General features: G+C 38.6%; 3 protein-coding genes across 3 annotated transcripts; all 3 read left to right on the top strand.

Moving 5' to 3' along the window:
- The first annotated feature begins 8,879 nt into the window (after window positions 1-8,879).
- Window positions 8,880-28,502, top strand: LOC107299218. Its single transcript, XM_015828586.2, has 3 exons — window positions 8,880-11,542; window positions 23,193-23,288; window positions 25,924-28,502. The coding sequence occupies exons 1-3, from the start codon at window positions 9,064-9,066 to the stop codon at window positions 28,500-28,502; spliced, it is 5,154 nt and encodes a 1,717-aa protein (XP_015684072.2). The 5' UTR covers window positions 8,880-9,063.
- A 1,296-nt stretch (window positions 28,503-29,798) lies between these two features.
- On the top strand, window positions 29,799-32,636 carry LOC107299197 (protocadherin gamma-C5-like). Its single transcript, XM_015828564.1, has 2 exons — window positions 29,799-32,237; window positions 32,577-32,636. Exons 1-2 carry the CDS (start codon window positions 29,799-29,801, stop codon window positions 32,634-32,636), a joined length of 2,499 nt encoding a protein of 832 aa, XP_015684050.1.
- Window positions 32,637-33,125: 489 nt separating this feature from the next.
- On the top strand, window positions 33,126-50,921 carry LOC107299184 (protocadherin gamma-C5-like). Its single transcript, XM_029286801.1, has 4 exons — window positions 33,126-34,937; window positions 38,970-39,028; window positions 45,580-45,668; window positions 48,173-50,921. The coding sequence occupies exons 1-4, from the start codon at window positions 33,126-33,128 to the stop codon at window positions 48,424-48,426; spliced, it is 2,214 nt and encodes a 737-aa protein (XP_029142634.1). The 3' UTR covers window positions 48,427-50,921.
- The last annotated feature ends 11,550 nt before the right edge of the window (window positions 50,922-62,471 follow it).

The following is a 62,471-nucleotide window of genomic DNA, read 5'->3' as shown; positions in this document are numbered from 1 at the left end:
TAATTACTTTTAATTGGACACTTTCAAATATTTCGTTTTAATTAAATTTTTAATTAGGTGTAATATGTATTTATGTTAGCTTTTTATCTAATCTGTCAGCCGCCCTGAGTCCGAAAGGAGAAGGGCGGGATATAAATGCAATTAATAATAATAATAATAATAATAATAATAATAATAATAATAATAATAATAATAATAACAACAAGAAACAATGGTTGGAAACTGATCAAAGAGAGAAGCAACCTGGAATTAAGGAGAAACTTCCTGACAGTGAGAACAATTAACCAATGGAATAACTTGCCCCCAGAAGTTGTGGGCGCTCCATCACTGGAGATTTTTAAAAAGAGGCTAGACAGTCACTTGTCTGAGATGGTATATGTTCTCCTGCTTGAGCAGGGGGCTGGACTAGAAGACCTCCAAGGTCCATTCTATTCTATTCTATTCCATTCCATTCCATTCCATTCCATTCCATTCCATTGTTTGTGGCAGCCCCTCAGATACTGGAACACTGCTATCATGTCACCCCTAGTCCTTCTTTTCACTAAACTAGACATACCCAATTCCTGCAACCTTTCTTCATTCAATCGTTCTCTAGCCCCCTAAACATCTTTGTTACTCTTTTCTGCACTCTTTCCAGAGTCTCAACATCTTTTTTATGATATGGTGACCAAAACTGGATACAATATTCTAAGTGTGATCCTACTAAGGCCTTATAAAGCGGTACTAGTACTTTACGTGACCTTGATTCTAGTCCTCTGTTAATGCAATCTAGGATTGCATTGGCTTTTTTGGCGGCGGCTGTATACTGCATATTTAAGTGATTGGAGTCCATTAGTGATTTATAGAAGACACTAGGACTCCAAGATCCCTCTCACAGTTACTGCTATTGAACCAGGTTTCATCTAATCTGTACCTGTGCATTTGGTTTTTCTTGCCTAAGTGCAATACCTTACTTTTCTCTACACTGAATTTCATTTTGTTAGATAGGTGTTCGAGTCTGTCGAGACCCATCTGGATTTTGAGTCTATTTTCTGTGTTGGCTATTCCTGCCAGTTTAGTGTTGTCTTCAAATTTGATGAGTATTAGTAAGCTGAGTGATTCAAATAACAATGTATAAGTAACACAAGATAAATTTCACCTCCTTTACAAATAATTTTAGTTACAAATAACTAAATTATTCTTCTTCTCTGAGCAATTATAAGACCCAGTTCTTGCATTAGGCCAATAGAAATCCTCTTTGTCTTCAACAGAAATATATATGAAGATCATACTTTAATAATGCTTAATTATCCAAATCACATTTTTTTTCTATAATTTCATGTGAATGTCTTCTCAGACAAATATGAAATTATTAAGGGTCAAATATCCAAAACCATCTGAAAACAAATCTCCAATTCATTAGATCACTGTAATGATTTCTTCCTGTGTGTCATCATTCTTTTACAATGCAATTCTCTCATGTTTTAGTTACTATTTTAGTCTTCTCAAATTTCTCCAGGGAAATTTGCCTATTGCTGTGAATTAGGGCAGTTTAATTTTTATTTCAGAAGTGCCATTACAAGAAAATAATTGTATTCTGATCTATTTAGAAATGTAGACTCTTTGGGGAAGTACAGCTGAACAAATATTCAATAACATTGAATTTTGAAATACAGTTTTTCCTACTATTAGCTCTGAACTGCCATGTAACGTGTGTACCAAATATGTATACATTCTAGAAATTTAAAATATGAGTGACTGTATTTAACAGTAACAAATAGTTTAATAGAAAAATATCTTCTTGATCAACGCTGTCAAACTCAAATCAAGGAATGAAGGTCACTGAACTGTACTTAATGCTCCCTGTGGGCCATATATTGGGTGTACTCTACATATTTATACACACACACACACACACATCAATACATTAACATCAGATAAGAACTAGATATGATTAATACATAAAAAAGAAACATTATTGCAAATTTGATTATTTATTTTCAATATTTATATGTCTGTATGTGTTTGTAGCTGTGTGTGTCTATGTATAACCTACCACTCCACTGAGCTTCATCCAGGCCTACCACCAAATTATCATGCCATCACATTTTCCCCCTCTCCCTTCCTCATTATCACCTCCTTGCAGTGTTCCCTCCAATTTCTGAAGAGTTCAAGGCTGGCTGGCAACATGCTGTCCAAAGAAAGGCACCAGTGGAGCTTCGTGCTCCTGTGGACCCCTGATCAATCTGCACAGGGGCAGCATCAAGCAATTTTCACTGCTGCAATAAAACTTAGGTAGTAGCAAGCTGGTGGAGTTTTGGTAATTAATGATTAAGTTTATTAATTGGTTTTAAAAGTAGTGTTAGCTATGTTTTGTTATATTTTTATTTTATTTTATTAAACATTACCCAATTGCATTTTAAACATAGAAGTTGATAGAACATAGAATAATAGTATTAGAAGGGACCTTGGAGTCCAATCCCCTGCTTAAGCAGTCTCTTTTTGAAAGCCTCCAGTGATGGAGCACCCACAACTTCTGGAGGCAAACTATTCTATTGATTAGTTGTTTTCACTGTCAGGAAAGTTTTCCTTAATTCTTTTTTAAAGAAGAGATTAGATCATCTGTCTAGAATGGTATAGGGTCTCCTGCTTGAGCAAGAGGTTGGACTACTAGAAGACCTTCAAGGTCCCTTCCAACTCTGTTAATGCTAATGATGAAATGCCACATTACCTTTCCTTGTTCCAGTAATAGATCCACTTGCAAAATTCTTCAGCACAGTTTCAAATCCACATGCAGCCAACTGAATTAACACTTTCTATAATTGAGGTGTTTGTGGTCAGCTTTAACTTCTTTAACTGCTGATTTTAACAATGGATACGTCAAACAAATGCATAGACAGTGATTAAAATTAAGTAGTTCTAACTAAACAAATTCATGACTTATAAAAGCTCTTAACAGTTTGTTAGCAGGTTAATAGCCACCCTAGACCTTGAAGTATGAAGATCAACATTCATTGATCATGGATCCCATATATACAAATATGGCCAAATCTCTACAGTATTTATCTATTTTAGGATGTTAAAGACATTTAATTTTGTAACTGTAACAGAACATCTTCCTGCAAAGCATGTTTTTAAAACAAACAAGTACTTTGTTTTTTCAACCAGACAAATTCTCCATCTTATACCTTTTACCTTTTCTTGCCAAGTCATTTTGAATAGTAGAAATCAATTTTCTGGAGATAATAGTAGTTTTTTCTCACCCTACGTAAGAGTAAACCTATGGCAGCTTTGTAGATTGTTTACTAATAGGAATATTATGCAAATAGATCTAAAATAGTGCCAACTGTTAGTGATGTGCAAAATGTATCAGTCTTAAAGTGTCCTGCCTTAAAATGGATATTTTCACTGTCCCAAGCACAAAGCAAGCATGGGCAAAATGGAATGGAATCTGATTTGTCTAGTTCCTAAAGAGAAAGAAAACCTGGCAATTCTTGCCACTCTGTGAGGGAGATTGGTGGTTTTTAAATTTGATGTGTAAATAAATAAAATTTCAGGGAAGAGCATTTGGGATATTCCAGTGGTTCCAGTGATGCGCTGTTGTTTTATGGCTTGTAGCTGAATTGCTTTTTTCCACTTTTTTTTCAAACTAACCAATATAGTACCAGAAACAGTCAGATTTCTTATACTTTGATTTAGACTGGATGAAATAATGTGAGAATGTAATAGTGAAAGGAAAGGAGTAGTTGAGCACATAGCTAGACAAAAAGCTTGACCTAGTTGCATGCTTGCCTGCCAATCATCCAGCCAAATTAATGCTGCTTTTTAAAATAGCAAATGTTGAGTTAATATGGATGAAAAAATGGGTTGCTTATGTGTGGGTTTTTATTATTTTATTCTGCAAGAAAGTAGTACAAAACTGTCAGTATTTCTGCTACTATAGTACTTCATACCACTTACATATATTGCTAATGCTGGTGCTATAAATGTGTGTTTGCTTTATTAAGATTTAGTGTGCGCACTCTGGGCAGATTTCTGCATATGAAAATAGGATCTACATTGATTTTGGCTGGTTTGCTGAGCATTAAGGTTGTATATACATTCTGTGCATGGTCTTTTAGCTTATTGCAGTATTGTTACATGTATTCACGCAATTAAGAAGCACCAAAGCAACCTGGGTTTTTTTTTTTTATTTCTATAGCTAGCAGTGACCCTCTAAGCAAAAAACATCACAAAGACTAAGAAGTTCTTTTGCTTGGGCTTGTGTCTAGATAGATTGTATATATATAAAAAAGGGATGTCAGATTTATTGCTTGATCTTGCTAGCTGGGGTTTGGGTACTTACAAAAAAATTCTAAGCAGATTATTCTTTTAAAAAAACTCTCAAAGCTTTAGTATATTTAGGAAAATGCTAATATAAAGGAATACTATATTAAATAAATTAATTGCTCCCTTTGTCCTGTAGTCAAAGAGGAGGAAATTCTCAAGATTAATTCTAATATAAACTAAATTTTCAGTGGGGGAAGAACAGAGCATTTTTATTTTTGAAGGTATGTTTTAAAAATCATCATTTGCCATATTTTCTACAATTTGGGTATTAGGTAGTAGAATGGTCAATCTAGAACCAGTTCCTAATTTTCAAATATATTAGAATTAACTCAAAGCTTATATTTTGGCTGCTCTGTCTGATAAACCTAATGATTCAGGCAGAATAACAAAGAAAACCTCTAGGCTAGCAAACAATTATATCTCCAGACTGTTTGGGAAAAATGTGAGTTTTGGCTTTATTGTATTGGATACTGGGAGTTATATAGCTGATAAAGAATTTAACATCTACTAATTCATTTTAATAAATTTGGTGTACATAACAATGATTTATGAATGAACATTTCTTCCAATTTATTTATACATATCTCTAGTTCAGTAGAATTCTGGGAACAAAACTGTATTAAACAACATAGAATAAAGCGGAAGGGACTCTGGAGGTCTTCTAGTCCAACCCCCTGCTCAAGCAGGAGAACCTATACCGTCTCAGACAGGTGAATGTCTAGTCTCTTCTTGAAAATCTCCAGTGATGGATCGCCCATAATTTCTGGGGGTAAGCTGTTCCACTGGTTGATTGTCCTCACTGTCAGGAAGTTTCTCCTTAATTCCAGATTGCTTCTCTCTTTGATCAGTTTGCAACCATTGTTTCTCATCCTTCCCTCTGGTGCTCTGGTAGACAACCTAGCCCCCACTTGTTTGTGGCAAGCCCACAGATACTGGAACACTACTACCATGTCTCCCCTATTTCTTCTTTTCTTTAGACTAGCCAAACCCAAGTCCTGTAACCGTTCTTTGTATGTTTAGTCTCCAGGCCTTTGATCATCTTTGTTGCTTTTCTCTGAATTTTTTTTCCAAACTCTCAACATCTTTTTTGTGATATGGTGACCAAAATTGGCTGCAGTATTCCAGGTGTGGTCTTACTAGGGTTTTATAAAGTGGCGCTAATACTTCGTGTGATCTTGATTCTATGCCTCTGTTTATACAACCCAGGACTGTAATATGGTTGCTGCTGCACACTGCTGGCTCATAGCCAAGTGATTGTCCACTAGGACTCCAAGGTCCCTTTCACAGTTACTGGTTTTAAGCCAGGTCTCACCCAGTCTGTATTTGTACCTTTGGTTTTTCCTGCCTAAATGTAAAACTTTGCTTTTCTCCACATTAAAATTCATTTTGTTGGCTAGGGCCCATTGTTCAAGTCTGTCATAATCTTTTTGGATCCTGAGCTTGTCTTCTGGAGTGTTGGCTACTCCTGTCAGTTTGGTGTCATCTGCATGGTGTCATCTCAAATTTCTTCAGTGAATTTAGATTGCTGCTGTTGCTTTTTAATTAGCATAGTTTTTCAAATGGTAATATTAGCAATATTAAAAAGAGGGTGTGGTTCAGTAACAGAAAAAAACTCTAAATATTCATACTTTCACTATCTGCACTCAGGAAGAATATCAAGTTCTTTCTCCTTATATCTTTGGCTTTTGGAACAAAGCAGCTAAGACTAACTTTTTTGAAGTAACGCTATCTGATACAAAGGGAATTAATTTGTTTTGCACCTGTACTACAGCCACTGGGACATTCACACAAGAAAATCAATTTCTTTATTCATAAATTTATCTTTGACTTTTTTAGTCTAGTTATCAATTAACATGCTATAATTGGCCCCTTTATTTCCTCAAATTATCCTCCATTCTTTTTCTTTTCTATATATTTTATTAATTTTTATAGGGTTAGGGTTAGGGTTTTTTAAAATAACATTTTTAATATTCAGCAAACAGCATGTTGTCTGGGCTCATGTATTTAAAAAACAAAGTAATAATTAATTTCTATATTATCATAATCAACATGTTAATCACTCAATAGCCTTTTTCTTACTAATATATATTCAATGTTACATAGTACATATCACGTTCCTTTCTAATTCGTTTTTCTAGCCATTGATAAAAATTGTCCCATGTTCTAAAGTACATGAGTCTTCTTTCTCTTTTATCTTTAATGTCAATCTGTCCATTTCTGCACAATCTAAAATCTTCTTAATTAATTCTTCTTCCATTGGTAAGTTTTCATTTTTCCAATATTGGGCAAATACAATTCTTACTGCAGTTCTTACTGGCTGAGGAATTCTGGGAGTTGAAGTCCACAAGTCTTAAAGTTGCCAAGGCTGAGGACCCCTGCTTTAAGGAATCACAAAATTGTCATTAATGTCTAATTTTCTCCAAAAGTGTTTCTGATGGAGTCGTTACCAAAATCCCTTCCTCAGTCACAGTTCTTTCCCTAAAAAAGTTATTGTATTTAGAAAATACTTTCCAGGTAGTCCTCAATTTATGACCATTCGTTTAGTGGCCATTTGAAGTTATAACAGTACTGGAAAAACTGACATGAACAAAATTTGGGTGCTTGGCAGCCGGGGTCACGTGATCAGTTTTTGTGACCTTCTGACAAGCAAAGCCAATGGGGAAGCCATATTCACTTAACTGTGTTACTAACTTATCAACTGCAGCGATTCACTTAACAACTATGGCAAGAAAAGTTGTAAAATGGCACAAAACTTACTTAACAATTGTCTTGCTTAGCAACAGAACTTTTGGACTCAATTATGGTTGCAAGTAGAGAACCACCTGTACTGCATCCGCAATTCTCTTAAAGCTGGCACATTGGGAGGGGTGGCTGCACAATATTATACTGCCTTAAACAGATTTTCTCAGCTTCTTCTATGTACTGGAAACTAATTTTTGCTAGTTGAGGACTAGTCTACTCAAAATATGCAGATAAAGAGATCAGTTTTTCTGATGGCTAAAGTCCATTAAAATACATTATGTGAAAAAGCATTCCTCTATAGCAGATAAAATATCTCGGTATTACTTGATACAAAATTTGTACCTTTCTATTATCCAGTTTCATATTACTATATTGTTAATATCTTACTGAGATCTAGCTGTATGATAGCACAAAAGTTGGAGGCAGAGAGAAGATATTGCTGGCTTTTACCTCGAAGCTCATATAATCATTATGAAAAGCAATCATAACTATATGGGCTGTTGGGGAAAGAAAAATCATTTTCATACTTGGTTATTAAGGAATGCATAAAAGGACACACACACACACACACAATCAATCAATTCTTTTTATTTGGAAGTTTTTTGCTGTTCTCAGCTAGGCCAAGAACTGAACTTTACTCTTGGCAAGAAACACATTGGGTATAAATGTCCTGAGAGGAGGAGAGTGGTCTTTTTCGTTGTCCTTGAAAACTATAGGTTATTCCAGATTGCACATATTCCTACTTTCATTTATATGCTAAAATGAGATTGACCTACTTTTTCATGAATCCATGGCAATTGTCTACCATAATTACTGCTTGAATTGGCTGGCTGAAAAATATTACAGATAGTCCTCAACTTACAATCACAATTGAGCCCAAAGTTTATGTTGCTAAGCAAGACAGTTGTTAAGTGAATTTTGCCCCATTCTACGACCTTTCTTGCCATAGTTGTATTATTAGTGACCAAGCCAAGAATCTGGTGTTGACAATTTTATATTTTTACCAGGCAAACCAAAGAAATTTGTCTTTTTAAGTTCTATCTTTAACTTTTATAGAAGAATTTATTTGTTGCAATCTGCACTAAAGAGGTTAATTTGACAAGCTCAGAAGGTATGCAGTTTGCGGGCATCCTTTTCCCAAATTATTCACTTGAGTTGGGAGATTGTTTGATGAAACTGGTTAAAATATGGAGCTTAGCATTATAATAGTGAAAGCATAATCTCTGGCTCAAATTATGCAACGTGGCTTCCACTTGGCTAAGGCCTTTCTATTGGAGGAGATCTATCTGGGCACCCTACCCTGTTCCTATCAGTCTGGCTGCCACCCAGTCACTCTGGCCCTGCAGTTTAAAAGGATCTAATAGCCCTACAATTATAGCTGGTGTGATCACCCCATTAGTTATTTTGTGTTTTGGTGCCATGCACGCAAACGAAAGGACACATTAAGCCCTGTCGGCCAACTTCCCCCTGCTCCTTTTCCCCATCTCCCTTCCCTCTCCAGAGGACCATGGGGAAGCTTCTATTTACTGGCAAGCAGAGAAGAGGAAGAGAAAAACATTCTCCTCTTTCCCTGCGGTCTACGCCCACGAACAACTACAGTCACTAATCTGCAACAGGTCCTGCTTGGATTTAGTTCCCCCAGGCTCAGAAACAGGAAACCAAGATGCTGGCGTCTCACGCAGGACAAGCGGCGGCGGCACCAAGCCGGGGAGCGATGCTGCTGCAGTTATTGGCCAGAACTCTGCGCGCCGCTGTTGACCCAACGATGTTCGCTGGGAATACTGTGAGAACTGGGACGTCGCCCGAGTTCGAGAGCGAGCGAGCGGCAGACGGAGTGGAGAAGAAAAGAATCCCACTGTTGTGTATCAGGAAAACAATGCCCGGCTCTAAAACTCCTCAAAACCAATGCCCGGAAGATGCAGAGTTGCAGCAACATGAAACTGCCGGCTGAAAACTTTTAAAGGAAAACTCAGAGAAACTTTGCAAAGCAACGAGCTGTCCCTCCCTCGTGAGATGAACGGCGCTGCTGGAAAGAACCGATGGGTAACACAATGGCTGCAATTACTGGGGCTTTGGCTGGGTGTCTCGGATTGGGCTTTTGCATTCATTCGCTATACAATTCCCGAGGAAATGCCGAAGAGTTCGTTGGTAGGAAACGTAATGCTTGACCTGGGCTTAGATCTCCAGCAGTTACAAGCTCGAAATCTCCGGGTTGTGTCGGGAGGCAGCAGAAAATACTTCGAAGCAGATCTCAACACTGGAAAGTTGCTAGTAAATGAGAGAATCGACAGGGAGGAACTTTGTGCGACTCTCTCTCCTTGTGTCCTAAGCCTGCAGATCATAGCGGAGAACCCCCTGGAGCTCTATGGCGTGGCTGTGGAAATCCAAGACATCAACGACAATGACCCAGTTTTCCTGAGCAAACAAATGAGACTGGAAATCAGCGAGTCAGTGTCACCTGGAGCACGTTTTCCTTTGGAGAGCTCACAAGACCCCGATGTAGGAATTAACTCTTTGCAGACCTACCAGCTCAGCTCCAATCAGCACTACGCATTGAACGTACAGACTGGAGGGGATAATACAAAATATGCAGAGTTGGTGCTGGAGAAGACACTGGATAGGGAACAGCAAAAAGAAATCCTACTGATTCTCACAGCTCTGGATGGAGGAAATCCACCCAGATCTGCTACCTTGCAAGTACTCATTGATGTCCTAGATGCAAATGACAATACCCCTATCTTCAATCAATCTATTTATAAAGCCAGTGTGAGAGAGGACACACCCTTAAACACTTTGGTGGCCAGAACAAGAGCTTTTGATCTGGATGAGGGCCCTAATGGAGAAATAATTTACTCCTTCAGCAGTCACACTCCTGCTAGAGTTCGGCAGCTTTTTGCTTTAGACTCTGATACTGGAGAACTGAGGCTCAATGGATTGCTGGATTTTGAAGAAACCAAATTTTATGAGATTTATGTCCAGGCAAAAGATAAAGGCACCAATCCCGCAGAGACACATTGTAAAATATTGGTAGAAATTATTGATGTCAATGACAACATCCCAGAAATCACAGTGACATCAGTTTACAGCCCGGTACCAGAAGATGCAGCTCCAGGAACAGTAATTGCTTTGCTAAGTGTCACAGATCAGGACTCTGGTGATAATGGCCTTGTAAATTGCTTTATACCTTTTGGCACTCCTTTTGCCCTTAGCTCTTCACTTAAAAACTACTATACATTGCAAATGAAAGAACCATTGGACAGGGAAATTATTTCCGAGTACAATATCACAATTACTGCTCAGGATGCTGGCTCACCCTCTCTCGTGGAGAAAAAAAATATATTTGTTAAAGTGTCTGATATAAATGACAACCCCCCTACATTCCCACAATCTTTCTATGATGTGTATGTGGAGGAAAATAACCTTCCAGGGGCTATTATTTTTAATATTAGTGCCTCTGATCCAGATCTGGACCGGAATTCCCGTCTTTCTTACTCTATCTTGGAAAACGAGAAACATGACAGAGATCTGGTTAGCAGATTTTTTTCTATTAACCGGGAGAATGGTACTATTTATATCCTAGCACTTTTGGATTATGAAAACATAATGGAGTTCAGGCTAGTGGTACAAGTCCGTGATGGAGGATTTCCACCCCTTGCCACCAACGTTACAATCAATATTTTTGTCACAGATCAAAATGACAATGTACCCAGAGTCTTATATCCAACTTCAGGTAACAGTTCTTTGTTTTCAGAAGTAATGTCATTCACAGTCAGTCCTGGATATCTGGTTACCAAAATGGTGGCCTGGGATGCAGATGCTGGTTATAATGCTTGGCTTTCCTATGTACTTCATGAAGCCACTGACCCAGGACTCTTTGCTGTGGGCTTGTATTCTGGGGAGATAACAACGACCCGCTCTCTACAAGAAGAAGATTCTCGCAAGCAAACTTTGATAATTTTAATAAAAGATCACGGAGAACCAGCATTGTCCTCTACTGCAACCCTTATTGTAACAATAGCAGAGACATCTAGGGAGACACTGAAAGACTTTACAGTAGTGTCTACTACACCACAATCAAAGAAACACTTGACTTTCTACTTGATCCTTGCTATTATTCTGATATCTGTTGCCTTCTTTGTCACAGTGGTTGGAGTGGGCTCTTATAAATGTTACAAATGGAGGCAATCCAAGGATATCTTTAAGGCTTCCAGGAGCAAACTTTATAGAACCCCAGAACCTTTCAACCATGTGGACACTGTGCGGAGTGGATTTTTTCCTCCAGATTTCTACCAGCATGTCCTTACCACTGACTCTTGCCAGAGTGATCTTCTATACAAAATGCCTTTTGCTCCCAGTACTATAGGGAGCCATCAAAGTACTGTCACAAGATGTGATCCTGCAATGTACAACCAGATAAGTACTAGTAACAGGCTGCTAGTGCCCTCTGAGGTAATGTATGTTTGTCGTTTTCCATCCATGTCTGGAAATCTCAGTTCTGAGCCTGAATTAGCTTAATGATAGCTTTTTTTCCCTTCCTGAAATATGTCAGTGTCTGTGAAGCTTGTTCTTTTTCTTCCATTCTCTTTCTATGGTGCATATTGCAACAGTATAATTTAGAATTTGAATTCCTGTTGACTTCCTATATCCTGTTTTTTGTTATTTCTTATATTGTATGATGGTGGGGAATTCATGCAGTTGCCTTGTGCTAACTCAGATTCATGTTAATCATTTAGGTCTTTGTATAAACAAGCCTTGATTAAGCTCATATTTAATTTAAAAAGGATGGGCAGTTCCAGAAATCATGAAAAAGCAGCTCTATGTACAGATATTATATGTACACTGTACAAGCAAATGGACTAAATAGTAATTGGAAGAATTCTGGAGGCTGTTTTGCTTGGGTGGTTTTCCAAAAAATATAAAGGGAACTTTCTGCAACATTTTACTTTTTCCTAAGACAGGGTCTTAATGAATGACATATGCCACTTTCTTTTATCTTGTGAGAGTATGGATGAATCACATAAACAGCATATGAAAAATATGAGTAATCATAGAAGTAGAAATGGTATCAACCACCAATTCTAAGAAATATAATAGAACAAACAGCAGCCACTGCCAGAGAATATTTATTTTTATCCCAGCTTTATTATTTTTTTATAGAAATAACTCAAGTCAGTGAACATATATAATTCTCTTTCCTCCTCCTATTTTCCTCACAACAACAACCTTGTGAGATAGGAGTCTGGGAGAGAGTGACTGGCCCAAAGTCATCCAGCCATTAGGCTTCACTGCAATTATGTTTAAAGTAACTTGACAAGTTGCCTTTTGGCCTCCTTTAAAATGTCACTGTGGTGCTCAACTATTGAGTTTCCTAGGAATCAAAACTGCCAGGAAGAGACATCATCTCAGGGAAGGAAGATCAGAGAATCTTGAATAAACCAATAGCTCCAGATCCATGACTACTTTCATTCTCACAGGATGCTTGTCAGCCTTCCTATGGAATCATTAGAGGGTTGAAGTCAGTGGTGGGATTCAGCCAGTTCGCACCACTTCGGCAGAACCGGTAGCTAATTTTTTGTTGCCCAGGCCCAGAATGGACTTCCGGAAGTGGCATCCACACAGAGAACCAGTTGTTCACATATTTGAATCCCACCACTGGTTGAAGTCCATAAAATGTGAAGTCTGAATAGCATGTAATAACTCTGTATTTAAAAGGACCTATTTTCCTTTGTTGCCCCAAGATGGGTGTGCAAAACATGGCTGTATAGAGAGGAGAAAGGGCATTTTATAGATACGGAACTGCCACCAAAAATGCCTCCCTATGTCTGGCTAATTAGTAAGGAGGTGGGCCTGGAGGCCCTTTTAGCACAAAGGAAATTTTCTCACTCAGATAGTCAGCCTGTGTCCAGCTCAGGCTGCAGATGAACTCACACAGTGGAATACTGGGCTTATTTTACTCCTAAATGAAGTCCTTGTGTGTACAAATGTAAGACACACAAAGAAAGCTATTTTAGGTATAACTAAGCAAAACATGCATGATTAAAGTTGTGGTTTTGGTGGAACTTTCTTCTGTGCTTTTCCTGAAGCCAGCAAATGATACTTATTTTGTAATAAAAAGACACCTGTTAGCAGAACTCAAATTCTGATATTATCTGAAGAGGTCATATAATATTGCCATAGCTTTTTTCCTGAATCCTTGACAGCAAACACAAGTTCTCATTTACTGCTTTATAGCTGCTGGCCTACTGGCATAAGAAGTAGCAACTTACATAGAATGTCAGGTAGATAGACAGGCATAGACATAACAACAAATCACAGATCAAACTATCCCTTAAATAGGCTGTCTAATAGGACTGCAGAGAGATAGGTACGCATCACATGCAGGTAGGGTTGGCTTAATCATTAGCCTATACAGGTAGGCCCTGACTTACGAGATCATTTAACAACCATTTGGAGTTACATAGCCTTGGCTCATAAAATACTTTGGGCCATTGTAAAATGGTGCCAACCCCCCTCCCCCAGGGTCATATTACCACATTTCGGGCACTTGGCAACTAGCTTACGTTTACGACTGGTTGCAGTATCCCATGATCACATGCCCAGGATTTGCAAAAAAAACCCATCCATTTGGGAAATGGACTTGGACTTATAACCACATGATTTGCTTAACAACAGCTGTAAAAACAGTTGTAAAATTGAGTTTGGTCATGTAGATGCCTTGACTTGCAATCATTACAATTTATGCTAGAAATTCTGCCCCTAATTGCAGTTGCGAGTCAAGAACTATCTGTACGATTAATATTTTAAAATTAGCTTTCCTAGTTTGTGCGATGTATATTATATGAGACCAGAAATTTATCTTGGAGGCACTGGATATAGATGAAGATGAGCTATAAATTTAAAATAGGAGAAAAAGATTACTTGCATCTCATTTATAACCTGTAATGTTTTATTTTCTATATGGTCAACAATGCAAAGACATTGTCCAATAATTTTATATTAAGTACAAAGATAGAATATAAATTAAATATAAATAAATGCACAGTACATATTGCTAAGTTCATTGGGGCTTACCTACCTGTAAGTTTGAATAGAATTGTAGCAATGCCATACACAAATCCATTTAAAAATTATCAAAACATGTTTAAATAAAATTTAATCTCAAGTATCTATGGGCACAATTGCAACAAATCTCAGTTTGGCTTGATCTCATGTTTTATTCCTTTTGGCTTGTAAGAGATTATATCCTACCTCCTGTTCCTTATAAAGAATAAATAGATGTGTTATAGTTTTCTGTCCATTTTTCATAATTAAAAATTGAAAGCTAAATAGAAGCCATATTGGAGATTGAGCTCTCAAACATAAAATGAAGTAGAAGACACATTTTAAAATACAGTAGCTTACAAATTAAATGGAAAAATAGGCATGAAATAAAACTTAAATCTAGAAAGGACATATATTCATTCCTGTTACAGAATTGGAGCTATCTGTTAATTTTGGCTTTATCTGCAATTACCACTAAATCTGGTTTTTTGCAATCTTTCCTTAGGAATGTAAATTAAGATGAAGTAGGAAGTTTGCTTCGTCATTATGTACAAACAGGGTATCATGGCTTATTCATCAGCTCATAATTAAAACAAATTATGAATTAGTATAGTTATAGATATACCCATTGTCAAGGTAATCTGAGTTCATTGCATAAACCAACTGAAAAACAGTAGTAGAGGCTTTTCAAAGGCCGAATGTCTGCATGTCCTGTTTTTTTTTAATTTGAAGACTAGAAACACCTGAACTTCCAGACGATAATCTGAGCTAGTTTAAAGGAGAGTTGCAACCCTTTTAAACCCATATTGTTTACTCTGTCTCCCTCCATGAAAAAAACAAAATTCTGCAAGTGATAAAAAATTATTTTTCAAAACTGTTTGTGTTCAGTTATAACTGAAAAAATAAGAAAAAAAGTAAATTATTTTGCTAACTAATTCTCCCCTCCCCAACATATGATTCATTTGTCATGTGGTTAACCAAAAAAAAAAAATCCTCTCTGCCAGGCTGTATTTTGGGAGATACAACATTGATTATAAAAAAAATGAAAATGAAGCTTCTTGAACACTGCAAATCCATCACCATGGTGATGCAGTAGAAAACCTACATGGAGAAGCTATGAGTTCCTAGCATTTATCTTTTTAGTTGTAACTTCAGTGGCATGTTTATTTATTGCAAAAGGATATTTTTGCCACTGCAATCAAAAAGATTCTCATCAGCTTAAATAGAAAAGATTCAAGATACTTAGTTAAATGTTAGTAAATGGGGAGAAGGGGACAAAGGAAGATCAGTTCTTAACTGTGTCTGCACTATTACCAGGAGATAGAAAGGAGATTGCAGCTTCTATATATGCCCTGATTTTGTCTGGAAATGAAATAGTTAATCTAAAGCAAAGAAGTGGAGGAGGAGGGGCCATTGTGAATCCCTTTAATACTCTGCAGCTCATCTCTTCCCTTTGTCTGCAGAAACATGGCTTAATGAACAATGCTGGTAATTGTTTAGGTTTAAAGATAAGAGAAACAAAAAATATTACATAGAAATGGAAACCCTCATTTTGTGAAAACTGCCAACAAGTGTGAGATTCTGCAGGCAAACTAATATAAGCGTCTAGAAGAGCCATATTCAGAATCCATCCACAGTTAAAGTGGTACAGTCCTTATACAGATGTTCACCAAAATGGGAATTAGGGTACAGAATAGACTAGGGTTTTCCAAATTACAATAAATCATTACAATAAATTCACCTTTCCTAAAGTTTCATGGTATAAAGTTTTCATTATTCATTGTGCCCTCTTTTTATGGACAGCATCTACATTAAGATACTAAAGGGGAGGTGTGATGGCAAAAAAACTCTGAAAATAAATGAAACGTTTTTTGGATTTTAAAATTGCTACATCTGAAAATTATCATGCCTGCTAGTGGAGATAATATAGCACTAGGATAATGTTGTGTTCCCTTGAAATACAGGTAGTCCTCTGCTTATGACCATAATTGAGTCCCAAACTTCAGTTGCTAAGCAAGACAGTTGTTAAGTGAGTTTTGCTCCATTTTATAACCTTTCTTGCCAAAATTTCTTGCCATCCAAATTTTGATCATGGGGATGCTGCAACAGTTGGGAAGAATGGTCATAAGTCACTTTTTCAGTGCTGTTGTAACTTCAAACGGTCACTAAATGAATGGTTGTAAGTTGAGGACTGCCCATATTGGACATAATGTTATCTGTCCTCTTAGCCAGAAAATCCTGTCTTGCACAGAGTTGCAGATAACCACCAAGTATGCTCTACCACATCTATGTTGAAAGAATCTTAAGCATGTTCTACCATTAGGCCGCAAACGGTCATTGTGATCCAAAATTGTGAGGTCTCCAAAGTTTGATGTGAGTATTCAGGGTTTTCTTATTAGGCAGTTGGATTACTGAATTGTCTGGACTTTCCTCTCTTGGACATATAATACTGGAATCTTTTTAGACTTTTGCCAATAATTGCAGGGGACACAGATTCGGGATGAAAGGAGTTGGTGGAAAGGAGTAGCTTCCAGTCACTTTAGCTTCCTCCCTCCCAGCAGCCAACTTGCAGGCCAGCAATTCATTGGTGAAGAAGAAAAAGCACATACACTGCTTTAGCTTGTAGCAACAGAAGCAGGCAGCAATTTTTGGTTTATGTTTCAGGATAATTTGAAAAGCAGTGAGGGGGCGGTATGGGAAAATAGGGGGCTTTGGGTTATCACCAATGTTTGGCCTTTTTCATCTTTTTAAAACCTTCTCCTCTTCCTCCTTCTCCTCCTCCTCTTCCCTTTCTTCCTTCGTCATTTTGCTTTGCTTTCCTCCATTTTAATTTTGCAGTTTTGTTTATGCAATGTTAGTAAGATTATATGGATGGGGCATTTACCGTACCTCAAAATAGGAGAGGAAAGTTTTGTATAAACAAATTAGGCAATTTAAAACATGGGTAATGCTGGAATGTGCCCATTTACTTTTTGTTAGTTTGTTCCAATTAGTTCTCAAATTTATATGCTTCTTGTTTTCCTAACCTGTGGCTATTTTCCATGTACCTCTGGACATAATCAGCACTTTGTTGAATTATTTTATAGATCTCATAGTTATTTTAGAGTTCTATATCTTATCCAATTGTTTTGTAAGATTTGTGTATGGGGGGATTTCTCTTGTGCTGGTTTTAGAGAAACTAAATAAGCATCAACCAGTGGTTTTTAAACAGAGTTTTCTATTTGAGAGGCCTCTTTGCCCATTCTGATGTGTATTGAGTTGTACAAGTGTCTGCATGTGCAGAGAAGAGCTGGAAGGGAACTTGAAGATCATGTAGTCCAATCCTCTGTACAGTGCATAAATTCATTTTACTAGAGCACCCTGATAGATGCCCCTTCATCCTCTGCTTAAACACTTTCAGGAAAGGAAACTTCACCAGTCCTTGAGGCAATCTGTTGAATGACTCTGATTGCTGGAGTAATTTTTTTTATGTCTACTGTAATTAACAGATGTCTAATTAAAGAGCCAGTTTGGTCTAATGGTTAAGGCATCAGGCTAGAAAGTGAGAGACCATAAATTCAAGTCCCACCTTAGCCATGAAAGCCAGCTGGGTGACTTTGGGCCAGTCACTCTCTCACACAGCCCAACCTACCACACAGGGTAGTTGTTTGGGGAAAATATGAAGTAGAAGGCGTATTAGATAAGTTCACCACCTTGAGTTATTAATAAAGGCAAAATACAAATAATAAAAATAAACTCTACTTCCTTCATATTTAAGCCTGTTGCTTCTTGTCTTGTCTGGAATAATTTTCAACAATTCTGCCTCATCTTCTGCAGGATAACTTTTGGATACTTGAAGTCAGCTACCATGTCTTCCCAAAATCTTTTATCCCAGCTAAACATATCCATGCTTCCAAACATTTGTCATAATGTTTTACTTGCTGGCTCCGAATCCTTGGCATTCTCTGTATAGCAAAATCCTTTCTAAAATAAGGTACCAGAGAATTAGGGCAAATAGAACAGGTAGAACAGAATGGAGAGGAATATTTACTACTCTTGATCCAGATGCTATGCACCTGTTGATGCAGTTTAGGATTGTTGACTCAACTTCAGCTTGTGTTCCAAAATGACAACCAAATGTTTTTTGTCCAGTATGGTTTCCCCACTTGATACTATGCTATTTTCATATTCCTTACCTTCCTCCTTTTTCATAAGAAAGAATTATATATTTCATTGTCATGAAAAGTTTGAAAAACACTAATGTATAAAAATTTAAGATGGAATTTCAAACATCTATCTAAAATAGATGATCATTTTTTTTAAATGCATACTGCTGCAACTGTAAAACCAAATCAGGATAGTTAGTAAGTTGAGATTCTCTCTGCCTGCTTCCTGAGCTAGCTCATGGGTAATGGTAGATTCTCAAAAGTTCCCTTTCAGAAGCAGCTCAGGAGTTCTGTCATGTTAATCATAGACCTATTCCAGTTAATGCCTTGCTTGTGAATAGATATCTATGTCTTTAGATCTGGTGCTTAGTTCAAGTGTACCTGATTTCTGGATCGATAACCTTTTATTCCTGTGGGCAGATTCTCCTCTGGACAGCTTTAGGATGATAGGTATGATTGCAGGACTAATCTTTGAAGTAAAATAGTTAACTTCAGCTACTGATAGAGCCCAGTATTTTCCAGAATGTGCTTGGAGATGTTCCGGTTTCCTGTTTTGGTGAGACTGTCAATGTCCTGCTAGATCTCTGGAGTGTGGAAATGGTTGGATCAGAAAATACTATTAATATAAAGATTCTCATTCCATTCGCAGAGCCAAGTAAGGTACCTAATAACGGGAGGAGGGTGAGGACAACTCAGTGGCAGTGGTGACAGCTTGAATATGGAGAAAATCTCCAAATGGATCCCACAAACTAAAGCCCATTTGAAGCAATACCATGGAAGTCAGTGCAGTTGTTTCTATGCCTCCTTTGCATTTTCAAAAAAGAAGCCAACATTTCACTTCATATTGTCTTGTAGCTATTCCCCCAGAGTGCTGGGGAAGAAATTTACCACATTTTTTGCAGATATTTCTTCAATTCCATCTCAACTTGAGATCAGGAGGTAACCATGGCAACCATTTGTCTTACTGGGTTGTGAATCTCAGGGATGTACACAAGATGTCTGGAGAGATGGGAGCTTCTTTCACTTTGCACTCATTTTGGTTCATTAAATCTGCCAGAGGAGAACTGGCTCCCATTGTTAAGGAAAGTAATAAAAGTTGCCTTATGAGGAGAAATGTTTTTTTCCCCCCAAAGTTATTATTAAAGAAAACTTTAATTGACCTGGTATAGCAGGGTAACTATCTTATAGTCTCAAATGTATCCTTTCTATCTGAAAGTATTAAGAAAGTAATAGCCTTCCAATTCTGGACATGTCTGGAGAACACATTTTCCTCAAGCCTCTAGATAGGATATGATGGACTTGGTGGAGTCTAAATGCTAGAATGCTAATTGCTGTCTGAACATAATACTATTTTACTATTTCTATTTTCTATCCATCTGAGAAACATCAGTGAATTCCTAAATAGAATCTTTTCCATGCTAAGACATCTTTTTTCTACAGTTGCTGAAGATTTAATTCAGAGGTTCTACACAGCATAATTAATGTTGTGCTAAATATTTTTTAATATATTCCAGCAATGGAATGTTTTGCTTTGTTAACCCTTTGATATTGTTTCACAAAGTGAAGTCATGCTGTATTTCCAGATACTATAGTTTGATTTCAGGAGATATTTTCTCTACAAAATAAATAGGTGAGCTAGTCAGAGATATCTTTTTTGTTAATAAGATGCTGTCTCCACAAACAAAATTTTGCTACTTATACTGAGAATCCCCAAGTACAGTATGTTTGGATGAAGCTTCTTCATAAAACTGAAATAAATCTTCAAACATCCTTGGCTGTTGACTAAATCACAGTAAATCAGAAAACAGGGAAATCATGAGTTAGGGAATAGACTTCACTGTGTCTGTTATAACTTTCTAAGATGACAGATATTTAAAAATAGAAGAATCAATGTCCTTAGTATCTTACATCCTCACTTAGTTTATTTTGACAACTGTAGGGTAGTCAGCAGTCCATACATAAAATCTGCCGTCTTTTTTCTGAAATTGCTGCTTTTAAAAGCATTCTGCTCTTAAAGCATTAAGGTTAAAAAGCTCTCCAATTTATATAGAGAGTTGCAGTGTACTGTACTCCATATAGTACTTCAGTTTTATTACATTGTTGTTTTCTTTAAAACACCATGAAGTCCAAATGGGGATTTTCCAGTGATACTAAGGAACATGCAGTAAATGTATTGCTTTTGGTATTTATTTATTTATTTATTTAAATTTATTGGCCACCCCACTCCAATGGATTCTGGACAGCATACAAAATTAGAAAAAAAAACATAAAAGCAGCAAAAACATTAAAATCGAGTAGACAACCCAGACTGAAACAATCTAATGGACAGCAAAATCAACAAAATAAGACAAGGGGCATTGAACAAATCATAGAATCAATCCAGGCCTGGGACCAAAGGCAGGTTTTCAAAACTTTCCAGAACCCTAAGAGAGAGCACTAATCTTAATCTCTGGGAGGATGTGTTTATTTCAAAGGGGATCTTTAGAAAGGATGAGTCTAAATGCTGCTTGGCAAGGCTCCCAAGTTATGTTTGTCTCTGCTGGAAAGTATCTTGAAACAAAGACTCAGAATTATGTCATGGTAGTAAAAGAATAGCTGGACTGAGAGCAGCTGTTGCAGGTCACATTGCATTGTGCTTCATCTAAACTGACTAGCAAACCATTGTGTGGAAGTAGATGAAAATAATGACCATACTGTATTTAGAAATCTGAGAATCTAAATCTGAGTTCTACCAGTGAGATAACGATTGGGATGCTGGTACAAATTTAATTAGTATTTACCATTTAAGTCTGCACGAACAATTCAGCTTGAATATTAATTCTTGTACAGATGGCAGGAAAACTGACCTGAGAGAAAATACTTAAAAGAGCAGCTTTAATTCCTGGTCGTACAATGCTAGGTGAAGGAGTTCCTGCTAAATTTGGAATTGCTAATGTTACAAGATGAACTATAGATTCCAATGATGATTCATCTTTAAAACTCAGTATATAAAGCTGGAAAATGTCTGAATGATTGTTATATGTAGATGATTTAGGGTCCACATTGGAAAATAAGGGGTCCTTGATATTCTCTGAGCTTGGTTGTTTTCTTGCAGACGTTTCATTGTCCAAATTAGGTAACATCAGTGCTAGCACTGGCTGACTAGCACTGATGATGTTACCTAATTTGGGTAATTAAATGTTTGCAAGAAAACAACCAAGTTCAGAGAGCAGCAAGGACCCCTCACTTCAAACCTGAGCTACAAATATTCTCCTTTATTGATACTTTGGAAAGTGACCTACAAGTAGTCCTTGACTTGTTCATTTGACAACCCTTCAAAGTTACAATGGCTTTGAAAAAACTGACTTACAACCTATATAAAAGGTAAAGGTAAAGTTTTCACCTTTTCAGCTGTGTCCAAATCTAGGGCGTGGTGCTATCTCCGTTTCTTGGCCGAGGGAGCCAGAGCTATCCAAAGACATTCCTGTGGTCATGTGGCCAGCATGACTGCACAGTGAAATGCACAGAATGCTGTTACCTTCCCACAGAAGTGGCACCTATTAATCTATCCGCATTTGCATGCTTTCAAACTGCTAGGTGGGCAGGAGCTGGGGCAAATAACGGGAGCTCACCCCGTCGCACAGCGCTTGTGTCTCCAGCCTGGGCTGTCAGCTTAATCACTGAGCCACCGCCCCCCCCCCCACTGTGACCTTATTTACACTTACAACCATTCTGCTATCCCCTTCTCCCCGTCCCATTATTACAATTTGGGTGCTTGGCGGCTGGCCTACATTTTCAACCTCCTGTAGTCATGTGATCACAATTTGTGGGATTTTTGGCAATTTCTGGCAAAAAATACCCTTACTGAAGAAACTGGATTTGTTTAACAACCACCATAAAAATTGTTCCAAGATCATTGACCTATGACCGCAACAACTTAGGACAGAAATTCTGGTTCAAATTGTGGTTATAAGTTAAGAACTACCTGTATTCCTTTAACGTTCACACTTCACAGAACAACCAGAGGATTTGCAGCAGCAATTATTTATTTGGAAATAAATAATTCAAACGTTGATGAAAATGACTTTTTTTTAATTCATAAGAAGACCAATGACCAAGGAACAGCTTCCATAAGCACACTCTGAAAATTCTTAATGATTATCAATGTCAGACTCAAGGAATCAGGACTACACAGGGAGTTGATCAGAATGGTATTTTTATTGCTGCTTGCCTATTGACGGGAATCTGATCACATTCATTGCACTCATGAGAGAACATCTAGCTAAGCACGCCAAGGTTTAAAGAGAATCTGCTTTCCGCTGCCTCCTCCCTTTCAGTGATTCCAGATTAGCCAGTCTTTTAGCTCCACCCCTCACTTCAGCTCCAGATTCCACCATAGAATAGAATAGAATAGAATAGAATAGAGCTGGAAGGGACTTTGGAGGTCTTCTAGTCCAGCCCCCTGCTCGAGCAGGAGAACCTATATCGTCTCAGACAGGTGGATGTCCAGTCTCTTCTTAAAAATCTCCAGTGATGGAGCACCCACTATTTCTGGGGGTAAGCTGTTCCACTGGTTGATTGTCCTCACTGTCAGGAAGTTTCTCCTTAATTCCAGGTTGCTTCTCTCTTTGGTCAGTTTACAACCGTTGTTTCTCGTCCTTCCCTCTGGTGCTTTGGTGAACAACCTGGCCCCCTATTTCTTCTTTTCCTTAGACTAGCCAAACCCAAATCCCATAGCCGTTCTTCATATGTTTTAGTCTCCAGGCCCCTGATCATCTTAGTTGCTCTTCTTTGAATTGTTTCCAAACTCTCAACATCTTTTTTGTGGTGACCAAAATTGGCTGCAGTATTCTAGGTGTGGTCTTACTAGGGCTTTAAAAAGCAGTAATAGTACTTCTTGTGATATTGATTCTATGCCTCTGTTTATACAACCCAGGATTTTGTTAGCTTTTTTGATTGCTAGGTATTACTGATTGCTTACTACTATGCCAATAGTTCTTCTTTGTACCACAGAAATACTCCTCAGGGTTAATGATGAAGATTTTGGAGGAAAAAAAATCCCTTTCACCATATGTTATAATCAGCAATTTCAGATTTAAGTTTTTCAATTCAGAGCAGTATCTGTGTAATCACTCTGATCTCAGTAATATCCTATTTCTCACAGCCTATATATATAATAACTTGTAACTAAGAAAAGTGTTGAGAGAATGTCAATATTTTCCATATTTGCATTTGTTTAATCCTGGTATTGTTCAAACTTCACAGCTTTTACTTTTTGGTCAAATGTATAAATGGAATGTTGATTCTCTTCTATGTTTATACCATGGAGAATGGAATATCTGTGATGCATATTCAGTGTCTAAAATTCATCTACGATGAATGTTCAGTGACTAAATTCAATAGATTCACTTTAGATTCAAGATACATTGTTAACTCAAAATAGGCATCAAGCCAAAAAGCCATACTTTTCTCAGGACAAGGAGTTTCCTTGGTCACCAAAGTAAAAGAATGCATGAATTTCTTATAAGCTGTAACATGGCACGTCCTAGGTGTTTTCAAAATTTTGACCTTCCCAGGAGAAAGTCAGATCAGACAGACTATTTTGGAATAAGATAGCCTTCCTAGAGGCTTATAGTTGAATCCTAAATCTCACTTAAGTCAGCCAGAACCATTTTGATATCTAATCTCAAATATCAGCAGGGCAGTTATACCCACAATGAATAGGATGGGCCGTGGTGGCGCAGTGGTTAGAATGCAATACTGCAGGCTAACTCACTGCTCACTCCAGGAGTTCAGTTCTGGATGGCTCAAGGTTGACTCTGTCTTCCATGCTTCTGTAGTCAGTAAATGAGGACCCAGATTGTTTGGGGGGGGCCTATATGCTGACTCTGTAAACTGCTTAGAGAGGGCTGTAAAGCACTGTGAAGCGGTATATAAGTCTAAGTGCTATTGCTATTCCATTCTGCCAGCAATCTCAGCACTTTCTATGTTTTTCTTTATATATTTAATCTTTAAGTGATTTAAAGATTGAAAATAAGACATCTGATATGGCTTGGGCCAATACCTGAAAGAAAGAAATTCCATTTAAGTGGGAAAACATTGATGCTTTCTCAACCTGCTTGATTCCATAGAGTAAAAGGTTAATTTCCTTCAGTTTTCATTAGAAGAAGTATTTTTCCGTATACCCTCTTAAGGTCTGACACGTCTCACTCTTCAGAAGGGAGAAACTTCAGATGTGTGAAGCCAGTCACTAGGGGGATATGAACAATAGGTGCTCTTCCAGCTAGCTGCCTTTCCCAAGAGACAAATGAAATGAGATGTGAAATATTTGTCTTTGGGTAGTAGTGCTTTTGATTTGGATATATCATTGTGTTGAAAATGATGACTAAAGCCTTGTGAAACAGATTTCATATTAAAGTGGACATCTTACGAATTAAAAATACTTTGGGGGGAAATTTTGTGTTAAATATCTCTAAAAATATTTTAAAATAAGTCTAAAAATATCTGTGAGCCTTAAAGATTTGCTAAGAAGTAATGCTTGTAACTAAAGGGAACATAGGTACAAATAGTCCTCAATGTACAACCACCATTGAGCCCAAAAATTATGTTACTAAGTGAGACATTTGTTAAGTGACTTTTGTCCCGATTTACAACCTTTCTTGCCACAGTTGTTAAGTGAATCATTGCAGTTGTTAAATTAGTAACCTGTTTGTTAAGTGAATCTGGCTTCCCCATTGACTTTGCTTGTCAGAAGATCACAACAGGTGATCACATGACCCTGGGATGCTGCAACTGTCAGAAATACATGCCAGTTGCCAAGCATCCAAATTTTGATTACGTGACCATGGGGATGCTGCAATGGTTGTAAGTGTGAAAAATGGTCATAAGTCACTTTTTTCAGTGTTGTAACTTTGAATGGTCACTAAATGAACCATTGTAAGTCGAAGACTACCTGTATTAGGTTAAATTTCAACAATTGGTTTCTGTTATAAAAGAAGCTTAGTTGGGTAATTTTCCAGAACAGTTTCTAGAACTGGTGTCCTTTTGTGATTTTGAAAACAAAACACAGAAGAAGAGATTACTTCTATAATTGGATGCCTTATGTTGACATACAATGTATCCTTTCATGCAGTACATAATACTAACCCAGGCTTAGATTTAAGATATGTTGCCGTGGACAGGTTCACACATGCTGAGCCAAAAACAAGCAGACCATAATCTGGATGGATGGATGGATGGGTGCAAAGTTCTTTTTTTTTCCTTCTTGCACTATCTTTTCATACAAATGGAAAATCAGATCACTTTGGAATATTATCATTCTGGATAAAGAGACTTTCTTATTTGTTCAGATGTGATGGAACAATCTAGAGAATGTGAACAATGAAAATTTGTACTGTTCATGCTTGCCGGATGTGCTGTTTCCTTGAGAACAAGAATCTGAGCTGCTAAACATAGCTGCCAAAACTAGTGACGAACCAGCCTGCTTCACTGGGTGCTATCTCAAATCTGTACGCTGCTTTAAGGGTGTAGGTGGAACTGTCAGTGGTAAAGACTACATGGAATTATCCTCTATTCAGCTGCTGATCCAGATTTTTGATGGAAGGAAGGGATCTAGTCATTCCGCCCTTTCTTCCTCCGTCATGGCAATAATTCAGTTTCCCTCCCCTAATCCACCCCCTCACCTTTCTGACTAACACTGTGGTTGCAGCTAAGCAAGATCAAAAGCTACTTATTTTCATTTGGAAAGGAATACAGAGGGATTTTATCAACAGAGCTCATCCAGGTCTTGGAAAATCTCTTGATAAATGGGAAACTGCAAGAAGACTTTCTGAGATGGAGTCACCATTGTCCTGGCAACTCTCTTGCAAATGGCAAGTACTGGGCTTATTTTTATTATTCAACTGGGTGTTGATTACAGGACAGATCCGCTATTCTGTTGTGGAGGAATCGAAGCTGGGGACCATGGTGGGAGAGGTGGCACATGATCTGGGCTTAACCCTGGCAGATCTTTCAAGTCGTAGGCTTTGGCTGGGCTCTGAGGAAAGTAAGAGGTACTTTGCAATTAACTTGGACAGTGGTGCTCTGATGGTGAATGAAAAGATAGATCGAGAGACTCTCTGTGGAGCAAGCTCACTGTGCATCCTGCCTGTGCAAGTAGTAATTGAAAATCCTTTGGAGCTCTTTCACCTGGAGATAGAGATTCTGGACCTGAATGACAATTCACCCAACTTCGTCACTCCCTGGCTTGCATTGAGGGTAGCCGAATCTGCTGCTACCGGATCACGGCTCCCACTCGAGGGTGCACATGATGCAGATGTCGGGACCAATGCAGTCAGTGCCTACCAGCTAAGTCCCAATCCTCACTTCATACTTGATATAAAGAATGTGAAGGATGGCAAGCTTCTACCTGAACTGGTGCTAGACCAGCCTTTGGATAGAGAAAAGCAATCAGAACATCAGCTGATTTTGACTGCCTATGATGGAGGGGACCCTGTCCTGTCAGGAACAAGTCAGCTCACCATTGTGGTTCTTGACAATAATGATAATAAGCCTACATTTGATCTGCCTGTATACAAGATACATTTTTTGGAAAATATTCCTGTAGGCTCTTTAATTTTTAAACTCAATGCAACTGATCCTGATGCAGGTTCTAATGGGGAAATACAGTATTCTTTTGGAATCCAAACATCAGATTCCATCCAGACATTGTTTGGCTTAGATCCCCTTACAGGTGAGATCTATGTTCAAGGAGTTGTGGATTTTGAAGAATCCCAGTTTTATGAACTTCACATAAGAGCCAGAGACAAGGGTATACCACAGATGGAAGGCCATTGTGTTATCCAAATAGAAGTTGAAGATGAAAATGACCATTTCCCAGATATTCTGCTTACTTCCTTGGTAAATCCACTGCCAGAAAATATACCTTTAGAAACAGTGGTTGGGCTTTTCAGTGTACGAGATCAAGATTCAGGTGTCAATGGAAAAGTAAGCTTGCAAATACCAAAGAGCTTACCCTTTAAAATTAAGTCTTTTGAAAATCATTTTTCCTTAATTACACATGAAAAGCTGGATAGAGAAACAGTTTCTCAATATACTATAAAGCTCACTGCCCAAGACTCAGGAACTCCACCTCTAACTAGAGATTTGATTATCTTGTTGAACATTTCAGATGTCAATGATAATACCCCATCCTTCTCTCAGCATTTCTACAACTCCTTCTTGAACGAGAATGATCCACCTGGCTCTCTGTTGTGTACTGTATCTGCCTCTGATCCTGATGAGGGTGACAATTCCCGGCTCACTTACTCAGTGGCTGGAAATCGAGTCCAAGATGCCCTCATTTCTTCCTTTATTTATATCAACCCAGATAATGGGAATATATATGCCCAGCATTCTTTTGATTATGAAATGCTTCAAGTGTTGCAAATCCTTGTTACTGTGCAGGATGCTGGGACACCCATACTAAGCTCCAGTGTCACTGTTTATCTCTTCATATTGGATCAGAATGATAATGCTCCTGTTGTTTTGTATCCAGTGACTGGCCAGCAATTGTCAGCACTCCAGAGAATCCCTCTGTCAGCACCAGTAGGTTATGTCATCACAAAAGTCACAGCAGTGGATGCAGATTCTGGTCATAATGCCTGGCTGTCCTACTCTTTACTCCCCCGTTCTACAAATGCCTCCCTGTTTCGAATAGCGCCATACACTGGGGAAATATGGACTGTTCGAAGCTTCCAAGAAACAGATCTTCTTGCACAGAAAATCCTCGTCCTTGTAAAGGATCATGGAAAACCACCTTTATCCACTACCGTAACAATCTTAGTCTCACTAGAGGAAAAAGCATCTGAGGAAAGTTCACAGTCTCACGAGTTCTTAAATCATCCTAAAGAAAAATCTGATCTGACTCTGTATCTGATTATAGCTCTGGTGGTGGTTAGCATTGTCTCTCTCATTAGTTTAATTGTCTTGTCTGCAAAATGCTTTTGGAATAGAAAAGGCAGAGATTCTCCTTACACCTTGAACAATGCTCCTGTCAGGGATCTTTTCAAATACTCCAGTCCTAAACTGCAACTCAACTCCGATGGTACCCTGGAATACATGGAGGTGACACTAAGGCCTGCAGACTCCCAAAGCCAGCCCCACAAATCCAGGCATTCTCCGGAGTCAGACAGAAGTGATTTCACGTTTATGAGGCCTGTGTATTCCCAGCCAAGTACCCTAACAAGGAATGTTGATCCTTTTTTGTCCCATATTAATACACTGAATCATCCAAAGCAGGTGAGATGACCTTTTGTGTTTTGTCCTGATCCCATCTGAAACATAATTGATATTTCCAGTAATTGAAATTTTATCAAGAACTAACCCAAAGGTTGTTTTTTCAAAAGACATCTGGACTTTGATTTTCCTTGAACCTGTTTCGCTTTCATCCAAGAAGCTTCTTCAGTTAGATCTGAAGAACTGAAGAAGCTTCTTGGATGAGAAGTGAAATGTCTTAAAGGAAAAACAAAGTCCAGTTGCCTTTTAAAAAAGCACCTTTGGGGCAGTCATGACCGGGATGACTGAGAATCTCCATAGACATTTAGACCAATAGCTAAATTCTTATGGGTCTGTAGCTTCGTAAATGGATTGATTGAGCATGGACTAATTCATACCTTATTATTAAAATGATAATAGAAACTTTGGAGATGAGGCAAATTTTGTGGATTAATCCCCATGATGTTACATGTGTTGGAAGTACCTATGAGAGGAATTAGGAACTGGGGACCAGTGGCAAGAATGAGAAGAAAATCCAAATGTTAATAATTGTATATCAGTTTTCACATGCTGTCAAAATCAGATTTTCTTTCATTTTTAACATGTTTACAATTGGAAAGCACCATCACCTGACAAGTGATTTATTATTAGAAAAATGGAATATGTATTTTCTGAAAAAAATACATTTTATCCTAAAAGTGTCATTAATTCAGGATTCTACAAATAATTAGCTGGGTGAGTTGGGATGAGGGCAAGGAGGGAGCCGTTGCTAGCCTTTATTAATTGTCGTTCCTGATAGAAAATGAGAAAATAGCTGTTTTGTTGCACTTATAGGAGGAGCCAGCTGTGCCATTAGAGATATCTGCATGCTATTAATACTTGTGGTCAGATAAGCTAGAACAAAGCCAATATGGGACAAGATGTTGGGCTGTGTTTTTGCCTGGTGTCTCTAGGTTAAAAAAAAAAAGCAGGTTACGCGGTCCTTTTTCACACAGTAGCTGCTTCCAGACATGGATTGGTGCTTGTGTTGCTGTCCTGGGAAAGGCTCTGCTGATTGGATAAATAGAAAAGCAGTCTCAGCGAATGAACAGGCGGTTAATGCTGAAGACCTGCCGTGAATACCACTCCCTCCATAGCAGTGACAATCTCTCTCAAACCAAAACAATGAATGAGGGAGGTAAATACTGACTGTAGACCCTCTTCCTTTCATATAATGCATATTTTGTGGAGATAAGTGGTGAGTTTCTCAGGGTTTTAAAGCTGTACTGTGTGCTATAAATAGCTCCTGTTTTGCAGTTTTTAGACCTTCCTGCCGTGGATTTCTGAAAGATGCTCAGAACAGAAAAAACTGCCTGGCGTTTGGGATTCCTACATACCTTTGCTTTCTATCTGTTTCTGAGTGACTGTTTCGCACAGATCCGTTATTCTGTCCCTGAGGAACTTACTCGGGGAGCCTTTGTAGGAAATCTTGCTAAGGATTTAGGAATGGATGTAACAAAGCTTGCAGCTGCCAATCTGCAGGTGCTTTCTGATTCCGACTTCCAGTATTTCTCTGTGAATGTGAACACTGGAATCATAATAATCAATGACAGAATAGACAGAGAGCAGCTTTGTGGCCAGAACCTACGGTGTTTCTTGCATCTTAAACTTGCTATTGAAAACCCGGTGGAGTTCTATCGCATCGAAGTGGAGATTCTGGATATCAACGACAATGCTCCTGAATTCTCAAGTAGCACAATTGTTCTGCAGATCTATGAATTGGCTGCCCTGGGTGCCCGTTTCCCTATTCCACATGCACAGGATCCAGATATAGGAACAAATACTTTGCAAACGTATCACCTCAGCATCAATGAGAACTTCAGCCTCAATGTGAAGGCACGCACCGATGGCACCAAATTCCCAGAACTAGTTCTGGAGAAAACATTGGACAGAGAACGTGTGGCTGTCCACAATTTGATCCTGACAGCTGAAGATGGGGGCACATTCCCCAGATCTAGCACTGTACAAATTGCTGTCCATGTTCTGGATGCTAATGATAATCACCCAGTTTTTGACAAACCCACTTACAATGTCCGCTTGGTAGAAAACTCTCCTCCTGGGACACTGGTGATTAAGCTGAACGCAACCGACTTTGATGAAGGGTCTAATGGACAGGTACGGTATTCCCTCAGCAGTCATAACTCTGAAGCATTGTGCAGAATATTTGCTATTGATAATATCACAGGAGAAATCCGTGTTCAAGGGAGTCTTGATTTTGAAGAGGCCAGCATATATGAAATTGAAGTGGAAGCTAAGGACATGGGTTCACCTACCATGGAACAGCATTGCAGTGTTATTGTAGAAGTGACAGATGTCAATGATAATGTCCCTGAAGTCATTCTCACATCTTTCTCCAGTTCCATGAGTGAAGATGCACCTCCTGGCACAGTAGTTGCTGTGATACATGTCAAAGATAGAGACTCTGGGGATCAAGGGAAAGTCCAGTGTGATTTGTCAAAAAATCTTCCTTTTAAACTTCGGAAGGATTTTGAGCACCAGTATTCCTTGCTCATTGGTGAGCAACTGGACCGTGAGAACTCTTCTCAATACAATATCACTATCTGTGCCTTTGACTTAGGAAATCCACCTCTCTTGCAACAGACATCTTTCTCCATTACTCTGGCAGATATTAATGATAATCCACCTCAGTTTGACAGGTCATTTTATGAAGTCATCATAGAAGAGAACAATCCAGTAGGAGTGATTCTCCTTAAGGTTTCTGCAACAGATGCAGATAAAGATCAGAATTCCCAGCTATCTTACATTGTTTTGACCAGTCCAGGACAAGAATTGATTGAAGATCTCACTTCTTTCATCTCCATTAACCCAACAAATGGGGAAGTTTTTGCAGAAAGCTCCTTTGATTATGAGTGTACCAATCATTTTCAGTTTCAGGTAGAAGCTTGTGATGGTGGTTCTCCTTCTCTCTGCAACAGGGTTATGGTGCACATTTATCTACTAGATCAGAATGATAATGCTCCAAAGATTCAGTTTCCTTTTACTGGGAAAGATTCAGTTGTACAATTCAGGATTCCTCGATCTACTATGGCCAAAGCATTAATCACAAAAATTATGGCTGTGGACTTTGATTCTGGGCAAAATGCTTGGCTCTCTTATCATCTAAAACAAGCCACAGATCTTAGTCTGTTTAGCATAAGTCTTCACAGTGGGGAAATGAGGACCTTACGAATAATACAGGACCTAGACAATCCTACCCAGGAACTAGTCATAGTTGTCCAAGATTCAGGAGAACTTTCCATGTCTACCTCAGTTACTGTGATCATATTCCTGGAAGAGAGCGCTTCTGAAGTGTTTCTAGGGTTAACTGCACACTCTGTGGAAAGTGAGAGACCGCCCACATTGACTTTATATCTTATTATCTGTTTGGCAGCAATTTCTACTATCTTGTTGATTGCTTTGGTGGCCCTGGGAGCAAGATGTCTTCACTGTGATGCTTTTGCAACATCTACTATCTTTGGATGCTGTGGAGGTAAAGCTAGTGGACTTGAAAATGTCCCAGATCATATGACGGGACATTATCATTATCAGCTGAGCCCTGGAGATGCCATGATTGGAGTACAGGTAGCCACTTCAGGACCTCCAGTGAAAGGATACAGATCTTGTTTTTCTCCTGTTTCAGATATCAGCGAGTTTGTGTTTATGAAACCTAATTTGACTCTTAGGGCAGCCTCTTGCAGCAATCTAACTGAAGCCAGCTTCTTTCATAAGGTGAGAATTTTCTGCTTAAGCCCTGGGTTCTGTATACATCTTATGATCTCCTGCGTACAAGAGATAAGGGTGGGGAAATCAATGACTAATCTATTGCATAGATAGTGTTGACCTACACAAGCCCACCCTGAAGTCTTCTGAATTGTCTGTCTAGCAGGCTGCACATTGGCTTTTTACTCACTCACTTACTTAAGCATCTATGTTGTTCCAGTTGTTTTGGGGAAGGCTGGGAATTAAGGCTGGGAGGTTGTCTTTCGTTTTTTTCTGAGATTATGTATATTCTAAGCACCTTTCTGCCATTCTTGTGCACTTTTGATTTCAGCTTTTTCATCCAGGCAGTCTGTGCAAGCTCTTTTGGCCAACAGTACCCTTGGGACAGCTCTCTCTGCTGTGCTGTAAAGGAGGGGGAGGAGGAGCATGGTGGTTCTGGAGATGGGCAAAGTATTTTTTTGGGGGGTGTATTTTGAGAAAGGGGCTTCAGTGCTGTCACGGAGGAGGGGATTGCTAGTATCCATTTCAGAGCTCTTTTTCCTCTGCTGCTCATTTTGCCAAGGAGGAGCTGCTGCTGCTGCTGCTTGAAAATCCATTCCCCCTCCTCTCCCTTCCCTCTCAAGCTGCAGCATCCTTTTTGGGGGGCTGCACTGCCCCTCTCGGGTCATCCCAGAGTCACCAGGTGGGAGGGACAGAGTGTATCTAGAAGCAGCAAAAAAAAAAAAAAAAGCGCACCCACCCACCTCCCCCAACCCCCGGCAAGGAGAAGCAGCAGCAGCAGCCAGAAGCTGCAATCCTTTTGACTGAAGCAAGCCAGGCATGGATAGCAGACAGAATTTGCAATGGCAGCCGCTGTTATTTTTAGCTTCAGTGTTTTCCCTGCCAGATCTCATCTCCATGCAGATTCACTACTCCATCCCAGAGGACCAGGATCCAGGCTCTTACGTGGGGAATATTGCCAAGGATCTGGGAGTGGATGTGCGGACTCTGCGTGCTCGCCGCTTGCAGCTGGTCAGTGAGGGAATGCGCCAATACTTCCAAGTGAACCTGGCAGACGGCATGTTACTCGTCAATGAGAGGTTAGATCGGGAAATGCTGTGTAGCTCCAGCCCCAGGTGTTCTTTTCCTTTTCAGTTGGTGCTGGAGAAACCATTGCAACTTAACCGGGTGGAGGTGGAGATACTGGATGTGAATGACAATGCCCCCCGATTCCCAAAGGACACTGTTTCTTTAGAAATTACTGAGGTTGCCAACCTAGGCACTCGATTACGGCTGGAAGTTGCAGAAGATCAAGACACCGGTTCCAATTCCATTGCAACCTATGAGCTCAGTCCAAATGAACATTTTGCTTTGAGTATCAATATCAGAGGGGATGGGGTCAAAATTCCTGAAATTGTATTGGAAAAGCTCCTGGACAGGGAAAAAGCAGCTACCCATCATTTAATCCTGACTGCCCTAGATAGTGGAAATCCTGTTCAGTCAGGCACTGTTCAGGTAACAGTCCATGTACTTGATGCAAATGATAATCCCCCAGTGTGTGAACCACCTGTATCAAAGGTTTATTTGGAGGAAAATATCCAGGTGGGGACTATTGTAACAAAACTCAATGTTACTGACTTGGATGAAGGACCTAATGGAGAAGTTGAATATTTCTTCAAATCCAGCAGCAGTGTACAGCTAAAACTCCTTGATGTGTTTAGTCTGGACTCTCAAACAGGGGAAATCAAGACAAAAGTTTTATTGGATTATGAAGAAGCTAATGCATATGAAATAGCCATCTACATTAAAGACAAGGGATCCCCTGCTATGGAAGGTCACTGCAATATTAGAGTAGAACTTGTTGATGTTAATGACAACAGTCCAGAGATTATGATGACCACTCTTTCTAGCTCAGTACAAGAAGATGCACCCATAGGAACCGTCATTGCACTTATCCACGCAAAGGACAACGATTCTGAGGAGAATGGGCAAGTCCGCTTGGAGATTCCAAGGCATGTACCATTTAAATTGGTGTCTTCATTTAAAGGACATTATTCACTAGTGACTAATACCCCACTTGATCGAGAGAAGACTGCTGGATACAATATCAAAATTAAAGCAACAGATTCTGGAATACCTCAAAAGTCAACTGAGAAAAATATATTAATTCAAGTTTCAGATATAAATGACAATGCACCCACTTTCTCCATCCCTTCCTACACAGCCCATGTGGAGGAAAATACATCTCCGGGAACTCTAGTCTTTTCTGTGTCGGCCTGCGATCCAGATGTAGGTGTCAATTCCAAGCTATCTTATTCCATAGTGGACACTGGAAATCAGGGCTTGCCCATCTCAACCTATTTCCACATCAATCAAGAGAATGGCAGTATTTATACCTCCAGGGTTCTAGATTATGAGCAAGAAAAAGTCTTTCAAGTTTCAGTAGAGGTGAAAGATTCAGGTTTCCCACCGCTAAGCAGCACAACCACTCTTCATCTGTTCATAGTGGATCAGAATGATAATGCACCTGTAATTGTACACCCAGAAGTTCCCAAAGGTTCTGCCTTTCATCAGTCACTTCTAATCCCAGTAGAACCTGGATATCTGGTGACTAAAGTAGTGGCAGTGGATGCTGACAGTGGCCATAATGCATGGGTTTCATACCAGTTGCTCCATGAGACAAATGAGCTAAATGCTTTTAAAGTAGAAGACCACTCAGGAGAGATCCGTGTCACTCGGACACTGAAGGAACCTGGGGTTTCTCACCGGTTGGTGGTAGAAGTGAAGGACAATGGGATGCCATCTCTTTCAGCATCATTGATTCTAATAATCTCCTCAGAGGATAATGCTGGACAAGATTTTACCAAGTCCTTGGACCTTCTTCCCAAGTCACCTGCCAGGGCTCAGAATTTAACTCTTTATCTTATCATCTCTCTTGTGGCTATCTCTCTGGTGTCTTGTGTAATGATGATTATTGTGGGAGCCAGGTGCTTCAAATCTGGCTTCTGTATCCCAAACTGGATTATATCACGCTGGTGTAGTAGGAGGACAGACCGGAAATCTACCATAAATATCAGTGGGTATCCAAATCCAGAAGGCTTTATAAGATACCTTGAAGTGAGTGGAGCTGGAGCTCAGAACTACAAGTCTTGTTTCTCCCCTATGTCTGAGCAGGGAGATTTCTTTTTTGTTAAACCTTTCAGTCATTCCACTACAGCAGAAAGCATTCTTGCCTTTGAACACACAGGCAGTGCTTTGCAGAACCCCTCTGATGCGGTAAGATACACCAAGACAATGCTGGAACATATATAAATATATATCTATATGGATATACATATATTTGCAGTCTATATTTAACAGAAATGCTCCCATGAACTTTTATTTGACCTGAAGATATCATCTTCCTGGGTGGGGAACAGTTTTGTACTGTTTTTTACAAGTGATTTTGGATGCTTTGTTATAAATAACTTGTGTTGCCATTTGTCCCCATATTGACAACTGTCTTTGCTCCTCAATGAGACATCTCATGTATTAAAAGAGAATGAAGTTTGTTTTGTGACTGATCCTGGTCTTGGTAGCTGCTATTTTGATTCTTTTGTAGATAGTCCTTGATTTATGACCACATTTGAGGCAGGAACTTCTGTCGCCAAAGGATGTGGTAGTTAGGTGAATCACACCCAACTTTATTACCTTTCTGCAGTGATTGTAAAGCAAATCACAGGATTATTAGGTGAACCCAGCTTATTCCATTGACTTTACTTGTTGGAAGATGGCTGGGAAGGTTGCATGATCCTGGGATGCTGCAACCATCTTAAGTATATACCAGTTGCCAAGTGCCCAAATTGTGATCGCATGACCACAGGGACGCTGCAATGGTCATAAGTATGAAGACAAATCATAAATCATTTTTTTCAGCTCTTTTAGCATTGAATGGTCACTAAACAAATAGTCATAAATCAAGGACTACCTGCATTCAGTGCAGCTAAGTAAGTTTAAATACAGAAATCAAATCTAGAAAGTTCAGAAGGCTGATTAAAATGAACAATAAAAAGTGTTAAAATAATCCAATGAATTGTTTGCCCTTTAATAGAAAGTTCTTGGTGTTGTTACTGTGTCAAGAAGGCTTCAGTGTCAATTTAGATAAGGAACAGAAAGTAAATTTATTGATGAATAAAAGTTAGCAGATGAAATTCTTTAAGTTCCTTCAGTTATCCTCAATTTGTGCAGCAAATGGTTGGGAGAAAAGTTCTGGACAGATTTAATTGTTAACTAAATTTAGCTATCTTAACTTCAGACTAAAACAAATGAAACATTTTATAAAACCTATTTGGGAGTGCAGAACAGAAGACTGAATGGGATGCAGTGACCTAAATGACCCTTTCCCAGTCTATGGTTGGTTCCCTGAAAGGACACTGTGGGTTAGGTATTTATTTCCTTGCTTCCAGTTGGAGATTTGCAAATATGCCTGATGCATCATTTTTAGCAAAGGGGTTGTGATTTCTAAAGTTTTGCTGATTTCATAAAGTGCTCTCATCTTTCTCACATTACTGGAACTCTATATGATCATGAAGCAATATTCAGAATCATCTTTGCTACAGAATTTTAATGCTTACTATTGATTATACAAACATAAAAATATTTATCCAAAGAAGTTCAGGAACCCGGATTCAAGTGCTCAAGACAGGGCAAATATCTTCTTTTTGCTTTTGAGTTCACTTCTTTAAAATTGCCTTCTAAGTCTACTTTACGGGACTTTACCCCATATTCAGGGCTAACAGTTTTATCCTTGGGGGAAGATGGTTGCTTATTTTTTGCTTTTTCAGAGGGTAGCCATTTTTGCTGTTAAAATGACCATCCATGAGCCCCATGCAAGCCTCCACTAATCGTCACATTGCTATTTGCTGCTGAATATCAGTGCTATAGAACTGGGGGCTCTGGAATCTACAATGTTTGGTTTAGGTCTACAAGTTACATGCTATTGCCTTAAAGAAAGAATTGCAAATTCACAGAATAGAGCTGGAAGGGACATTGGAGGTGTTCTAGTCCAACCCCCTGCTCAAGCAGGAAATCCTCTGCCACTTCAGACAAGTGGCTGTCCAGTCTCTTCTTAAAAGACTCCAGTGATGGAGCACCTACAACTTCTGAAGGCAAGCTGTTTCACTGGTTAATTGTTCTCACTGTTAGGAAGTTTCTCTTTAATTCCAGGTTGCTTCTCTCCTTGATTGGTTTCCATCCATTGTTTGTTGTCCTGCTCTCTGGTGCTTTGGAAAATATGAACTTTTCATATTTTCATATTATGAAATTATTTTTAATAATGGAATATGAAATTATTTCATATTTTCATATTATGAACTTTATTATCCTGAACAGAATCCAGGTAGCCTTTAAGGTTATTTTATTATTTTATGTATTGGCTGTATAGTACTATATAGGTATTTCGTTAAAAAAGAACTTAAAAAGAAGCTTTACATATATGAAGTAATATATACAAGATCTTAACTGTAACAGGGAATTCTTCAGAAATTGACACAGAAAATTACACCCGTAAGAGCTATGCTCACTTAGAATTGATTCGAAATAGTGTTTTGGAACTTGTAGGAGCACAGCTGTTGTCTGGCTTTCATGAAAAAAAAGCCTGACTTTTTTCAGTGAGACAGAAAAAAGATGCTTTTGCTGCTTTCAGAAATCCACTCACTTAAGTTTTGTTTTGTGTCTTTGTATTGGCTCCTGGGGACTGCTGAAACAAATCCCTGCAGTTATCCTGGCAAAACTTTCAGAAGTTTCACTCTGTGAATAACTTATTGGATATCTTTTAATAAAGTGGTGGGTATGATAAGCATTATTACAAGTAGTCCCTACTTAGCAACTACTCTTTCAGCGACCATTTGATGTTAAAATGATGCTGAAAAAGGAGACTTATGATCAGTCCTTGGAATTGTGGCTGTCACAGAATCCATGTGGTCAAGTGATCACAATATGGGCACCTGGCAACCAGAACATATAATGGTTGCCGTATCCCACAGTCTGGTGATTGTTATTTGCAACCTTGATTGTGACCTTTGCTTCAGACAAGCAAAGCCATTGGGGAAGCTGGCAGGAAGTCACAAGTTGTGATCACATGACATCACGCTTAACAACCTACAGTAATTTGCTTAATGACTGCAGCTGGAACTGATGAACTAGCATCATTAGTTAAGTGCCATCACACGATGATTCACTTTGCAACCATATCACTTAGTGATGGAGCCGAGGGTCCCAATTGTAGTTGGTAAGTGAGGATTACCTATATGTAATAAGTTTCTATTGAATCTTTTTTTCTCTCTTTTTTTTACTGTACTGGAAAAAATGTAGTAAAACAATTCTCTTTCAGAATCAGTCCTCCCCTAATCTCATTATTTGTGATATTCAATTATGCTTTTTCAGGTTTGTTATATGTTTTAATTCATCTATGTATTTTTATGGAATACTTCTCTGAATGATTTCTCTAATAGATTACAAAATATTTCATATTGTGGTGATAGCTGAAGTGTTGTTGAATAAACAAGCAAACATTTTTAAGCATACTATTTAATCATGCATTCCTGTTTGGAAATAACCTGAAAACGTCATTGTATACTTGTGCATATTATTTATAATTCAAACTTCCAAAGCATATACTAACCATATACTACAATTTATGTTTAATATTCTGTAATAATAATAAGGATGCTATGCTTAAATTGAAAAATAGAAATATGTTCCTCTTTATGTTTTTTTTTTCAGCAAACACAACCTAACACAGACTGGCGTTTTTCTCAGGCTCAAAGACCAGGAACTAGTGGGTAAGTTGCTTTACACAAATAAGATACTCTATAAATGGATGTTATTTTTGTGCTATAAAAGTATATGAAAATGCCTTGAGAAATAATAGATTTTTCTAGATCTTTGTCATTTAGAACATGCTGGAATATTTGCGAAGATTAAAGTGTGAAATATATATACATATAATATTATATGAAATATTGGAATAGAATAGAATAGAATATTGGAATGTTTTATATATGTATTCCAATTTTTCCCCTACTTATAGCTACAAAAATGAAACTAAAGTTGTTCAACATATTTTACTAATGAACAGTAAGAAATAATATAGGAAAGTTCATTTTATTATTTGTCAGTTCAAACTGTATTAGTAACATTCACACAAAAAGTTTCAGATATAAATTTTGTTCCTTTCAGAGATATCTGATAGAAAAGTATAGTCTAAAAATGAAAACTCTGGAGGTTAGAGGAGGGTCCCGAGATTCTGAATGCCTATTTTGTTGCCTTGACCACAACCCAACTTTCCCTCTCTTGCTCTTTGGGTTGGAAGTGAACTTGGAGATCCAAGGTCACCTGCAGACACTCATTTCTGTAGCTTCTTCTAATCCATTTCTGTAGCTTCTTCTAATCCATGCTAGCTGGAGAATTCTGGGAGTTGAAGTCCACACATCGTAAAGTTGCCAAGGTTGAGAAACACTGTTCTAATCAAAGAATGTCACTGCTTCCATAGGTTGTCTGTTCCGTTCTTGAACAACTCTAATTTCTATAATATTTTTTGATATCTGGCCACAATTTACTTTATTGTAATTTATACTACTGTTTCGTTTCTTTCTTTTGGAAAACTCTGGACAATTTTGTCCCATCTTCTACGTGACAGCCCATTTTGTATGTTTGATCTCGGTCACAATATTGTCTAATAATAAATTGAAGATTTTTTTCTTATAATCCTGGAACACTTGGTTCTCAGATATCCTTGTTAACCATCAGGGCTACTTTTTCTGCTTTTCTACTTGCCCCTTTCTAGTTCTTTTACTTGGGCAAGTGGAAACCACATATATTTTTGAGAGAAAATATAGGCCAATCAACTTTACATCAATACCTGGGAAAATCCTGAAAAGATAATCAAGTCGTGGATTTGTGAGCAGGGAACTAGGTATGTCTGACTCTAGCCTATCAAAGAGAAGCATTAGGGATAACACAATAGCTGTTTTCCAGTAGTTGAGGAGCTCTCATAGAGGGGGCTTATTCTCCAAAGCACCTGAGGGCAGGACAAGAAGTAATGGGTGGAAACTTGTTAAAGAGAGAGCCAACCTAGAACCAAGGAGAAACTGTCTGACAGTGAGAGCAGTTAATCAATGGAACAGCTTGCCTCCCAGAGTTGTGAGTGCTCTATTGCTGGAGGTTTTCAAGAATAGACCGGGCAACTGTTTGACTTGGATGATACAGGTAGCACTCAACTTACTACCATTCATTTAATGACCATTCAAAGTTATTACGGCACTGAAAAAAATAACATGACCATTTTTCACACTTATGATCGTTGCATCATCCCCATGGTCAGGTGATCAACATGTGAATACTTGGCAAATGAAATGTATTATGATAGTTGCAGTGTCCCAGGGTCATGTGATTACCTTTTGCGATCTTCTGACAATAAAGTCAATGGGGAAGCTAGATTCACATAACAGCTAACTTAACAATTGCAGTGATTCAGTTAACAACTTGGGCAAGAAACGTCATAAAATGGGGCAAAACACACTTAACTATCTTGCTTAACAACAGAACTTTTGGGCTCAATTGTGGTAGTAAGTCAAGGAGTACCTGTATAAAGTCTCCCGCCTTGAGCAGGTTGTTGGTCTAGAAGACCTCCCAGGTCCCTACTGGCCCTATGATTCTATAATTTCAGTGATTCACTTACCAACTGTGGCAAGAAAAGTCATAAAATTGGGCAAAATCAATTTAACAAATGTTTCACTTAACAACAAAAATGTTGAGCTTAATTGTGGTTGTAAGTCAAGGATTACCTGTATACAGTTCTTTCAGAAAGGATTTAGACTCCCTTCACTTTTGCCAATTTTGTTATGCTGCAGCCTAATTCTACAGATATTGAAATTCATTTTTTTCCTCATTAATCTACACTCAGTACCCCATAATGACAAAGTAAAAACATAAGTTTAGAAATGTCTGTAAATTTATTTAAAAGAAACAACTGAACATTGGCATAAATATTCAGATCCTTTGCAAGAACAGTTGAAATTTAGCTCAGGTGCCTCCCATTTCTCTTGATCATTGCTGACATGTTTCTACACCTTGATTGGAGTCCACCTGTGGTAAATTAAATTGATTGGACATGATTTGGAAAGGAACATACTTCTCTATAGAACAGGGGTGTCAAACTGGCGGCCTGTGGGCCAAATGCATCACACAGGCCACGCCCACCCCAGCTCCGCAAAGGTAAAAAATGTCATGATATGTCACGTGACGCGATCGAGTTTGACACCGTGCTATAGAAGGCTTCACAGCTGACAATGCATACTGTAGCAGAGTAAAAGCCATGAGGTCAAAGGAACTGCCTGCAGAGCTCAGGATTATTGCTAGGCACAGATCTGAGAAAGGCTACAATAAAATTTCTGCTGCACTGAAGGTTCCTAAGAGCACAGTGGCCTCCATAATTCTCAAATGGAACAAGTTTGGCACAACCAGGAGTCTTCCAAGAGCAATCGGGGGAGAAGGGCCTTAGTAAGAGAGGTGACCAAGAATCCAATAGTCACTCTGACTGAGCTCCAGAGATCCTGTGAGGAGATGGGACAGAGTTCCAGAAGGACAACCACCACTGCAGCTCTCTACTGATCTGGGCTTTATGGCAGAGTGGCTAGATGGAAGTCTCTCCTCAGTGCAAAATACATGAAAACCCACTTGGAGTTTGCAAAAAAACACCTGAAGGACTCTCAGACTGTGAGCAACAAGATTCTCTGGTCTAATGAAACCAAGATTGAACTGTTTGGTCTCAATTCTAAATGTTATGTCTGGAGGAAACCAGGCACTGCTCATCACCTGCCCAATATCATCCCAACAGTGAAGCCTGGTGGTGGCAGCATCATACTGTGGGGGTGTTTTTCAACAGCAGTAACTTGGAGACTGGTCAGGATTGAGGGAAAGCTGAATAGAGCAAAGCACAGGGATATCCTCAATGAAAACCTGTTCCACAATGTTCAGCATCTCAGACTGGGCTGAAGGTTCACTTTCCAACATGACAACGAACTAAGCACACAGCCAAGACAACAAAGGAAGGGCTTAGGGACAACTCTGTGAATGTCGTAGAGTGGCCCAGCCAAAGCCCTGACTTGAACCCTATTGAACACTTCTGATGGGATCTAAAAATGGCTATCCACCGATGGTCACTATCCAACCTGACTGAACCTGAGAGAATTTGCAAGGAAGAATGGCAGAAAATCCCCCAATCCAGGTGTCTAAAGCTTGTTGCATTGTACCCCAAAAGACTTGAGGCTGTAATTGCTGCCAAAGGTGCTTCAACAAAGTACTGAGTGAACGGTCTGAATAATTAATGCCAATGTGATAGTTCAGGTTTTTCTTTTAAATAAATTTATAGACATTTCTAAACTTCTGTTTTCACTTTGTCATTATGGGGTACTAAGTATAGATTAATAAGAAAAAATGAATTTCAACAACTGTAGAATCAGGGTGCAACATAACAAAATTGACAAAAGTGAAGGGGGTCTGAATACTTTCTGACTGCACTATAAGTGAAACAATATGTGTTGATAGTATTGTGTTATCCTCGCCTCTGTTCCAAAAGATCTCTGTTTCTCCTGCTGCAGTTCTTATAGTAACTTCTTGTTCATTATAAAGTTTCTTCAGAAAACAAGTTTTGGCTCTATCATCTATCTATCTATCTATCTATCTATCTATCTATCTATCTATCTATCTATCTCTCTCTCTCTCTCTCTCTCTCTCTCTATCTATCTATCTATCTATCTATCTATCTATCATCTAAACTCTTGTTTCTATAACCTTTAATTGGGAAAACAGTGCATCATAGGGCAATAATTTTTGAAGGAAGGTACCTCAAATGGTCTAAACTTAACAGAGTGTATCCAGGACTCATGAAGTCCCAAGGAAATGAGATTTGGGGAAATTGTGGTTGCTTCTTTACTCTCAGGCTGCTGCTGTGGTCTCATGATGCTCATTTTGAATGTTCTGTGATAGCTTCCCAATGACTTACAATTTCTTGCTCCCTGCTCCACCCAGCAGTTGCCTGCAGGGAAGGGAAGGAGAGAAAAGAATAGAGGGGGAGGGAGGAGCAGGGAGAAAGGGATCCCCATGCACTTTTCCCAGTCTACACCCCCCCCCACATGCTCCCCCAACTCACATCCCTTATGGCATCTCTTGGACACACCCTCCCAACCTTCGCTGTGCATCATCCCTGACTTACACAGCACCTCTCATATACTCTCATACACCCAGGCACTCTTCTAACACACACCATTACAGACACTTGCACCTTCCTAACTCATGTTGCCTCCCCCACACACACACCCTCCCTGACCCCTGTACACACATGCACACCCTTCCTGTCCTCTGCGGCACCTCTCATGCATCCACACATACCATTCCCAACTTCTTGTTCCCTCCCCCATCTGGCAATAGCCACTGTCTGCTGGCCTTAGCCTTCCCCACTGACTTTCACTCTACAAGTTTACCACAAGAAAAGTAAATGGTGATGCTGGCAGGAATTAGAGGGAGGGAGGGAGGGAGGGAGGGAGGAAGGAAGGAAGCTTTCTAATACTGCCAGCTCAATGGGGAACCCTATGGATCATTGGAATTTGCTCCCGCTGCCACTGCTTTTTTCCTACCTATGGTCATTTTTTTCCTCTGTTGTGACCCAGCAGGATACTAGTTGCTAGTTAGACTTAATGTGTTCCATATTCTACCCTGATATACACAGTCAAAATCTTTCTTTATATAACATATATTTGTGCCTCTTCTTGATTTCTTTTCATTAGTTTTGTTATCTCGTGTCTTTAGACTTTTTTGAAACCTGCCTGTTCATATGACATTTTTTAATTTCGTGTCGTTATTCTTCTTTGAAAGATCTTAAGCAAATGGGTTTATTTTATTTAACTTGTTATACTACCAACCATTGAATTTAGTTTATAGTAAAAACGGTAATGGTTCAGTATGTAATACTTAGATAATTTGCACATGTACCAGTCTTTTCCAATCTCTAGGCCACATGATTTTGTTTCATATTTGATGACACAGAACTGTTAGCACGTGAACTGACCTTTCCCTTTTAGCTTTAAATAGTTCAATGTGTATTTTATTTGAATCTGGCTGTTTTCTATTTGTCGGCTGGTCCATTGCCTTTCTTATATCCCTTCTTAATGGAGTTGACCCTGAATATTTATTCATTCTACAAATGTTTCTGTCTTTCTAAGATCCTTATGTTTATTAAACTCTTCTGTAAAGAGATGAGGGAATTCTTACAAATGTACATCTGGGTGGGACAGCTACTGCTCCAGAATACTGAATAAATTTTAAAGCAATCTTGATAGGTTAGAAAAGTGAGCTGAAAATAATAGAATGAAATTTAAATTTCTTCAGCTAGAAAAAAGAAATGAAATGCACAAGCACAAGATGGGGAATAGCTAGCTCAATAATTGCACATATAAAAGGGTAATATAGGCCACCATCTCTTCAGTCAGAAGGGGTCTCATTGCAAAGGTTTGACTTATGGATAGGCCTGTTACTTTCTGAAACTGTTCTCCCACTCACCCTATTGCATTTTTTTATGCAATCATGTACCAGTGGTTTAAAAAAACAAATTGGCATACCTGTCATGATACAGCCACTTAAAGTATGATGAAATTACATAAAAGGAAATCAAATTGGAACTTTGAATCTGAACAGACCTAACAGAACTGCCCATTTCACATTAGGTGAGTAAAATCTGTCTTAATTGCCCTGAGCTGCAAATCCAATGTCCTATCTTCCTTTAAAATTTAGAATCAATGTTACTTGCACAAAGATACCATTAAAGCAACCAGTCTGGTGTAGTGAGTACTAATCCCACCTTGGGCACGAAGCCAACTGCCTGACTTTGGGCCAGTCACTTTCTCTCAGCCCTAGGAAGCAGGCAATGACAAATCATTTCTGAAAATCCTTGCCAAGTAAACTGCAGGAACTTTGTCCAGGCAGTCTCCAAGAAACAGACACGATTGAGCAGAAGGAAAAAAATTCTTTTAAAAAACCAGCAATCGTGTGATAATAGCCATCAAACATTCAGAGCCAAAGTTCATAATGTAGAAGATGTGTATTTTTCCAGGAACTAATATGTATTGGTAAGTTAGTTTATCTAAGTAATATTAATATCAGAGAAGTTAATCTACTTATGGGGGGAATTATAAATACCAAGAATGAGCCTCGATACATGTTATGTGAAAAAAAATCAAGGCAGCATATAAATAAAATCAATCAATAAAAATGTACATATTTTCTTTTTGCTTCTATTGTACTTTTCATATATTTCATTTGCTTTGTTTCTTCTTAGATCTCAGAATGGAGATGAAAATGGAACTTGGCCAAACAATCAGTTTGACACCGAAATGCTTCAGGCTATGATTTTAGCATCAGCAAATGGTCAGTTTCCACAAATAATCTAGCCTATTTTAGTGCTGCATTCCCATCCCTCCTCACAACCCTTTAAAATTAGTATAAAATGTACTGCAAAAGATTTGTGCTTGATGGCAAGAAAACTAAAGTGTCTCTTATGTTAAACTAGTTCAATAGTCACTGCATATTATATAAAATATTATATTAAATGTATTCATTGGATGGTTTGGAACTATAAGTAAATTTGAGAACTTTTTGTGCTTTAATTGCACTGTAAAATAGATAATACTATGCATATTGAAATTTTAAGGTTTAGAATTTATAAATTGGTAGTTCTCGATTTACGACCACAATGGACCCCAAAATGTATGTTGATAACTAAGACATTTGGTGAGATTTACCCCATTTTACAACCTTTCTTGTCGCAGTTGTTAAATGAAATCACTACAGTTATTAAATTAATAATATGGTTGTTAAGTGAATATGGTTTCCCCATTGACTTTGCTTGTCAGAAGGCCACAAAAGGTGATCACATGACCCTGGAATATTGTAACCATCCTAAATATGAGTCAGTTAGTTGGCCAAGCATCTAAATTTTGATCACATGACCATGGGGATTCTGTAATAGTTGTAAGTATGAAAAACATTTCAGCGCCATTGTAACACTAAATGAAATGTTGTAAGTTAAGGACTACCTGTATATGGTACCAGAACTTGCTAATTCCTATATAGCTACTATTTCCTTATTTTACATTCTTGGAGTACTTAACAATTCTGGATATAAATTTTTTCATGCTGTCTGATAAAATTTGTGTCTTGATTTCTTTCTCTGTATGGATGTTAACTATCCCATAAACTGATACAAGATATTGAATGAATTTATAACATGAATAATAAAAAATACAGTACTCAAATATTCTGTTCTCATACTTCAGTGGAAGAGATTTTTAAAGAATGTGAAATTAGTTTATTTTGATCTTAAAATGAAGTGAATTGGGCAGCATATAAATTTAAATGATAATAATAAGATAAAGACAAAAAAGCTTGGGTAAAAGTCTGGATAATTGGATGCATTCACAAAATTTCTGGATCAGTATTGACAAAATCACCATCAGTCTATTGCAAAAGGCAGCTTTACTTGGAACAGTTAAATATTTTTAACACCATCAAACAATATCAGCCTATCCCAGCTCCTTGAGAAGAAATTGATAGGTGGACTACAATGCCAAATCCAGTCTGATGTTTTCTATCTGACTGTGCAACCAACCATAAGTATAACAAGTTATCTCAGAGAGATTTTAGGTGCATATTATAGAGGTACTTCAGCAGCCAAAACATTATTTCATGTGCTCTGTCTTATTATTATTGCACTTGGGGTTGAAAGTCTAGCATTAATAGCAGAACGTCAGACCCATTGTTGTGGGTTAAGGATTTATAAATTGTGCCAAGCTGAATTCCACAATATTTCAAACTTATCAAGACATTGAGTATTGTGATATTTTGTGAATGTTGATTCTTCTTCTTGTTGTTGTGCCATATCCGTTATCGGACATAGCCAAAATAATTATTATACAATAGTGAAGGAAAAATCTGCATTTGGTGGGCAGTACAACTGTCTATCAATGTTTGAATTAAATTTTTGTTTTGAATAAAGGGAGAAGGAAGAGGTCTTTCAAGGTGTTCAAAATTATTGCAATGGTTTAAACATAGTATAATATTAATTCTGGGTGTTGTTATTATTATTGTTTTATTTATTTTTAACAGTAAATCTATATATGCAGATTATATCAACCCTGTATATGTTTTGGAAGCTCCAGAGACTGGAATACATAATTATTGGAGAGGCAATATATGTTACTTCTCTCACTAGAGCATTGGTGGCGAACCTATGGCATGCGTGCCAGAGGCGGCACTCGGAGCCCTCTCTGTGGGCACATGTGCCGTTGCCCCATCCTTGCCTCCCCCCGCAACCCGCTCCTCACCAGCAGCCCTCCTGGAGAGTTGCCCCCGAGCATGACCCATGTGGAGCAGCACAGCCAAGGACATGGCAGCCAGGCAGCGTAAACAAGACTTTGCCCTCACGCCCCATCGCGCACAGTTGATGCTGTGGGGCGTGGGCAGAGGGTGTGGCCACCATGGTGCTGCTGGGCTGCCTGGGTGATGTGCGGGCCCTGGAGGTGGTGAGTGGTTCTGCGGGCAGGCAGGGTGGGGGCGGGGCAGAGGGTGAAGCGGGGGCGGGGCCAGTGTTTGGGCACTCGGTCTCTAAAAGGTTCGCCATCACTGCACTAGAGGAACTAATAATACAAGGTTTTTTTTTCAGGGAATTCAGGCAATTGTTCTTCATGTTTCAAGCAGATATTAGAAATTTATTTAGATATGCTTGTATAATCTAATATTTTCTAAACCATATGCCTCTTGAACTGCAGGGAAGAGAAAATTCTTTTTAGTCAAATCTGCATATATGTGACATTACTCAAGTATTACTTTAAAACCTATTTATTTCCCCTCTTCCTCTCCTAATACTCTTGCAGAAGCTGCTGCCGCCGCTGCAGCTAACCCAGATGGAAATTCTACTCTGGGAGGAGGAGCAACAGCAGGCACCATGGGGCTCAGCGCCAGGTATGGCCCCCAATTCACCCTTCAGCATGTTCCTGATTATAGACAGAACGTGTATATCCCTGGGAGCACTGCTACCCTTTCCAATTCTGCTGGCAAACGTGATGGAAAACCGGCAGCCTCTGGAGGGGGAAATAAGAAGAAGTCAGGAAAGAAAGAGAAGAAGTAGGATCCACAGGATAACACAGCCACTTCCACGTAAATCTAAAGGGCAAACTCTTCCAGCACTCCCCCAGTTCATAGCCTAGGATGGAAGATGAATGTGAATTTGTGGTTAAACTTTTTTTAAAATATGGAACATTGTGAATGTACATTGTTGTTGTCATCTAAGATTATGAGTAGATGTACTGCTGTTATTCATGAAGAAAAATATCTGAATAATAACAAATACAGTGTATACTCTTTTGAGGACAATCTAATATGCAAGGGTGTCAGATCTTAGAAACATTTTCTTTCCTGAACGATCTGCATCACCAACAAAATTTAGGATGGGCTCTGCTCATTGTAAATAATTATTCTGAACAGAGTTTTTTATTTATATAAGTTCCTTCATTTTTACAAAAATTCTCACTTTTCCAAATTTTGATAGAAGTTCTTGGGGGGGGAGGGTTAGACATCATTTCAGCTGGAATCCTTGTTATGATATTGATAGGGAGTGCTTTAATTCCTGCTTTGTTTTAAAAGAAATGTGTATCCTGTATTATTATAAGAGAATGAGATTCAGCTACATTTATCTTTTTTACAAGTTTAACCAATGATGGCCAGAAAAAAATTAAACTGACATTGTAATTTCTGAGAAGCAAGGAGTGCATTGCAATGGGAAAAACTTCCATGCACAAAATATGTCGTAGATATTAGCAAGACAGAGAACACTGTCACTCATGACTGATTTACAGTGATCTCTAAAGAGGCAACACATCTCATCTACATCAGTATGTACAGTAAATGTTTTCTAGAAAAATTTGAAGAAAAAAGTCACTCACTTGTGAGCATAGTGAGCTACTGCTCATATCTTTGCTTGACTCCTGAGGGAGATGTCTTTGTTAACTGGATGAGCTCTGCTGATCTTATAGGTAGACCATTAAAAATAGAATGCTTCACATTTTTCTGCACATCAAACTGCATGCAAATCACTTCACATTTACAGGACAGCTGACTTCACACCCAAGCTTGAATTGGAAAATTTATTGCATGACATGAACAGCATGTTAATATGCTCTCAAGTGCCCACATCAGCACTGTCTATGAGTAACACTTATCACTAACAAGATGCATTGCCCTTCCTCAGAGATTGGGAAGCTTGTGTATTTCATTTCTCTGTGCAGTATAGCTAAAAAATAATGTTGGCCTTCACAATTTTATATTAAGTAGACAGTGGCTGATTTGGGAAAGTTAAGGGACCAGGCCCAATTAAGGTATACTGGAATTAGAACTGGACAAATTGCAAAGCCAATCACTTTATTCCTGAACTTGTTATAAATATTAAACAAATGACATTGTATTGATACAATCAGGCAATTTGAGACCCCTCCCACTACCTCTTCTTGGATATGAATAGAAATTAAAATATTAAAAATACAATTTGTGTTACTGTGTTTTGAAATTGCTAGACTTACTCTTTTTTACTGGATCATTTCGTAGCCTAGTATGGACAAGAAGTGAAGTTTCCTAACTCTGGCCCATAATGTAATGGCACTCTGAGTCAGGTAGGAAATTGTAATGTTACTTGGCAACATTGGTTGCCTTTCTAGATATATTGTAGGTTTCCTGTACTATCTTATGATTTTCTTTGTTGCAACAAAAGAGCCATAAAGAATCAGAGGAGCATATTTCCAACATGGAGGGCGAACCACTAGTCCAAGATTTTATTTTACACTGTAATAGCTTGCTTGAAATAGTCAAAACAGGTCAGTCCAAACATATGACAAGTTTCCGAAGTTGCCTCCCAAACTGATTGGCTATGTTGTTGTCACTGCTAAGAGCATTTTATACACTATTTGATGCTTTCCCTGTGTCTAGAAAGTAGGACTTGTCTACAAGAAGTTTCTGTCTACATATGGGTTTTGTAGTGATCCCAAATGCTTCTCCATCAACTTTTTCTTTGGTGACTGCACTAGAAACAGTTTACATAGTTAGTGAAATAGACAACAAACTAGTGGGATGTTCTGTAGCATGAGCCACATTTAAATAAATGAGAGCGCAATAGTCCTGTCACATGGCTCCCATTTATCTCAATGCAGTTTGTGCAGGTACACCTCTGCTGGATTGTGCCTAAAGCTTCTTATGTAATCAAGTAGTTAACATGTGACCTTTCCCAAAGTACTATAGATGAATCTTAGTTAATCTTGTTTTTCATCTACACCTGAAAATAGTGTAGTAGTGCCTAGTGATGTGTGTTTTTTATTTGTTTAATCTTAGTAATTGAGTTGTGGACATCAGTATTTTATATTCTTTTGAATCTTCTTCATGTGTGTTCATTGTGCTTTTAACTGTATGTGAATTGAAACACACTTACTTGTCCCTCCAATGTGTCTAATATTGAGCTATACTTATATATTATATATATGCTTATATCCTTCTTATATCCATGTAACTGATATTGATGTGTTAACACGCAAGTTTTATACTCTAATATTTATATTGCTTTTTTCTTTGAGAAAAATAAAATCTTTTCTTCTGATGTGCTGTTACTGGTATGGCATGTTTCTAGTGAACAGGTTTTGAGTTTTAAAAATCTAAAAAAATATGTGGGTGCAAGCACATTGCAACAAGAGAGTGTAGATTTTTATAATGCCACTCTTCTAAAAATATCATATTTAAAATAGAAAAAGGAGTGTGTTCTATAAGTGAACGTTCTATTATTTGGGCAAAAGGATTCTGGACACACAACACAGATATGGACAAAGAAAATTAAGCAATAACAAATGATGGCAACTATCACATGAATGTCAAGTTAATCATCTTTATTATGGGCCTCAGATAAGACAATATACAACGCAATATATGACACATCATAAAAGGGCATGTAATTGTGCCTAGTCTAATTTGCATTTGGCAATGCATAAATTCTACAGTTACAAATTTAGCAATGGCAAGTGTTGTTTTAGGACCTTTATCCGCCAAAAGAACCTGAATATTAGATTATTCTGTCTATCCAAGCAATGGGCTAAAAGGAGGTTGTAGTACCTCATCAAAAATATCTTGGTGTAAATTACAATAAAGCAAAACATGAGCCTGTCTTCACAATCCCATGCTATATTGAGGTTTTCTGGAATTTACCCTTGATAGCAAGATACTTAGTTGCAATTGTGTGAAAGTTCTACAATATTTTTAATTTGTAGTTTAGTCAAGATAGAATGCTAGTTTAAAATTTTAAAAATGGATAAATGTTCCTACAATGCTCTGGGTAAGAGTTTACTATATTCTATTTGTAATTCTGTACTGAGAATCCTTTGAGAATTATGATAGCCTATTGTAGTCTCCAGGAATCCTGCAATACAAGGTGCAGATAGAAAATATACTCTATTTAATGTGCCTTTAGTAGCTGTCACTTAAAAAAAATCTCAGAAATCACATTAGCTTTCCCCCCTCATAATTAACTAATTTATTTGAAATTAATGTTCCTTACAAACATGGGTTAATGATCTCACAGCACTTCTAAGCCTTGTTAATATCTGCAGCCCTGCAGCAGCATCTGCATAAAATAGTACAGATATTAGTCAACTTTCCATTGTGAGAGTGAATGGGGTAGAAGTGTTTCTGATATAAGTATTCTTACCCTGTGGTACGATGGGCAGCCAATAAATTGGATAAATAAAATAAAGTTGAACAATAATGGGACTAGATGTCACATTTCTGTGATTCATGGCATTTCATCCAAGGTTGTATTACTGTTGATAATAATGTAACTAGTCATCTGGCAAGTATGAATTACAGATTTTGAAAGGCTGGAATGTGTTGAATCAGGTCTTTTTGTCCAGTTTATCAAGGTCAATGCTGGGAAATTGGTATTCCAGCCCATTTTCCAAAATGCGTATTTAGGTAGCAGCCGTTTGTACTTTCCATTGAAATTTTGGGCTCTGACTGCCCCAGTCCTCTGTGGACCTCCATGGCTAAAGAATGCAGTGCTTGCAGAAGTTGGAAGTGATGTGACAGGCTGTTTTTGACCCTGTCCCATTTGTTCTGAATGCCAAAGAGCTAGTAAAAATTAAATAGTAAAAGACTCATGTTCTTAAATATTATGTGTCTCTAATACATCTATTGTTTCTGGTATCAAGATAACTACACTCAGGAAACTTATACTACAGCCTTGAAGATTTACTTATTTATTATTTGTCAAGATTTGTTTGCTGTCCATTCCCACAATTCTGGGAAGCTTGCAGGAATTACAATAAACTATTAATAAATAGTCATAAAACCAATAATTACTGTTAATAAAAATATTTAATACAAAATTAATAAAATGTGCTGCACTATCAGGTACATTTTAATGATCTCCAAAGGATCATTATCCCCATTTTGCAAAATACAAAACAAACATCTGATCTCAGGAATGGGGCAAACTGTTACAGAGAGGGGGGGCTTTTACTGAATCTAGGAGAATATCATGATTCAGCATTAACTTCTTCAGGAAAATGCTACCCCATCAAGTGTTATAGATGCAATATCCATGGTACCAGAATGTTTCTGAATCAACAGGCCCCCTTTTTCTGAGATTTTAATGTCCCTCTGTCAACTCATCAAATCCAAGTGCAAGGATCAGTTGTAAGTTACTTTTTTCAGTGCCATTGTAACTCTGAATGGTTGCTAAACAAACGGTTGTACATCAAGGAATACAAACAAACACACACTCTCTAGTGTCCACCTCAGAGTGAATGAATGATTTCTACTGCTTGGAGCTTCTCACACATCTTTTATGTTTACAGAATCCTATGCATTCTATGAAAATATGCCCAATATACATTTTAATAATCAAATTGATTGCAATTCTGTAGTTAAAAAAGGAAAAAGGACTAAGTGCAGGAGTACTGTATTAAAAGCCAGGTAGGACAAGTGAAATAAAAGAAATTAGGGATCATCTCTAAATCACAAAAGCTCATATAAGTAAAAAATGTCTGTTGTTTTAACGATCAGAAAATGAAAATATTGGCTTGCACGGTGGTTTACAAAAAACATTCAAAGAATGCATTAGGACTACAAATGGATACTAACCTCTAGTCCCAAGAAACTAGGTTAGTTAGCTAACCAGAGGTTAGTCTCCATTTGTAGTATCAAACTGCCGGCCCGCGGGCCAGAGGCATCGTGCCAAAACCGCGCCCACCCCATTGCCGGCAATGGGAAAAAAGTCGCGATACGTCGCGACACGTCACGTGACGTAGCCAGTTTGACACTCGTGGACTAGGAGAGGAAACTTCCGAGGGGCCCACAGCAGCCCATTGGAAGAAAAAAGGACACCCCCCCCCATGATACACTGCAGTACAGTATTGTTCATAAAGGCTCCCGGAAAATCCCTCCATACCTCAAGAGTCCAGGTATTACAATGGCCTCTCTTCGTTCCAAAACATACCAGTACCGCTCCATTATTCTTCCCTTAGGCTGACCTAACAAGACATCTGAAGGAAAATAAAAGGCAGAAAGGGCACTAAAATGGTTCACGGATGTACCGGGGAACCTTCTCCCCATTTCGTTCCCGCAGACGAAATATACTTGGGAAGAAGCAGGGACAAAGCACCAAACACCCCACACACACACACCCGTTTCAAGCTTCAGCAGCCTCTGGCGCATCCCGACGTTTTACAACACTGTTCGGAAAGAACCCAGACGGTGGGAGGAGGCGGATCTCTATCCAAGGAAGAACATTTCCCTCCGGACAAAAAAGCGCGCGCAGCTTCCCCGCCGACTCGGGAATGCCCTCTTCAGCAGCGGTAGATCTAGCTCTCCAATTGCGTCGGCGCGCCCTTAAGAGATTACAACTGCTTTGCCGGATACGCTTTGTGAAAGCAACCCCTTCCTTTCGCCTCAGAGGCCAGCGAGATGCAATCTTTCAGGCATAAGGGGAGGGGGGAGGGAATGAGAAAAAGGTCCCTTCTCTCAAATGGAAACCATTACCATCCTCCCGTTACACTTTTGCACGTGCGCAGAAGAGTTCCACAGGCGACTTGCCATTAACGCCCCCAACAAAGGAGCAATGGAAAAACCCACCTCCCCATCAGGTCCCTCACTCAGCTCGTGGCAAGATTTCCTATTGGATATTGCGATGATTATGTTCCCGGCGAAGAGCTGAAGGGGGGAGGGGGCATGGTTAAAGATGTGGGTGGACTGGATAGCTTTTAAAGGAAACGATCTGGAATGTCGATTAAAATACTTGTGGCACCAGTAAGAAGGCACGCAGAATAGTCATTTCAATTTCAGAATTTGTCATAAGTTTGTTTATTGGTGTCAGAAGCATCACAAAATAAGGCATACTATATGACATAAAATTTAAAATATAAAATGCAAGATTAAAATATGTTCAAATTATACAGATCTTGCCCAGAAACTAGCAACATCAATCATTTTCCATTGTGCTGCCATGAGTCCTCAAGTATTCACCGATCAGGGCACAAAGGGCAGGTATTCATATATGTAGTTATCTACATGTGAAAAAATAATTGTGTGCACCCCCATGAAGCCGCTAAGAGGCCATAGTGACACGAAGGTGTAAAAAAAAACAACCCTCAACAGCAGGCATGTAACAAAAATCGGCATGTGAGCTGCACGCACTATGCATACAAATTGCAATCAACCACGTTGTCTATGAGAGCTTCCCAACTATCGGAAGAATGTCTGCGCATGACCTTGTCCCCCCCCAATTGCAGTACGATTGGTAAGCCAGTACGATTCATAAGATTTATATCCACCCTCCCTGAAAGAAAAGCAGTTTAACTACTCATGTCTTCCATACACCGGAAATACAACGGTAGACAGAATCTGGGCAAAATTCCTGTTTATAACAGTTCTGAAATAACAGCATTCATTCTGATTTCTTTAACAGTAGAGCTTCACTAGCCCCCATTCTCAACTCTCAGGAAGTAGAATTTATTGTAGGTTTAAACAGCCAGGCCCTGGGAACGGATGGGACATTGTTGGCAGTGGGAAGAACGCCCAACTCTATCCACCTGGTCTACAGGAGAGGCCGGCTCTTCTCTTGCTTCACTAGCACAAATTAAAGGGCGGAACCTGCGCCATGCCCACGTTGTACCAGGCTGCAAAAGTCCAAATGGCCACAAAATGCTAATGAAGAGTTAGTTGACCCTGTTTCTGCCATCTGCCAGTACTTGTCAGCCGGGTTTTTCCAGGCCAGGTCTGAAATGGCAGGGAGTTGGACTAGAAGACCTCCAAGGTCCCTTCCAACTCTATTATTCTATGTTCAAGGATTCTGTGCCACAAAAGAAATGTGAAAGCCAACCTGGGCTCAAATTTTGAACGAATGTTTTTAAGACTAATAATTCTTTGCATACCTATCAACCTGCTTGCAAGGCTCAGCTGATATGAAGAAATGCAAGTGACAAGTGTTTGGGGAGCTGATCACTTTTTTACTGTTTTGGAATGAGTACAGGCATAGACAAGTCATGAGTCACAATCAGAAGACAGATCTTGAATCCTGCCACATTTACAGTGATCCAGGGCTGTTTGGCCAGTCCCCAAACCATCACATGCTAGTGACGGCAATCTGGCTGGAGTGGGTTTCAAAGCGGGGAAAAATACATTATCTGGATTCTCAGAGAAAATGCGGTTTTGCCTTCTCTTGCTTAGAGTCATATGATGCAGAATGCTATATTGATCTTTGTTTTTCTATCACATGACACAACTGCATCCTAGCCTCAGTAATGTGAAGCTTAGCTTCAGATGAAGAAAAAATTAGCAGACAGAATGTTGGACTTTACAAATCCCATCCTGTATAGCAAATGGTTGTGACTTTTCCCGCAGTTGGCCATATTTAAAGATTACCCAGAGAAAGCCTCCAGTTACTACCCCTAGACTGTTGCGTGAAAGAACTTTGTGAAAAACAGACACAGTTTCTAGTCGCATGTTAAGAGCATATAGGGCAGGGGTCTTCAAACATGGCCCTTTTATGACTTGTGGACTTCAAGAATTCCTCAGCCAGGCACACTGGCTGAGGAATTCAGGGAGTTGAAGTCCACAAGTCATAAAAGGGCCAAGTTTGAAGACCCCTGATATAAGGGAAGCAGCTTGATTTCCTTCTGACTCAGACAAGAAGAAAACATGGCAGAGCAGTTGTGGATAGGACCTTGTGAGAACAAATTAAGTAATATTTTTAACATTTTCTGTTCCAAACTAAGCAACAAAGTGACTCCAGATGAGCACTTGCAAACAGTGACTGCCTAGTGATGTCCTATCTTAGGCAGCTGTTGACAAAGAAAGAAGAGTCTTTTTTTAAGTTGGCTCTCATGTTTAATGACTTCTTGTTTAATTAATGTATAAAATACAAAGAAAAATAAAAATAGGAAATTAAGGAAAGGAAAAAGATGGGGAAAGAAAATAGGTACAAGGGAGGAAAGGGAAAAAAAGTGTTGATTTCCGACTGTTTAGCACTGTCAGAACCCATTTCTTTGGTGGGGGGGCTTTTTTCTTTTTCTTTCTATGGGTTCTGCCACACTCCTGGTGGGAGGGGGGAGGCTTTTGGGGAATTATATGTATATTGCCCTTTCGCTTAGCTGCTACAATGTATCCTCTCCACTTCCTCTATTTGCTTGCTCTTTTGAACTATTCTCCCTTTGATGCCAACCTGGGGTGAGAAAGGAATGTGCCTCCGGGATCTGGCTTATCTCTCGCTGTGGAAGAGAAGAGAACCCAACAATGTTTTCACAGCCTTGGAAATGGAGTCTTATCAGCCTTGTTCCCACAGCAGATTTAACACCTGGGGATTGGCCCATTTGAACTGACCGGATGAACTGTTGGGGTGGGGTTTGCTTTTTGCTCCTTTAACCTATTGATTTGAACGGGAGACCCTCAGCTCCTGCCTTCTATGCCTGCTGTCAACTTCTCCTAATAAAAGTTCCTTTTGGGATGAATCTGTTCCAAGAGTTCTGCTTTCTTGGGAAGAGATTTTGAAGCAGGTCCTTACAAGCACACTATAAGATAATATTACAGCCTCAACTTTTTACTTTTATACATTAGTATATAACTAGCCATTTCTATAACATCAAATCTAATTGGCAAAACCAAAGTTTCATTTTTTTATCACAAGCACAAAATTCAGAAGTAATATTCAAATAAAAAACATAATTAAATATATTCTTTGAATAAAACAATCAGTTTTAACCATTTCTGCTTTATCTTCCTTGTTGTGGAAATATGTATTTCTATTTTGCACTTAATAATCTTTATAATCTTTATAAACTATTACATTTAATTAATAAAATTCACTGTATTCTTTCAGATTCTTTAACCTTAAAGGGAAAAATACTTTTTTTCATCCATTTTAAAACATTAAACTTTTCTTTAAAAGCATTTCTAAAATCAAAACTTTCTAATACATCTTTTTAAAACTTCCTCTTAATTGCATACTTCAACGTTCACTATTAAATTTAGATCACCCCCTCCAAGTTACCCTCATAGAATAATTTTTTCTTCTTGTATACATCCTTTTAAACCTCTAAACATTTCTTTAAACTAATACATCTTTTTATTTAACTTTCTCTTAACATAGATACTCTCAAATACACTTTCAATAATGTTTTACAAACTTAAGGAATTACTTAAGCATTATATATAAAGAAAGAGTACATTTTCAAACCTTAGATTAAGACTTCAATTACAAATATCAAACGATAAAAATCCATCCTAATTCCAATTGACTCATTAAGTTCAAATCACTCCTTTCAGCTTGTCTTCATGGAATAAAATCTTTTTCTTCCCTAAAATGTTTGTCAAGTAGTTATGAGCTTCTCTTTTTCTCAAGGCTTTCTCAACTTTGTTAATGTCCATGAGGAAAAAGTCCCAAACTTGTCCTTTTAAAAGTTGCAGATTTTCTTGGAGCTCTTCTTTCAATTGTGTTGGGAGATTTATATTTAAACCATTATAATGTCAACTTTATATTCCAAACTTACAATTGATTCCTCTGCATTGTTAGCTACTTGTGAAATTGCCTCGATGATTTGATAACATTCTACACATATTTGCATCTCTGTAGTAGTTTAAGAAGTTTTTTTTAACATCCTTGGAACATAGCTGATTTATGAACTGATGAATTTTATTTAAAGATTCTTTTCAAATATATCTCTAATAATTTGCTCCTCTATCTTCTTAACTCCCTCTTTAGTCAAAGAGTAGCTTTTTTTGTAAATCACTTAAGAATTGCTGGCCGACTTCCGGTTTTTGCACCATAGCACACGGCTGCGGGATTGCAGAGTTCCCCACCCCACAGCTGATTTTGTCCTGCCAGGGGACCCTAAATGGGTCTGAAGTCGTCCCAGAGAGGTGACAAAGAAAGAGGGGTGCCCAATGATCACAGAATGACAGTGGTCATTCCATTCGATGCACGGGAAACCCTCTAACCAGATAGGAGAAAGGCTAGCTGCACACCAGCGTCTAGCCCAAACTACTTGCAGCCAAAGTCCCAGAGCACGAACCAGAACTTCGGTGAACAGTGTGCTTGGAACTGGTGAGAGTATCAATCTTCTCTCCTCTACTCTGTAACTAAATCCTTGGAAAGATCCCCAAAGTAAGAAAACCTCTGAAAGTGAAGTGAGGGGACTATACCCCCACTCCCCCATAGACGGAAGCGGCGAATTAACCTTTAAGGGGGAAAGAAATATATTGAAATCAAATTTAAAATACTACAGTCTGGATAAATCTAGAAATAAAAAAAAACTGCTAAGACTATATTTTAAAGGGTTTTGATGAATATAAAAATAATAATAAATAATAATATTTTTGTCTGAAAAAGCTGTAAAACAAACAGCTATTGACACCTAGTGGAGAACTAGAACATAGAACATTAATAACACTGGCTCAGAAATTGGCAAGATGCCCAGAAACAAAAAATAATCTGTTCCCTTGAATTTTAATAACCCTCAGAAGACAGCTAGTGGAACAAAGACTGGGCCAGCCATAAGATTAAAAAGTATCTGAAGGAAAAGCAATACTCTGTCTGTTGTCTAAACTCTAGAATTGCTTACAGAAAAAGAAAAACTTTGACTCTAGGCTAATCTTTTAGGGGGGGATCTACAGGAAGGACTCGTGGCTAAATAAACTAAATTGCAATTTTGACTGGTTGACAACTGACCTCTGAATAAAAGAACATTTATAAAATACTGATTTTACTGATGCCTTGACAATTAGAAATACAGTTGATTATAAAAAACTATATATAAAGAACTATACAAAATTGGGCTGTTTGGATTCTGAGTTTGGCTGGTTTGATAAGGCTAATTATAGACACTATGGCACTGATGAAGGACTATTTGAAAGGGGGAGACAACATGGATATTGCATACTTATCAAAAAATAACAGAAAACCACATTTAATACTTACCCCTGAGGGACCTAGCCTGGAATATCAAAGGCCTCCAGAGGCAACATTTCAAGACAAGACAATACTTTCCAGGAGGAAATGTATGTAATGCTACAACAGATACAAACGACAATAGCTTCAAACCACAAGGAGATCAAAAATAACTTTGACGACATAAATGAGCACATCTCTAATCTAAACCTACAATCAAAAAACACTCAGAAAATGCGTGTAAAGAATGAACAAACAAATCAGATAAAAGAACATAAACTAGAAGAAAATGACTTAATCAATGAAGCTACAAATGAAGAGAATTATAATTTAATACAAATAGGAAACAATGTACAAGATTTTGACATAACAATAAAAATGGAAATGATATTCATCAGAACATCAAAATAAACCTGAGGATAAGAAAGAAAATTTAACAAAATGGACTATAGAAATGCCAGGAGAACCATTAGAGTTCGGGAGACAAAAAGCATATATTTTATGCACCCTGTCTTCTCCACTCCCAACAATACTTACAAAAATACAAGAACTTCCTGGCAAGCAGAATATATCAACCGGGAAAGCTACTTGGTAAAAGAAGACCAGACACAGATTCAAGAGATTTGACTGGCCCTACCAGATGGAATATTACATGAGCAAACACTTGTTTGAATACGGTTAAAAGAACAGATAACTTTGGATATAAAGGGGTCCTACAATAAGAGGAATAAGAGATATAAGTAATATAGTATTCTTCATAATATATAAAATGTAAAAATATTGGGATGATGTATGAAAAGTTTGAAATTTAAAGGTAAATTAGGCTGAAGAGAATCAGGACTAAGGAATGACTGTGTCAGGGCCCACTTCAAAACCTCATCCTAAGAAAGCAGGACTCTTGGAACAGTTTCTTTCCAAAAGGAACTTTTATTAGGAGAAACTGAGAGCAGGCATAATATGCAGGATCTGAGGGTTTCCTGCTCAGATCAATAGGTTAAAGGAATCTCAAGCAAACCCTACCCCAATAGTTCATCCAGTCAGTTTGAATGGACCAATCCTCAGGTGTTAAGTCCACTGTGGGAAAGGAGCTGATAACATGCTTGTGAAGATGTTGTTGGGTCTTCGCACCTTCTCTTCCATGCGAGAGATAAGCCAGATGGCCGGAGGCACATTCCTTTCTCACCCCAAGGTAATATCAAGGAAGAGACAGTTCAATGAGCAAGTATGTAGAAATAGCAGGAAGGATACATTGTAGCGAAGCAGAGAACATATCACAGAGCCTTCCCCCCTCCCCCTCAGCAGAATGGCAGAACCCTCAGTAAGATATAGAAAGAAATGAAATAGATTCCCCCCAAGAAAAAAATGGGTTCTGACATCCTGCCCCCTTTAAAAGAAAGAGAGATCCACCTGTAGAAGATAAAACATAAAAAAGGGAGACAAGGATTAATCTGGTTTATCTGGGTATGCAGCATGAAACTTACTAAGTAATCAGGGGGCCCTAACATGACCTTTCTGAACACACTCATTTTGGGACGGTGGCAGGTGTTTTACACTACTAGATATTGGGTGGAACCATGATGCTTTCTGGAATCTAGGATTTCTTTTATTTCAAAATGTTGTTCACCTTCTACCATGATTGGAGGAGGGGAAGGATCTGCAGTTGGCCTTAAGGGCGATTGCAGTTCGCGTTTTAAAAGGCTGCAGTGGAAGATTGGGTGAACCTGTCTGAATGTCTTTGGGAGCTCCAATTCTACAGTGACAGGATTGATTATTCTTTTAAATAGGAAATGGCCGCACAAATTTTGGTCCTAACATTTTTGAGGGCTGCAGGGATTTTAGGTACTTCGTTGACAGGTAAATTTTCCCTCCCACTTGAAAGGGTTTAGGTTCACTTCATTTCTTATCTGCTTGGAATTTATATGCTTCCCTAGCTTTGTCTAATGCCTTTCTCACGACTGGCCAGGTATTTTGTAATTGTGCAATCCACTCCTTCAGGGAAGGGATGGTCGGGTCACTCGATGGGAGTTCAGGCATCGGGTTAAAACGTTGTCCTGTTGCCACCTGGAAGGAGTGTAGCCCGTGCTGGAATGCACTGCATTGTTATAGGCAACTTCTGTGAATGGGAGCAGGTAGGTCCAATTGTCCTGCTGGTGATTAATGAAACACCATAGGTACTGCTCCAGTACTGAGTTCGACCGTTCAGTCCCATCATTCGTCTACAGATGATGATTAGATGACAACCCCTGTGTGGTCCCCAACAGTCCTAGGAATGCTTTACAAAATTCTGATGTGAATTGTATCCCTCTATCTGATATGATTCATTCTGGGGCCCCATGAAGTCGAGAAGGGCGGTATACAAATTAAATTATCTATCTATCTATCTATCTATCTATCTAAATATGCTGGACAAACAGTTTTGCGAGTGTCTTTGCACTGGGGATTTTTTGGCACAGGATAAAATGTACTTGTTTAGAGAATAAATCCATCACGACCCAAATGACAGTGTTCCCCCCACTTTCCGGTAACTCCACAATAAAGTCCATAGAGATTTCTCTCCAAGGCACTGATGGGGTCGTTACTGGTTACAACAAGCCTGGGGTCTTTTCCTTGCATTCTTTTAGCTGCAGCACATGATGACCAGGACTTAGGGGACAGTATCAATTGTGAATATGTACAGATGGCCTCTCTCTCTCTGGTCACTTGCA

The sequence above is a fragment of the Protobothrops mucrosquamatus genome, unplaced genomic scaffold (assembly GCF_001527695.2).
Source record: "Protobothrops mucrosquamatus isolate PMUCROS unplaced genomic scaffold, P.Mucros_1.0 scaffold_226, whole genome shotgun sequence".
Lineage (NCBI taxonomy): Eukaryota > Metazoa > Chordata > Lepidosauria > Squamata > Viperidae > Protobothrops > Protobothrops mucrosquamatus.
The sequence above is the reverse complement of the archived record's forward strand: the minus strand, read 5'-3'. Positions and strand labels throughout refer to the sequence as shown.

Excerpts from the sequence above, each read along its gene's own strand:
- LOC107299197 (XM_015828564.1), top strand. The coding sequence starts at position 29,799 with ATGCTCAGAACAGAAAAAACTGCCTGGCGTTTGGGATTCCTACATACC. Across the intron at positions 32,238-32,576 it reads AAGCCAGCTTCTTTCATAAG|TCTGTGCAAGCTCTTTTGGC; the intron begins GTGAGAATTTTC and ends TCATCCAGGCAG.
- LOC107299218 (XM_015828586.2), top strand. The coding sequence starts at position 9,064 with ATGAACGGCGCTGCTGGAAAGAACCGATGGGTAACACAATGGCTGCAA. Across the intron at positions 11,543-23,192 it reads ATCCATGTCTGGAAATCTCA|TTACTACTATGCCAATAGTT; the intron begins GTTCTGAGCCTG and ends ATTACTGATTGC. Across the intron at positions 23,289-25,923 it reads AAAAATCCCTTTCACCATAT|CTAAGCAAGATCAAAAGCTA; the intron begins GTTATAATCAGC and ends CTGTGGTTGCAG.
- LOC107299184 (XM_029286801.1), top strand. The coding sequence starts at position 33,126 with ATGCAGATTCACTACTCCATCCCAGAGGACCAGGATCCAGGCTCTTAC. Across the intron at positions 39,029-45,579 it reads CAAAGACCAGGAACTAGTGG|ATCTCAGAATGGAGATGAAA; the intron begins GTAAGTTGCTTT and ends GTTTCTTCTTAG. Across the intron at positions 45,669-48,172 it reads GATTTTAGCATCAGCAAATG|AAGCTGCTGCCGCCGCTGCA; the intron begins GTCAGTTTCCAC and ends ATACTCTTGCAG.